Source organism: Protopterus annectens, chromosome 10.part0 (assembly GCF_019279795.1).
Source record: "Protopterus annectens isolate FY-2018-M chromosome 10.part0, PAN1.0, whole genome shotgun sequence".
Taxonomy (NCBI): domain Eukaryota; kingdom Metazoa; phylum Chordata; order Ceratodontiformes; family Protopteridae; genus Protopterus; species Protopterus annectens.
This window is the reverse complement of record NC_056744.1, coordinates 843,565,720-843,637,808: the sequence shown is the minus strand read 5'-3', so window position 1 is coordinate 843,637,808 and position 72,089 is coordinate 843,565,720.

Here is a 72,089-nt window from a genome sequence, read left to right as displayed (position 1 = left end):
CTATGCCTATCTACATGAACTCACTACAGCATGAAGCATTTACAGAACGCGCTACCGAGATTACTGAGCACAGCTGTCAGAGGCATACTTCTAGGTGGGTGACATCACCCGTAAGAGAATAGCTGGCAATAGCCAAGGTATGTGTTGCGAGCGTCTAAAGCATGTTCATCTGCAGAGGCAGCTGGAAACACACACACACACACACACACACACACACAGGAAGGGCCGAGTCGAACCTACGCCTACCTACATGAACTCACTACAGCATGATGCATTTACAGAACGCTACCGGGATTACTGAGCACAGCACTGTCAGGAGGCATACCCCTAGGTGGGTGGTATCATCTGCAGAGGCAATGCGTCCGATAGGGAATGAAGACAGAGTGCGCAGTCACGCAGCCTGTTACCATCCCAAGATGGCCGTACAGTAACACGGTAGTGCTGCAGTCGGGAATACCAAATAACTACTGATCAGTACATCACGACATGAATACGGGATGCACCAAATGACAGTATACCCTATAAGAGGGCATCCGGCGTGCAGGATGTAGGCAGCCAATGTGGCATGACAGCCACATATGAGTCACCTGGATGGTCACCATGGCTATGCAGGATGTCATTGGCCATGGCTACACGCCTAGTAGCAGACATCGCTGCCGACTGTCGTGTGTACCCCCGGCGGGTGTACTGGCCATGCCTCTCACACCTAGCGGTTGCAAAGGGGAGACAGACATGCTCACAGGGTATCAACGCAGTCGGGCGCGGTGTGCACTGTACTGTGTGTCTATCTACACAGCTGCTTACTGGGCATGCTCAGACACTTAGACTCGGCACAGAGCAGACATGCATACACATGGTGCGACGGCATGGGTGGCAGACTGTGGACCGTCGTGTGTGTCCAGCCACACAACAGCAACCCGGCCATGCCACAGATGCGGCCATTGCGAAGGGGAAACAGGCATGCACCCGGGGTATCAATGCAGTCGGGCGCGGTGTGCACTGTACTGTGTGTCCATCTACACAGCTGCTTACTGGGCATGCTCAGACACTTAGACTCGGCACAGAGCAGACATGCATACACATGGTGCGACGGCATGGGTGGCAGACTGTGGACCATCGTGTGTGTCCAGCCACACAACAGCAACCCGGCCATGCCACAGACGTGGCCGTTGCGAAGGGGAAACAGGCATGCACCCGGGGTATCAATGCAGTCGGGCGCGGTGTGCACTGTACTGTGTGTCCATCTACACAGCTGCTTACTGGGCATGCTCAGACACTTAGACTCGGCACAGAGCAGACATGCATACACATGGTGCGACGGCATGGGTGGCAGACTGTGGACCGTCGTGTGTGTCCAGCCACACAACAGCAACCCGGCCATGCCACAGACGTGGCCATTGCAGCGGGGAATATCCAGGTGCAATTAACCATGGGTAGGACTGCCCTACAGTTTGTTACATGCTACAGACCACCCTCCCAAACTCAGGATACCTGCACAGCCGTCCTGAGGACACTGGTGAGTGTGCATGCTCTCACAACAGTGCCGTACTGGGTGACGTCAACCACCCATACATAGACCGAGAACATTACCCAAGACACAACACCCTACGCCACAGGTTCCAGGTGTTCATACACCTGACTGCTGTGAAACAGCCATGCACCATACCCACTAGGGGGGGATGTATACCAGTTCTGATCATCACACATGGGGAGGATATGCTCCACACCGGATGTACATCCCTCAATGGTGATGTCAGACCGTATAGTGGATCCACTGGTAATCCACATCCTGGACCCAACACCGGCATGGGAGACCTAAGTGACGACCTCTCCACAGCAAACCACACACGTCATACGACCGGTGTGGTACCCTACAAGGCCTCCATGCCAGTGGTAAACACAGGCCGCACTGCTGAAACCCTTACGAATGCCTTCTCTGAGCACCCCCAGGGATGTCTGCACCAAGCGATCATGATAACATCAGGACCTTGTCCACCGAAGGCAGGCACATGGTCTGGTGGACCCCAGCCACTGACAAACTGTACAACAACAGTTGGAGCTAATACATGACAGAGCAATATCAGTACCAGGGAAGGCATCACTCATTAATACCGGCGTTAACATACGGTCACACATACAATCATCCAAGGCCGCTTGTGGGAGTGGTACTGCAGAGGGCACATGAGACAACCATAGGGCCTTCCTTAGCTGTGGTAGGGACATGGGTGGGAGCGCACAGTCATGCCCGGAATTAATCCAGAATGGTACAATGGTCACTGAACCCACAGACATTGTCAACAAACCAGCGGACATGTTCCATGCATACATCCACCCCCCCCCCCAAGAGGGGACGTATCCATCCCACCAGAGTCTAGCCTCCCAAACATCTCGTATGCCCTGGAGTGATCTGATATCTGTTAGGCGGTGAACACAGCACCAATGGGCCCAGATGGTGTCCCTGGCTGTGTGCTACCCAACCTCATTGAGGCCCTCGCCCCACACATAAGGCCGCTGTGTCATGTTAGCCTTACTACGGGCTAGGTCCCCGCTGGATGGCATATGGCAGCTGTGGTCCCACTACACCAGGGTAGTGCTCTTATGGACTGTAGACATTCCTGCCCTATCAGCTTCACAAGCCTTGTCTGCAAAGCTGCGGGGAGGTCCATACTGGGGCCCATGAATACAGACAGTGGTGTACAGCCAATACTGGAACATACCCACAACGACTTAGTCAAGGGCAGATCCTGCCTCCCAAACCTGCTTGGCCTGTCTGGAGGGGTCACTAAGGCCATTGATGGGGGTACGTCGGTTTGCACAGACTACCATGACCTGGCGGGAGCGTTCAAACCACACTCCACGTGGGACTCATGGAAAGGCTCGCCAGCGTACATGTGGGGACATATGTCACACAATAGTTTTCAGAATGGATGGAGGTCACACCACACAGGGTTTGTGTTCCTGGTGCCGTGTCAGACTCCAAGCTGGTCTCGAGTGGAGGCCCACAGGGCTCAGTCCTGGGCCCCCTCCCGTTCGGCATTCGACCTTCCAATGTGCATGCAAACATAGGGGGATTGTGGCAGACAAGGTATGCAGATGACTGCACACCGGCCACCATACCCAACACCCCATCTGACACGGACATCCACCTGGGGCCTCATAGACATGGATAACTGGTGCCAGAGCCATGGCCTGCTGCTACATGCCAGGGAAGGTGCAGACCTACCCAGTGGGAAGGACATGTTCGCCCCGACGTAACATGTAGGTGGTAATCCATTCAACATGGTGGACATGTTCAGGGACATGGGTACCACACCTGTCGGTAACCTCTGTCAACACACACAATGCCAATGTGGTTGGGAAGACATTCCACTGTGGCCACCTGGTCAGGAAGGAATCACATCCACATCAGGGAGTTCATTGTACCCCTGTACACTTCACACATCAGACCAATGATTGCGTACAATGGCACATCTGGGCTGAACCTAACCTGACACCTGCAGCACTCAGAAGGACCACAAACGTTCCACGACACGGGGATAAAGGTGCTGGGACATGTGTCACACGCTGCCCGACCAAGGGGACTCTGGCTGTATAGCTTCCCAGCACGTCTGCTCTGTGGTGATCTGTGCCTGACATACACGGCCATGTCCGACCTGGGTGACATGGACATGTTCCACCTCCTAGGCTCCAGGCAAACACGGGCACAGAAGCGACTGTCAGAAACCTCACCACGAAGATGAATAGGACGTGCTGGGGGAACAGGGTTAACGCCCAGAGACCCCCTACAACATGGAGAGGATTGCCAGCCCATGTGAAGCAGAGGCCCTGACTGACTTTGTCCAGGAGTAATCATGACGTGTGGATGTGTGATCATAGGTATGCGCCAGGCATCAACTCTGTGTCAGTGCTGGACAGGGGGACAGCAGACCGATGGATGTGGTATCCTCATCCTAAGGGGTGTTAGCAGCCACACACACTCTGGCTAGGATTACACACATGCCGTAGGGCACATAGCCTGGTATGTACATGTGCGCCTATGTACCTATGTAGGGGTCCATGCAGGTTGCGGGTACCTGTGGTGTGCTGATATTGCCAGATGTGCCTGTGGGTACCCCACAGCTACACGTGGGGGACTGATAACAGTGCTCCCAGTAGGCACATGCAAGTACACCATAATTGGCATACGGGTTAACTGAACCAACATGGTGCTACACATGTAACCGCCACGCATACCATGTACACAAAACAATGAATGCTTCACCTGCACTACATGGTATGTCTGCTGCATGATGTCAGTGCACGACCCACGTCACATACGCACCTGTCACCTGCCATACACAACCACCGCAACATAAACATTGCGTACTATGCGGACACAGGTATCACATACACCTCTCACTATCTTGTCCACCCTGTGCATCAGAATATGTTTGCATAACCGTGCACCGATAGTGTAGATCACGGTTCTGCGGCAGAGGCTTCATCATATGCACAGGGTGATATGTGTGCCACGGGCATAGGCTGTACCAATGGATGACATCATGTGTGTGTGTAAGGGCCTGTACATTTACTGGGCATGACTGTGCAGAATGCATGTGGATGTGGTGGAGCCCTACAGTTGTGTCTGCTGTGTGTGGGTATGTGTGTACACAGTTCAGTCATCTGTGATGCCTACACGGGGTATACTTGGCAGCCCCAGACTGTACAGTGCAGGTGGTACGGCTCACTGTGTCCGCCTGCGGCCACGTGACCCGTGCCTGCCTGGGGTCGCACGGGCACTACCGGGTGGAGGTATAGAGTGGCCACTCTCTGATGACACATGTCCGCACTGGGACCATCCAGGGCCACGTCCACGTGGCCTGCTGTGTCCTGGTGTGGTTGGTGTAGCAGCAGCTGCACTGCTGCTGCTACCAGCACTGTGTGAGTGGGCATGGGAGGTGGCACGCACACGTCGACCTGCACTAGGTGGTGTTGCTGGCCTACGCCCATGTGCCCTACGCCTCACCCCTACCAGGTGGTCCAGCACGGACAGCTCACGCTCGCGGATGGCCATGCCTCGGTCGAGGATCCCAACCATCTCACCTAATCTCCTATCCAGAACATCGGCAAGCTGCTGTTGAGCATTCGCCAATGACTGGATGTTCTCATTTAAGGAACGGATTGCGGCCCTCTGCAGCCTCTGCCCTTCCTGGTTCTGCAGTTCGGCACGTGCCTGCACCGCCATTACAGTCTGAAACATGCGTCTGGTTATACCAGCTGCTGCACCCTGTACGGCAGGTGAATGTCTAGCAGTGCTCCTCCTACGAGCAGCACCTGCCACATGCCTGTGTGGCACTTCACCAGTCATTACACTGGCAACATGGTGTGTACCCGCACCTTCTGCAGCCACCACACATTTCTGCTCGGTGCCAACAGACGCTGACTGTCCTTCATCTATGGGCAACGGTGATGTGGTATGTGTCGGCATCTGAACCGTGTGCGGGATGAAGGCGACATAAGTGGGATGTTCTCCAATGGCACAGCCGACCCGTGACGACCCTGCCTGTGCCTCATGCACATGGTCATCACCGCTAGTATCTGTGGGGACACTAGCATCAGATGGACCGCAGGAGGGGAACGCACCTACAGCACCTGTGAATACAAAGACATACCGTAAGTTTCATTACACACACGCAGACACACACGCAGACACACACACACACACACGCAGACACACACACAGACACACACACACACACACACACACACACATGCGGACACACACGCTGACATACACACGCAGACACACACACATGCAGACACATCATGCAGGTGATATTGCAGGTGGCATGCAGCATTCCCACACCACAGCCCAGTGAGTGCAGCCCAGACATTAATAGTGGCAGTATGCATACTGCCCTGGAGTGCACACTACATCAGGCAGGTGTCTTTTAGTAGGCTTGCAGTACACACATTCATGGTAGTTTGCATGCATCACCGTGATACACTGTGTGGCCACGGGCGGGTTAACAGTACACATGGCTGGCGTCACTATGTCATGTACACCGCAAACATGTGCGGTATCATGTGGACATGTGACAATGGTGTCCCACCACATGCACCACATCACAACGGATGTCACAGTGCAGTGTTATGTGTACAGTCTACAGATAGAATGCATGTGTAACAAGGATGTCTGTGCAGGTGTGGTTGGTGTGAGCTGTGCACATAGCTGTACAGTGGGGAGTATGGGCACTGTGCCACTGCACGGCAGCAAGACACAGGTATGTTTCTGTGCGATGCGTAACCTGGACGCATTGCATCGCCATGTCTGCAAGTCAGTTCTGCTGTTCAACAGCACATATATGGTAGACATTGGTGGCACCTCTAGTGGCTGCAGACAGGCATTTCATTTGTCTGGTGTACCACATCAGATGTCCAGGGGGTCCACTACAGTGATGACCCCACTATGTGTGGACAGGGTGCAACGGTGACTACCCACTGCGGATGTACTGTGTGGCAACATGCCTGTAGGTATCACCCATGGCCATGTTTGTCTGGTTCATGGACAATTGTGTGTGATGGGCATCGTGTACACAGCCCTGTGGTGACCCATGTGACATACAACCATACTAGTCTGAGGTGTCACATTCCCGAAGGCTATGCAGACATTGTGGATGTCTGCTATGTCATGCATAGGTCATGTCATGGTGTGACAATGTTGCGGACAGGCCTCCACGTGCATGGGACATGTCATGTGCCATGTCACAACGTGTGCACCCAATGCAGGGGCATAGGTCACAGTGGTAACACCTGTGTTCTGGCCAGATCACAGCTCACTATGTGGTACTGTGTGCATACCGCAAAGGCATACCGATGCATACTACACATGCAGCCATTGTGGAACACCTCCACCATTGTATGCATAGCTGACTGCACATATCACACCGATGGGTTATGTGGTGTCATGCCGGTCTATACTAACGGTTGTATCTACTGTACATGGGTGGCGTGTGTGTTGGGTGGTGCAACCTGTATACCGTGACTGGGGCACACCCAGGTGTGCATGTCATACCTGGACACATGGGGAATATCTATACACTGTATCATGCCTATTACTAGCAACAGTCTTACCTGCGACAGACCCATGTCTGTGTGACACGCCAGACGTACCTGTATAGGGACGACACAAAAGTATACACATTATCCATTACTATCGCCACGGTAAGCACTGTGCATGTCACATCATGCACCTGTGTGTTAGCATGTGCTATGCACATGTCTGCAAACACAACGTAGCATACTGTAGTATGCAGCTTGTGTGGCCATATACCTGGCATGTGTTGCTACATTATGTGTTGTACTATAACACCCACTCCTATGTCACTTATCATACAAACATGCAACACTGACTTACCAGGCAGCTCCAAGCTCGTTGGTTGGGAGACACCCACCTCCACGATAGAAGCGAGGGTTTCAGCATGTTGTTCCTTGGGTGTCCCCAGACTGGCCAGGAGCTCCTCCGTGGGTGTGAGTGGGGGCTGGGTTTGTGGCCCACCACCTGTCCCACCTTCTTGTCTGGCGATTGCAGCGGCACACTGTTTTGCATGCCGAATTAGGTCTGTGCAGTGCCTGCGGATCTGTTGATATGTGCGGTTGTGGCCGCCCAGGGTGTTCACCCTCCTGCGCATATCCTGCCACATGTCTTCACGTTGTTGGGCCTGTAGTGGCACATGGCTGAACAATAAGTCATAGTTATCGTGGAGCAACGGTATTATCACCTCATCTTCCTGTCGGCTGAAGGCAGGCAGCCGGGAACGTGGCATTATCTGTAAGACATAATGATGTTGACAGGTCACATTTACACTGCTGTGCTGGCATACTGCTGGACATACATTGCTAAGACATGTACAACATCTGCACAGTAATCTCTGCAATGCATCATGGCAGTGACACAGCCGATGTGTTGCCGTCACACCATTGAGCAGTGGGTGTCATATCATATCTGTGTGTCACCTCATCACACTGTACATGCACCATGTTGATGTTAGCCTGCTGTGGACATGTGTACCTGCCTGCACCTGTGTCCATATCAGTTGGCACAGGTCCCCATATGACAACAGTGCTACTGTTCACCTGGATGCTGTGTATATGTCACTAGACATCATGTACACGGCCATTATGAACGTCAGCGGTGGCACTGCACACATACACATGGACACCTGTACATGCATGTGTTGTGCCATGTACATCCACACAGCACTGTACGGGTGTTGGGCAACCTGCCACGGCTCACCTGTGTTGCACATGTGATACACATGGGACAATGTGTAACCATGTCACATTAGCAGGAAAGGTCATGCATAGCATGTGCACATGCACGTTGTCCACAGCAACACACAGCACCTGTAACACCACAGGGTGCATCACCGCCACATTACTGCTGTGGATGGTTGATAGTGACAGTGCCTTTTGTCCATTGCACCATGTAGGACTGTGATAGCATGTGCAGCCTTGCTGGGCAGGGCTGCATGGTATGGCAGGGTATGCCACATACATGGCACTGGGATGTGATCCACTTGGGGGGTAATGATATTGGCAGGGTGGCTGTCCATTCCATATGTCATTGCTATGTGTATATGGACATGACACATGTCTATCATCATGGTGTGGACACTGGCCTCATGCAAGGTAGGCTGCACGCTGCTTGGTGGGGGTGTGTCTGGTGCATGCAGGTATCGCACATCCATGCATACACTTTAACCCTGACAGGTGCTATGTGCTGCGATATTGTTCAACACAGTGCTGTATGTGCCCACACACCGCTATCCCGTGCACATGGATGGTTGCCTGGACTGACATGGGTACCACATATGTCTACATCCAGTGCCTGCTGCCACTCCCATGTCTGCTGTTGCACTGCACACCACCATCCCTCCCACGGGGAACGTGGTGTTGGGCACAGCATAGGTATCCATGTATGGGGACAGGGATGTTCACATAGCAGGGGCACTGATGGTATCGTCGATCTGACCATACACGTATGCACCCTCACACATACAACCCATTCATTATGTTGTTCGCAACACTGACACAGCTATACTGCTATGCCGGAGACATTCACAGACGTACATACACAGATGCGTGCACATCCGTCTGTGGCATGGGCTGGACTATTGGTGTGGTTCGGCACATAACGTGTTTGAGTGCGGCTGGCGCAGACCTACTGTGCACATGTCTACACAGTAAGCCTGTTTTACAGTAGGCATCGGTGATGTGCTGTGCACATATCATATCTGCACATTGTGTTGGTGTCTGTCTGTCCACGGGCCAGTGGTGGGACACACAGGGATATTGTTGAACATATATGCATGCAACCCTGTACTGCTGTACCACTAGCTTCTCGGGTGCTAATGTGTCATAGACATGCACACCGTACCCGAACAGGTGGTAGTGGGTTGCCACCCGTACTCATCTCCTCTTGTGGGTTGCTATCATCCAACACCCTCTTTGTATTGTATGTTCAGGCTATGCACCTGTGTGGGGCATGTGGGCATGCAATGCAGTACTACGTGCCTTTGCACCCATCGCAGAACAAGTCACACAGGTACACTGGCAGCCGTACACTTCACAGCTTGATGACGGCACAACACATGTTGTACACACGTAACACATGTCCTGTGGGACATGGTCAAATATACATGCATGTCCAACAGTCACATGCCACTGCTACCCCTACATGATGGCTATGCAGGACATGTGGCGGTACAGCAACTGTCACATGTACACATGCAATGCCCCCCTACCTACATCACGTGGTACTGCCTGTGGGGCATGTGCGTCTGCATCCATGCTATGGCCATAGATGACAGTTGTACATCGATATGTGCAACATACCTCATTGGGTGTTCTCATGTGTGCATGTTCAACATGTCTACGCATTGTTTGTGTCTGTCACACAGTCATTGTTGTGCATGGTTTACATGGCAGCCATGGCGTACTGTGTGTGATTCCAGGTACTTCATTGGGCTACCAGCATTGTACATTATCACGGCGTATTCCAGCCATCACGTAGCCATCCTAGCTGACACTGTTATCCAGCCAGTGGGAGGTGTTCTGCCATGTGCACATATGTCACACAGTACGAGGGTGGCTGACACCCATTCTCGGGACAGGGTTCTGACCGCTGTGGATGTGTGTGATGCTGTCGACGACCATGACTGCACCAGATGGTGACATCTGGATGTGTAACATTCACAACACACACCTACCTTCAAGTAGCAACACATCATCCACAACAATGGACATCCCTGCCAGAACACTGTGTGCAGTATGTCTGTATGACCACTGCAGGCACCACTGGTGGCCACCAGCATGGCTGCCAACAGCAGCAGTGTGTATCCTTTGTGACCATGGGTTACACCATTCACAACACACCTGTCTCAGATGGCCCTGTTGTGGGTCACAGTGCAGTTCCACACATCATGTGACAGTATACATCATGCACCGAAATGTTGCGGACATGTGAATGGCTGTGCAACTCAACATATGCACACATGACACATCACCTGGTACAACGTGTCTGTCTTACCACACGTTATTGTGACCACCCTGTGATGACATTGTACAGGCTACGTGGACTGGGACATGTGATGGCTCAAAGGTATATTCACCCTCCGGGTGTGTGTCTAGCCAGGTGTACAGTAGGCAGTGGTCTGCACATGGGGATACTGTACATTGGCCTACTCTGTCACTGTGACTGTTGACTATGCTCATACTGTACTTATACAGGCATGTGGTATCTGTCCAGTATGACAGTCGTGGTCAACCACACTACTGTGGCACACATGACCTGCGGACATCTGCCTAGGGTGTGGGGCCCACATGTACATCTTCACATGCTATGCTGCCTCTGCGGTGGTGTCACATGTCTGTCTCCAGCAGGGCTGTAACAGGCAGGCACGGCATGCAGTAATGTGTGACAATGCTTGCACCCTCCACTGTGCTGCACACAAGCACTGCGCGCACAGTAAGGCACGCCTGACATTTATCTGCGGTGCCTGGGACCTGCCTCCATGCTCTGCACAGCACACCTGCCAGTCCAGATTGTACACAGATCATACCACCCAGGCACATACCTGGACTGCAACACACACAGGTGAGGGGATCCCACATCACACAATGTTTTACACATGTACTGTATATTTTCCGAACACAATGCATCATAGGTACTCCATGTTCGGATACCCATGTTTGTGACCGCTAGACACATTGTAACATGCAACAGAGAGTACACTGTACACCACAGGTTACATGCTGGCTGTGTTGTCATACTGTACATTGCACCTTGGACAGTTGCTACTGCCATGTGCTGACAGCAACCCACACTTCCCTAGTATGGACTCCCATGTACCCACACATGCTTGGCCATGCACTACACATAGCTGGGTGACACATTACACAACACATACCATACCTACACTACCCTCGGCATGCACCATACCTCCATGTGTCTGTGTGTTAAACCTAGGGATATCCCCCCTCTGGTAGATGAACATATATGCTTCGCGGCCCTGCTAGCCACACCCTGGACACACACCCATCGCAGCATACATGGTACATGTGTTCAACGGCCGGTACTACTGACGTCTGCTGACGAGGGTGGTTACTGGCATGGCACCCCGGCAGCTGGACAGTACATGTGACTATGCTGACACATATCACAGTGCACTTCTGCAACATGTACGCAATGGTAGGGACCATGCTATTCCACACAGAGACATGGCGGTACTGGCCTTTTCACAGATGCCACGGTGGTAGTCAGGTTCCATGCACATCTGCTGTATGGGCACATGTGCAGGCTGTTGCACGGTGGGTATATTCACATGTGTGAGGTGCATCACTTGACAGTCATGGTGGGTCCTTGTGGTCAATCACATGCTCCACAGCTAGCTACCTACACATGACTGCTGTACATTGCAGTGTGGGCCCTCAGGCAGTGTGGTGGTATGTCTGTGTTGTTTGGCTACATCCACATTCGATGTAGCGTACAACAGTCACCCAGGCATTGCCGACTGAGGTGTTGTTGGCAACATGCCAGCCAATGGGGTACCTACCAACAATACACACTCTCACTCACTACAGGGTTCCAATACATACATGGACATCGCACTGTCCCTGTGGACACATACATGGTGCTGCCATGCACATGTTATGTCCTAGGACACTGTCCCAATGTCACCTCCAATCTCCGTAGCTGTTATGTCCCGCCAACCTGTTTGGTATGTGTCTCCGCAGCAGCCCACTGAATTAACTGCTAGCCTGTTCATGGACGTTGTGTACCTTCACCACCACACTACCGCATCTATCACACTACACATGGGTGGTACTGCATTGCACATGTGGGACTGCATTCGTACACCCATGACTGGACCATTCAGTATGGCACTGGGGCACATCCTCACATCCGTGCTTCACACACTCATTGATGACCTCCATGCCTTTACTGGCACCCTTGTTGGGCCTCTGTGTGCCACAGCATGCCACATCCACATGCTGGCCACCTGTCATACCATTGCATGGGTGGTTGGTGTGGTACGGAGGGTAACAGATCAGACATTGTCCCCACATTGCCCTTCAGCACCATTCCACATTCTCGTATTGGCAATGTACACATCCACCATCACATCATACCCTGTGTCTCAGGATGTTAGGCTATATGACTCCTGGACAGGACACACAGTGGTGCAAGCATATCATGCTACCTACTACATGTCAGGTACATGTGGCATTACACAGTCCTCAGTCATGTGGCCCCTCATGTTCACTATTTGCTTACATACACAACATGCTGTCACAGAGTACTGTCCATGCCTAGATATCCCACATCTACATACCTGGCAGCATTGTAGCTCCACCAGCTCATACTGCTAACAACCATACATGTGTCGGTGTGGCAGATATATCGTGTAGATGTCATTGCATCAGGATACATCACACATGGTGCGTACACATCACCTTTGCATAGCAACAGTCATCCACTGGGTATCACATGGATACTGTCCCCATACATGCATATCACATTGTACATGGTTGCTGTACACACATGCCCCACATGGTGCTGTGGTTGCCATATTCCACTGTGGCGTGGGTGCACATCTGCAGGGCCACACATATCTGTACTGTGTGTGTTGCTGGTACATTGGTAGCCTTTGTACCTGTGCCATACACACATCTACACATGGGCAGGGTTACAATAACACATTCGTGGTGTACCTTCCACAATGGCTACGACTTTACATGGCACGGTATAGTCATGCCATGATGTATACCAGGCTCAGACAGTTTACATATGCAGATGACAGACGGGGAACACATCTGTACTCATCTGCGTACCACTTACACAGGGGTGTCATCTACTCTGACATGGGCCATGTCCTCCGCATTAGTGATGCATGTAGTACTCCTACATGGCAATTGCAGTGGGTGGGGTGAATGAAGCACTCCTGCATATGTACACACATGCCACGTTGCTTAGCCTGGGCTTCTGTGTTACTTCCGCAGACACGACACACACCATGCTGTGGAACATAGGTCCTGTGCACATCCCACAGGGACACACTGTGGCACTGGTCATGTGATAGCTCCCTTGCTGATAGGGTGACACATAGACATGGTACCACCACAGCGGCAGTACTGTGTAGACATGCAGTTGACATCCACCTCTGCTGTTCAGTGGACACTACCATGGGGAGGTGACACTACTGTGTACACTGCACATATGTTTACACATGGACCTGCCGGACGTGATTGTTGCACACATTGCACCTGCTACAGATCGTTTGGACATGGTTACTTGGTGTTCCTTCCATTTCAGGTGGCTATTCTGCTACTACTCTGTCCCATATGTACAGGCCATACATATCCTGTTAGTGTAGATTACACTAGGCCATACCTCCATTATGCATGCTATGCCTGTGATGCTGTGTATGATGTCTGTCATATCCACCATGACAGCTTTACATTACACATACTTGACATAGTAACCCCTACTGCGAGGCATACGTGCACGTCGTGTGCACATTACGTATGACATCGGCGGTATATGCCCATACACATGTGTGCTGTGACAGTATACATACATGTCCTATCCCCTGCTGTGGCACTTCCTTGTTGGACATCCACTGCCAGCATTGGCGTGGGTGGTGGCATTGTTCTGTGTTTTGCCCCCCTATGGCAGCCCTTGAGTTATCCCGGCTATGTACATGATGTCCCACTGCTGTGCACAAGGTGTCCACAGTCATTGGTATGCTCAGCGGATTAGCACTACATAACCACCTTTCACCACTCTCTGCTTTATGGACAGGTATCTTTACTTACAAACACCGTTCACATACAGTGCAGCTTCGTCATACATATCATGCGTTACACACCAGTACATCTCGTGGGTTCTACATACCTTTCCTGTGTTTACTTCCGTATTGGTTCGGTATATCCATCGTCACCTGCGACATGTGGGTTCATCACACCAATAGCTGTTCCTCAGTGTGTACTTATGCGCATATCACCTGTGCATCTACTCCATTCGTACAGTACGCGTCGGAACTAGGGCATGGTTCATTCCTCGTCTGGGCGTTGGTTATTTGCACTACCTTCGTGGGGATGGTATGTATTGTGTTATGTTATGTGTGACTGCAGCCGCTATGTGTGGCGTCAGGTACATTTCGCAGTGGTGTTAGCCATGGATTGTGTGTGTTGGGTATGGTATTATGTTCGACATGTGGGTGTCCCTGTCCTGGCGGCGTCTGTCGATGGCGTTTTGCATTCGGATGTGTAACATAGCTCTTGTATTCCTTTAAACAACAGATGCAGGTATGCATCTGCTGCTGATAGTGTTTCCCACACGAGATGTTGCAGTTATGCCACTGTCATTGACTGCCTGTATGTTTTTGCTGCTATTGCGGCTTGTATCCCTTTGATATGTGCGATGGGGTATATCAGCGGTTGTGGGTGACGGGTACGGGTTGTGAGCCTTGCATTTCTACATACACGGTATGCTTGTGTGTGCTCCATCCCTGCCTGGGGAGCTGCAAGTTACCTGTCTGTTGTTCTAGGAGTGTAGGTTTTGTTGATGTCGTCTGGTGTCGGTATCGCCTGCATGTGTGCGTCCTGCATGTATTCCTCCATCACATCGGTAGTATATCTGCGGCTGTTCGTACGTGCTGACTATCCCTTGGCATTTTGTCCCAGATATTTACGGTCATTGTGGTCCTGTACTTGGGACGGCCTGTATGCTACCGGTTGCCACCTATTCGGGTGGCGATTGCTTGTTTAACACTCGTAGAACACACAGCGGTGTTTACGGGCCGATACGTAGCCAAGATCGGTGCCGGGGTAGCACATGCGTATTTCCGCGGTACATGACTATTGCTGTGTAACGTTGCCGACGTATCGTTTGAAATTAACATATCGGTGCCATACATACGGTCATGGTTTGTACATACGTCCTTTGCATTTCATGTTGGCTATACTCCTGTGGTACATTCTGGGACATTTTCGCTTTGCATCGTTTTACGTCGCCACGCACCTAGCCAGGGAGGGGCTCTCAGTACTACTTTGGGGGTACTGCTGTACATACGCCTGTGGTTCCTATACTGTATGCCTACACATGTTATTCCACTCTGCCTGTCACATGTCACCTACATACACATTTTACAGTGGCACACACATTACACTCACACAGCGGAACACACGACACCCTCACCGCACACATACACATACTGCCGCTGTCACAGGGATGGTTGCACACAGTACCTACGTTGCCCGCATCACCGGCGGCGGTGTCTACCTCCACCCTCATATCCTAATAATATTACCCGCACATGTCCTGTTACTGTACCGTGGCCTGGCGATCATCCCGACTCGCGACTATGCATTTAGGTAGGTTGACCTTTCCATGGGTGCCGTTCCCTGTTCTGTCAACCCTCCCGGATACTCGGGTTGTCGTTCACTATGTTTACTATGTAGAGATATCGCGTCTTACTTCTCTGTCACCTTGCATCCCTCTGATTCACTGTCTTACCTGTTGTACTTTATATCTGTGTATGTGTACATATATTTCTACGTGTGTAATGATATCTATCTCCATATCTGTGTATGCACATATGTACATATGTATACACCTTGCGGCGAATGTGGCAGCATATGGCTATGCCGTCTGCTGTAGGACCCGCGTATGGTTGAGGTGTTGGCGTTCCATGCTCCGCTGGCTGTTGGGTGTGCAGTGTTTGGGTGCTACCTATGTTGGAGTCACACATGGGACCGCCCATACGGTACACATTACGGGCGGCCATGTTTGTGTGCCGTCCATTTCACTGTGTGTGCAGGTAGGGAGGTGTCAGTCCATGGGGCCTACGCTGTCAGAGTATGTGCTATACGTTCCCTCTTTGCCAAGGCATAGGCATATTGGGTAGCCCTCCGTCTGCCTACTGGGGCTGGCACAGTGTGTTCATGGCGCTGAACGCTCTGTGCCTGTGCTTGCCTTGGCAGTTGTGGTGGGCTTGGTGGCCCTCCACCATTATGTCCCTGCAGCAGCTGTTTCCTCAGGATCATATTATGTAGCATGGCACATACTATGAATATGTGGGCACATGTGCCTGGAGAGTACTGCAGGGCTCCACCGGATGTATCCAAGCACCGGAACCATGATTTCAGCATACCAAACACACGCTCTATGATTATTCTGGTTTGTGCGTGTGCCTCATTATGGCGTTCTTGCATGTGTGTGTGCATTTCTGATGGGTGTCATCATCCACGGCTCCAGTGCATAGCCAGCATCCCCCACAAGGTGACCTTGTGTGATGTCCCCCCTGGCGAATACCTGATACAGCTGTGAGGCATGCCAGATATGGGAGCCATGGTAGCTTCCAGGGCTGCCAGCACACACATCTATGATAATGCCCTGCGCATTGCACACGACCTGGCAATTGATGGAGGGGAATCCCTTGCAGTTTATGTAGCGTCTACCCTGCTCCCCGGGTGGTGACTTGATTTCTATGTGCGTACAGTCTATCGCACCCAGTACCTCCGGGTATTGTGCCACACGGTGGAAGTGGCGCATATTGCTAGCCAACTCCTCCTGAGATCTGGGGAAGTATATATACTCATGGGCATGTCGTAACATGGCATCCAGAAACTGGTGTAGTACCCTGGATGCTGATGCCTGTGAGATGCCCATTATATCCCCAGTTGGCCTTTGAAAGGTACCTGTAGCCAGTATTCACAAGCTTACACATACCTTTGTGTCCACTGGGATGGGCTCCCCTCTGTTGTTTCTTGTTCTCAGGCGTGGCCGGCACAGCTCCACTATTTGCTGTAACGTGTCCCTGTCCACCCTGTAATGCTCTATCTCCAGGTCTTGAAGCCCCTGGTAGGTTACCCTTGGTCTGAACACTCTCCTTCTCCTCTGAGGCCTACGGTAGTTGTCGGCACCCTCCTCCGCAACTCCGTCTGTCTCTGACACATGCTGATGTATCACGGCCACGGCGGCACCCAACATATACATTTTAAAAGTTTCCCGTGTGTTTACACCCTAAAGTGCAGCGTTTGGGAATACGCTGTGTGTTGTGTGCATTCACACTTTATACTGTTGTGCTGTACACCGGTGATGTCATTGGGTGTGTCTGTGCCGTATCTGTGGATTATCTTCCGTGTTTTACCGTTGGCACTGCAACGCTGTTGCCTTTGGTGTTACATTACACTTGCCTGCATTGGTTTAGCTTTACACCTTACCTTACTGTTTCTGCACGTTGCACCTACTATTTCCTGGAATGCATCCTGCAGGCACATGGCATATCATGCATTTTGTCTGCCGCCGTTATGCTACCTCTCTACTTGGCTGTGCTGTATCGGTTCTTCGCTCTTTGCAATTCTGGTACATCCCCTACTTTCTTTGCATTCATATGCCTCCTCTTTCCCGTTTTGCGGGATTCTGCATGCAGAGTTGTCAGCTGCCGCCAATTGCCCTTCGTGGGTTGATTGTTGTTGATTGCTCATTACGACTCCAATTACACTGCTTCCGCATTTCCTCATATTCTCCGCATCACCTTCCTGTATCCGTGGTTGTTGACGGGGCGGCCGTCACATGACTGGGTTGGGGGAACGTAGTCATCCTCGTGCACATGCATCTGAGCGCGCATTGTGTACTCTCAGCGCATCTATTTCCTCACACGCCGGTCCTGCTGCTGTGATGTGCATTGTACAGCCCATGTTTGCTGGGCTCCAATGTGCTTACTCCTATAGTGGCACACCCCTCTGCGATTGACATGTATTCCCTCTAGGCCACTCCTCGGTGTATTACCGCTGCGCCGTTTGGTGCAGTCTTATACCGGCGGGGGTTTTGCGATTCAGTATTATCTGCCTCATTTGCATGGCATTGACTACTAATACATGGTTACGGCGCCGGACACTGCCGCCACTCCTTGGCAACCCTTGAGCTGTGGTTGTGGCTTTCCATGCATACTATGGTGTATTGTGGCTGTGAAGCTGATGTGTATTATACTGCTCTTTTATGACATTGTCATATTATTTCATTGTTTCGCACCTTCCGCGGACATGTCCTGGGGTTCTGCTGTGGTTTCTGCGGACATACCATTTATGTCATTATTTACATTTTGTGCATGTTTTCTTTTGACATTCTCGGTGTCTTTCGCCATTGGCATATTGCACCAGTATGATACCTGACGTTGACAGCCTTCCGTTACTCCTATGTCATGTTTGGATATATGTAAACCGTTTTTTTTTGGTTTACATTGCCGTGCCCTTATGCTATGCCTGCGCCACTTCGTGGATCGCTATTATGCCTTCATTTGCATGGTGCAACACCGCACATGGGGTGTTTAACATACCTACGCCGGAGGCGGCGCAACTCAGGCGCACGCCGGTAGTGCACGTGGAATTGGATCGTACCTGAATCACTCGGCGGCCATGTCTGGCGTTGTGGCGCCTACGCCATGCGTGCGCCTGGCGCAAGGTTCATGAATCCCGGGGGTTGTCCTTACCTTTTGCTTAATTTCTTCCAGAACCATCTGGCGTATGGAGCATACCATCATCTGCACATGGTTAGCCAAATATTTTTGTCAGTACTGATGAGAAATTCAAAGAAATATTTTAGTGTGTGATGTTGACGTCAAGACTGTTGTGTGTATTGCTGTACTGTCTAATAGTGGCACCACTGTTAAGTTGTTATCCTATATTGAACTATAGCAGTGGAGGTATTAATTGTTCCTGTGATTGTTGTTTATTATCACAGGCAATCCTGACAGTGGAAGTGTGGGACATCTACCACCTGATGTCAAAGTATCAGCAGACTCTGATGATGATACTGGTCAAAGAGAGGCCCAGTTCAGGGGTACAGAAGTTGAATCTGACACTGAGGTTGACATACAGCTATTCCCTGAAATTCCATTGGACACAGCCAGTAGGCCTATGCCTAGCCATTCCAATGAGCCCTCAGCTACTGGACAGGTGGAGGGCAAGAGAATCGATCAGAGAAGTGTGGGTACTGCAGCTTCAGTGCCTGTTGACTCTGGCCAAAGGCAAAGTGTGGGTGAGGTGCCACACAAAAGGGTTGTTAGGGGTGCTTGGAAGAGACCTGCTGTCCAGCCTACACCTGATCCAGGTGTCTCTTCCCATGCCACTCAATGTATGTTTAGGGCTGTCATAGAGGCAGTGGCAGGTTCCCATAGTTTCTTCAGAGAAATGCTTAGGGTTGTAGATGTGGCACAGGCTGACATGTGTGACTGCCTCCGCTGTGTTGATGATTCAATGGATCAGATGAATGACACATTGGAATGAGTGGTGTCTGTAATGGAATGTCTGCTGAGAGGGGGATTGCATCCTTGTGGGTGTAGGTCAGCCACATCATCTGCTGTTAGCCAATGTGGCCGTGCCAAATCATGCCCTCATAGTGGCAGTACTTCCACTGCTCCTTCAGTTTTTGAGCTGTGCACATCCACATGTGGCAGGCCATGGGGTTGTGGTCCTGGGCATACTCATGAGGGGAGCTCATCCAGCAGACATCAGTCACAATCAGACAGCAATAGTGCATCTGGCTGTGGGTGTGGGCATGCCAATGCAATTCCTGGCAGAGCTAGTTCTCATGGTTGGGTATGACAATGATGAACTGCCACTTCTACCATGCATGGCTCACACCTGTCTAACATAGAAAGATGTAGAGCTAGCACAGATCTTGGCTGTTTTCATGCAGAGACTCAAACACCAATTTTACCTGGAGGACCAATACAGACAGACACACAAACAACAGTTACATGGTTCAGCAGTGAAGCTTAAGACTCATTTTGTCTCAATGGCCATCTGTTGCTTTATTCTATGCCTTCCTGATTCTTTTTCTTACTCTCACACACTCACTGACCTTTTGTGTCAACCTTAGCTCCCCCCCCCACACACACACAAAACACCCTGTGCAAGTGATGATAACTGTGCCACGTCCCTGTTTTGTATCTTTTGTATTCAGGGATACATAAGCTTTGTGATGATGATTAGGGTGCATAGCTGACTTAGTGATTAGTATATCTACATTTCTGATGTTGAATTGGTAATTGTACATTTGACAGAACAAAAGAACGGCAGTTCTTAAAAACACCAAAACCAATGGAAAAGAACGCCTTGGACCACCGTCTTCTCCTCTATAGTGAAGCAGGAATGCACGGAACCTGCTTCACTATAGAGGAGAAGACTGTGGTCCAAGGCGTTCTTTTCCATTGGTTTTAATTGTACATTTGACTTATATTGGTCTTAGAAAGTTAGACAGTTCATAGCATCAACAGTTTTCCATCTTTATTGTTAATGATCTTGTGAAGGTTATGAAGTCTGAAATTGAAATGTGGATCATAACTTTCTAACTTCCCTCTTTATTGATTTTCCAGTACCAATATGTGGTGCTAAACTGAGGGTATGCAGTGACCATCACCATTTTTGAGAAGTATAACTGTGTGAATCTTTGACGCCTGAAGCCTACAACTTAATAATGGACACATATAAGTCAAATAAGTCTCTGCTGTCAAATGTTAGGGTCATTTCTGTGCAAATCTACCACCTTTTACTTGCTTACACTACCAAGTAACAACATGCAGGGATATGCCATTCATTCATATTATTACACAATACACAATACACTCCAGGTTCAACACCTACCTTGTAAATCCAGCAGTGGCAACAGTTATATTTCAGGGCTGACTCTGTCTGATGCAAGCAGCACGCAGCCAATACATAAGGAAGTAAAGGATGTGAGAGTTGCCTGGCATCAATGTTACTATATATATATATATATATATATATATATATATATATATATATATATGCGTGGATGAAGATTTTAGGCCCTTAGGTTGTGAGTGAGTGTGCTATGCCTTGTCTTTTAGCCAATGCCAGAGCATATTGAGCATGTGTACATCTATCTACACCCACAGCAGCTGCTGCTTCCCCCTCTGACTCCTCATCTGCATTTGGCTGTGCTGACCTTGCCACTGGTGGTGAGATGTGTGCCCCTTCCCCTTGATCCTGCTGAAGCTGTTTTCTCAGGATGATGTTGTGTAGCATGGCACATACTGTCAATATTTTAGTACAGTCCATGGACTGTCCTGCAGGGGTCCCCCAGATGTATCTAGGCACTGGAACTGTGACTTCAGCAGCCCAAAAACATGCTCTATGATATTTCTATTTTGAGAATGTGCCTCATTATTGCATTCTACAGCAGATGTATGTGGATTTCTGATGGGATGGGTGTCATCAGCCACAGTTCCAGTGCATAACCTGCATCCCCCAGTAAATGACCCTGTATGATATCCCCCCTAGTGAACATCTGATACAGTTGGGAGGTGTGCCAGATATGTGAGTTGTGGTAACTGCCTGGGTTGCCAGCACACACATTCAAGATAATTCCCTTGGTATTACACACAACTTGGCAGTTACTAGAGTGGCAGCACTTTCTATTAATGTAGAGCCTTCCCTGTTCCACCAGTGGTGCCTTAATTTCTACATGCATGCAATATGTGGCATCCAGTACTTCAGGGTAGTGTGCTAAAGGGTAGAACCCCTGCATATTTCTGGCCCTATCCTCAAGAGTATGGGGAAAATATATGTGGTCACTAGCATGTTGTAGCATAGCACTCAGGAGCTGATGAATGATCCTGAATGCTGATGCCTGAGACACCCCCCAGCATATCCCCTGTTGGTCTCTGAAATGTACCTGTAGCTAAAATTTTAAGTGCTACACATACCTTTGTCTCCACCGGGATGGGTTCCCCTCAGTTTTCCCTGACTGTGAGTTGAGGATGACAGAGGCTGCAGAGTTCCTGTAGTGTGTCTGTATCCACCCTGTAGCACTCTACAATTTCCACATCATGTAGATTCTGATAAGTTACCCAGGGTCTGAAAATTCTTCTCGTTCTTGGCTATGGTCTATTAGCAGCAGCACAGACTTCAGCCTGTTGCACATATACATGAATTAAAGCAACAATAGCCCCTAACATTGTTTCTGTGTAGACTCATTTTTGTGGCTGTATTCCAGTAGGTTTTGGAATTTGCAGGGAAAACCAGCACTGAGTCTACAGGGTTGCTTTATAGCTTGTTGAATAGTTCCTCCATTGGTTGATTAGCATACAGTTCAGCTGCTTTTTCAGTAATTTGCATTTCACAGTGTTTACCTTGCTTGTGCAGCCATGCACAGCTCTACACACTGAGTAGAACTGCTTAATGAATTAAAAACAATGCACTACCATGTGCATATCATGCTATGATGCATGCATTGTGTAAACAGACTGTGTAGGCTTTATTGAATCTGGCTGAAATGTCTGTGAGCAATGAATGAGATAATAAACATTCATATCTTGTCATTTTTAAACACCTGCTAGGACAGATATCAGAGATATACATGTCAATCATGGATGCCACAGAAATATGCACATTGTTTATGTCATGAAGAACACCCTTGAAGGGCTTACGGTACTTTCCTTTCATAAGGGGTACAGATGTCCTACCTTATCAAACAATATCCTGAAAAAGGTGGCACTTTCTCTGTGCCATAACTATTTTCTGTTTGCAGGTGCCTGTTGTCTGACACACAGATGGTAGTACCACATTCAAACTCTTACCTATGATACTAGGCTCTGTACAGACCTATGTATTAACTGTGTGTATCACAGGAGATAGCAATGGAGGCTGTCACAAATAACTGAAATCAATATGTGAAGGAAGAAAGGAATTATGAATACAATGTAAGCAATCTGATTTAGTCAGATTGCTGAAAATGAACTATGCATATTACTGTCCACACAGCATTGAGGAATACAATATCAATGCGTCTTTGCTAAAGCAGCTGTTTCCATCATGTAGTACACACACTGTCACAGAACTGAAATACATTATATCTGTGTGGGTATGATATACAAGCCAGTACTTAATGCATGTTCTACAGGAGCACTTACAGCATGGGATGCCCTTATAACTGATTTACTGCCATGCGATCTCAACATATGAGTATATAACATTGTCCAATATAAAAATGGATATGAATAACTAGATACAATGTTTTTTTTGGAACGTCATTACATTCATATAATGTTGGCCTTTTTGAGAACTGAACAGGGAGCTATGTAAGTCTTTTAACTAATGACATGGATTAACCACAAGTACTGTAGTGGAAGTCTTAGCACAAGTGTGACATTTCACCTGTACTAAATTATTACATCATATGATTGTGTCAGAAACAATCTCATTGAGATAAAAGGGATGAGGGAAGCCATTCCTACTGCAAAAGTACACACTTTAACTGTGATGAATGACATTCATGCATCACAGTATAAGGCCACACAATGTTACCAGTCACTGAATGTGGGTTTTGAGTACCTGACCATTTGACAACAGAAAATACATTATATTGTAGGGAATGAATGAACCATGATAGAAGTGCCACTACAGTTGTGTTATATGTCAGTATTTCAAGGCATTACATCCTATTATTGCTGCAAGGGATATGTGTGCCTATAATTGCTATAGTAAGGCAACAGCATATATAATATTGTCTCATTTCCATGTGCCAGAGGAGAACACTTACTACAACTGTTATGTAAGGAAAATGTAATCACATGTCATTACTTTGAATAAAAGCATTGCTATGTAAAAAATTATCATAGCTTTCTGTAAGAGGAATCAATACCTGTACTTGTTCACAGCAGATGGGCTTGACAACAGTGTTACTGACACGTACAGTCACAGTAATACTGACACAACAAAGTCTGAGCAGTAATGGCTGGATTTGCACTAAGTACTTAAAGTCACAAGCTAGAGTTTAGTGCCTGAATTAACTGAAGCACCACACAAAAAGTTGTTGTACAGTTGTAAAGGTGCACTGTTAAATGGATGACATCACCACTGTTTATTAGCTGGATGCTTAACACTGTAGAACTACACATCATATATGTATTTGAAGAGTAGTTGTACACAGTATGAGAGGGAGAGACATACTCCCAACTTGACTCAAACCTACTACCTATGTAGGTACAAAATCTGCAAAGTACAGTATCAAAGTCACGTACCACAGGAGAAGTCATGCTACAATTGTGTGATACTGCAGTTATAGTAGCATTGTGCAATCATCGTGTTTCTAAAAATGTGTTCTTCCTGGGAATGCTAGAATTTGCTAGTATAACAATCTGCCATTGAAAATATATCTAAACTGAAGTATGCATAACAGTGGTTGTGAGATAACCAACTGTATATGGCAGTAAACATAGTCACAGTATTTATTTAAGGATGGACTTGGACCATCTACCTATTTAGTTACACAGTCTATAGAGAACAGTATCAGCAGCCAGTACCACAGGACAATTTTGAGTGCAAGTGAGACATGCAGCATCAATGAAGAAATTGCATCAGCAGTGTATTGCCAAGGAGCTGTGTGTGTTAAAATTACCTTTACAGCTATCTGGGGTTGTAAATATTGTCATTACAAATGTGTGTAAATTAATACTGAACCCATTTACTGTCACACACATGATCTTCAAAGGTACTCACTGTTGTATTTGAACTTTCTCCCTCTCAAGTTACACATTTTAGAGAACAGCACAAGAAGTGCAAGTGTCACAGGAGAAGTCTGACTTTTAAAGTATGAGAATGCACTTTAGAAAGAATGACCTCATCATTATGTAACACAGAAGAAATTGCTATGAAAAGTAGGAGAAGAAAAGGGGACTCATATACATGTCTAAAGGTTACCCCATGATGGGGTGGATTAATTTCAGCTGATGTGGAAGATGTGTCTAGCTAACTCAATGCCCCCACACAGACAAGTTCATGACTGTGAGATGTTAACATCCTACATATCTAGTTACATAACATACAGGTCATTACATTAACAACACATGTCACAGTAAAAGTCTGACTACAAGTAAGACATACATAATATTTGAGGGGATGAACTCACCACTTCATTACAGAAACACTGATATGGTTAAAACTCAATACACTTATGTTGGATGATGGTTCTAGGCAAAACATGTCACTTGAGTGGAATGTTACACATTACAAATGTGAGTAAGCATTCCAATTTACTATGAGCTCTGCACTGACATGGCAGTCACTGCTGTATTCAAACCCCTACCTATCTAGATACACATTCTAGAGATCACTGTATGAACTACAAGCACCACAGGAGAAGTCTGATTTTCATAATGTAAGAGTGAACTTTAGAAAGAATGATCTCTTCCTTGTGGTGCAGGGATGTTGCTGTTGTAAAAGCTGGGACAAGGAGATGGAGGAGTCATCTAGCAGTTTAAAATGTTTATTTAGAGTAGAAGTTTATTGAGCACAGCTGTGGTTGAGGACATGCTCAACTGATTCTACACTACCCCTCCATCACAAACACAAGCTTCTTATGGTAAGAATAGAACATCCTATCTAGTTACACAGTCCAGAGTATTACTTACAAATTCCACAGGAGACTTCTGACTTTTAAGGGGATGGAGTACACTTTTAATAGAATGAACTCATCATTGTTTTGCAGAGAGGATGTTTCTGTTAAATGTGCAATAAAGTGCAGAGGGAGCTGTGTGCAAAGTTAAATGCATTTCTTTATTGGAAGTGGACACAGTATATTTGACATTGAAATGTTATTCACCTGTTACTATGCCCCACAAGGCAGGCACAAGTTTCCCATGGTGAGAATTTAAATTCTAACTTACATAGTTATACAACTTGTAAAGTACAGCATTAGTCATAAGCACCACAGGATAAGTCTCATTTTTAAGGGGACAGTGTGCACATTTTTGACAGGATAACCTCATCATTGTACTGAAGGGAGGATATTTATGTTAAAAATGGGATAAAGTTCAGAGACAGCTGTGTGTAAAGTTAAATGCATTGACCTCAGGGGAAGGGACACAGAATTTTTGACACTGAAGTGTAACTCACCTATCACTATACCCATGACCAGACACACAAGAGTTTACCATGGTATAAATCAAACCTCTTACCTATCTAGTTACATAATCTATAGACCACAGTAATAGTTGCAAATACTACAAGAGAAGTCTGAATTTAATGATGTGAAAAAGCACATTTGTAAGTAGTAAAAATTCACTGTTTGGAACAGATGGTGCTGTGCATTACAGATTTTGGGGCAAATGTATAAGGGTGCACAGGATAATGCATTAGCACTGTGATTGTTCAGTGTAATGAAGTGCTTCTCTGCTAAGGTTTATATACTGTCCTTCATGTACACTGCATTACTGTGATGAACATGTACCTGTTTCATAGGCTGCCAATGTTTCACAGCATAGGGTGCCAGTGACAATCACAATGTAAACCAGTGGATTATCAATCAAGAATTCTTGCCACTTTATTCTGGGAAGCTTGCACATTTGTCTCATGCTTGCACAATGTGCATTGACAAGACAGACACTTCCTAAATAGGACAGTACACTGCAGAATAACAGTGATGGATTATGTGTGAATAGGTTAACCAACTTTATATGACTATTATCTAAACACACCACGTAGGAAGTCATACTTCACAAAGTTCCTATGTGACAGCAGATTGCAGAAAATGAGATTGCTATGTATTACTCTTCATTTACCCTCTTCTTTTTGAAAAAGATTTTATTAGATTTTAACTAAACAAATTGATCATGACAATAATTGTATTTAGAAATTTGTAAGCATAAAAAAGAACAGTATGAACAAGAACAAACAAGAACAACTATTTACAAGTGTGTCTACTAACAATAAAGAATCTTAAAAAATCTGTATATTACAATTGATATGAGTATAGCTATTTTTTTTCAAGCAATTCCTTGAAATTTGTCCACATATTATAGTAGGAAGTGATTTTAGTAGATCTTGATTTAATGGTGATAATTTCCAGATGACATACTTTGATTGCAATATTTGTGAATTCTTTGAATGAGGATGTAGCTTCATTCTTCTGATGCTTGGTTATAACTTTCCTCATAATTGATAAAACGAACCATAAAAGACAATGTTTCATTCTTTTAGCACAAACACAAATAGGGATATTAAAAAGAATTAATGACTTAGATAAAACAAAATTGTCCCCAAATAAAGCCTGTAAAAATATTGTTATTCCAGTAAGGTCTAAGTACAATACAAAGAACATGGGTTGCCAATCTGTTTTAAACTCATGTTTATATCTCAAACAAACTTGCTTCTTTTTAAACATTAATTCAAATTTATGAGGTGTGAAGCAAGAGCTATATCAGAATTTCCTAGTGCAATGTTTCCAAAAGAAACTGTCTCTTTAGAAGATATTAAAATTATTTTTTTATCCTCTTCATCTGGAGGTCAATTATTGATGTGAGTAAAATAGTTCCAATAATTGTCATTGCAACTTTTTGTTTCTTTCCTCACCAACATATATAAGTTGGATAAGAGACCCTCTCCCAGTGTGTTTTGTTGTATTAATAGTATTAAAAATTCAGTTAATGTTGGGATAAGATCTCTTACCCTTAGTTGGATTAACTTAATTTTGCCTTCTGCATATTGTCTGCAAGATTGAACATCCAACCACATATCTTTGCTTAAAGTATATTTGCTTATGACATAATCAACAGAATGCAGTTTTTCTTTATTCATGAATTAAAACCGATATATCAGATTTTTTTCTTTAAATGTAAGCATCATGTCTAACTTTAAAGTGAAAATATTATATTGAGTGTATGCTATAGAGAAGAAAAGCACATGCCTTGTATGTTGGATTTCTAAAAATTTAGGTTTATAAAGGTATTTAATATAATAGAAATAAAATAAAAATCAGTTGTCTGGTGACTCCTTTCTGAAAAGTAATCTTTTAGCAACCAACATAAACTATTGTATAGTATAAGACTATGATTAAAGTTTATGTTATGTTTAAATTTTATGAAAAGGCATCCTATAAATTCTTTCCACCTGGCTATGTAAATATAATTTATCCAAAGAGATATTGTTTTTATAATTGATGATAGAGAATATAATTCTAGATCTTGTAGTCCAATCCCTCCTGCTGTCCAACCCATTATATGATGATTTAAGGCAATTCTTGTTTTGTTGGGGAACCAAAGACATTTTAAAATTAACGTATTCAATTATTTAATACGTGTTTTAGATAGAGGTAAAAATAATGATTGAATAACGTATAAGATTTTTGGTAAAATATTTACTTTGGTTATAGATAGTCTCTCTTCCATTGTGAAGAAAAAATGTTCCATTTATTTATTAGATTCTTTATACTGATTATGCTGTTAGTATGATTGTAATTAATTATATTATTAATGTTATAATTATCCTTAGATAGTTCATTTTTCTCCGTTTGACAATGTATTTAGTAAATCTATCATTTATCCTATCAATAATCGTGCATTTATGGGTAGTACTTTTGTTTTGTTATTATTAAAGGAGAGACCAGTTTTTTTGGAACATATCCACATTGACTTAAAAACAGCAGAACAAGAACTATCACTGTCACTCAATGTTAAAATCAGCAAATAACTGGATTTTAGAAACCAAATTCACATGTATACTAATGCTTTTATGTTTAATAATAAAATTAGGAAAAGGTTCCATAATTAGAGTGATAATCGGGGTGAAAAAGTACATCCTTGTTTAGTTCCTTTCAAAATTTGTATTGAATCAAAAATAAAAGTACCTATTTTTACATATGCAAAGCAATTGTCATAAAGAAGATGTGTAAGATGTGTAAAAGTACTTGAAAACTTACATTCCTCTAAGACTAACAAAAGGTATTTCCAGTTACAGAGTCAAAAGCACTATTAATGTCTAAACTCATCAATGTTAGATTCTCTTTTGTTTTGTTTACATAGTCAATTACTGTGATTATTCTTTTGATATTTCATAAGTATTTCTATTTCGAACAAAACTAGTTTGATCCTCTTTAATCATGGAAAGTTGTTGTTGTTTGTCTTTTGGCTTTTCCCAGTTATGGGTCGCCACAGTGGAACTCCATTCTGCTAATGATTGGCAGTAGATTTTTATGAACACCGAGGTGCCAGCTTGATGTCCAACCTTCAACGAAGGACATCCCATTTGCGCATGTCTTTCGAACGCCCACCTAACCACGGGGAGGACATGCAGACACACAGTCTATTAACATGAATTGCCATGAATAATTTATGGTCTACATTTAAAAGAGAAATTGGTCTGTACAAAGAGCATTCAGTTGAAATGTGTTTAGTTTTTAAAATTGGGGAGATGAGAGTATATTTCCAGGAGGGAGGAACTTTTGTTAAGTCTTTAACTATATAAAAACTCTGTGTAATATGCTTAATGCTTCTTTAGATAGTAACTTGTAGAGTTCTGGTATAATTCCATCATTACCCGGTACTTTGCTAGGTTTTAATTTATTAATTTGAGTTTGAATTTCAGACATTGAGACAGGTTTATCAATTAATTTCATTTGGTCATCAGATAATTTGTTTTTTATATTTTTTGATAAAAGTTTTGATTAGCCTTTCTGAGTCTGTTATTACATTATATTGATGTTATTGTAATAATTTCTAGATTAGTTTAAAACATCTTCTATTTCTGTCACTTTTCCTTTTATCTTATGTGAATAAATCCCCTTTATATCGTTAGACTTACTGACTAGTTTTGTTCAGTTAGCTATCTTATGCATAGATTTTGGGTTAATAGAGAAATTAATTATCTTAAACCTTTCTAGATGAATCCTACTTTTATGATTAAAATTTTCCATATACATATTATGTAGATTATTAATCTCTTCTATGTTATTGTTACCTGTCTGATTTTCCAGTTTTAATTTGTCAAGTTTTTCTTGTATATCCTACAGTTCTTTGTCCCATTGTTTTATTTAATTGATAGTCAATTGGTGACTCTACTAAAAATATATGCTTTTAGTACATTGCATAGATTTCTGAAATATCTCCCATATTGTTAATTTATATAAAATAAAACATTTCTTTATTAAATAAAATGTCTTAAAATTCTTTAAGCAAGTTGTATATGCTGGTATCCTCCTAATCTTAATGTTATCAGTAAACTTTAAAAACAACTAAAAAATGATTGCATTCTAATCTGACAGTGAGCAAGATACCACATTAACTTTGCCTAGTTTATCTATCAACTCATTGGAGACATACAGTATACTCCATAAATTCTGGATTGTGTTCTATGTCTATGTGAGTAATGAGTAAAAAAAGGGATTCTGGATCTGAGAAATCATTTATGTCCCTCAGGTGAAATAGCTTGGTGAACTTTAACAGTACATTTGCTGATGCCTGTATTTTCCATTTACCTGTTGAATTAGTATCTGTTGGTGATGATATACAATTAAAATTTCCTGCTAGTATGATGCTGCCTTTTGAAATTTGAATTACTTGTTCTAAAAGTTGTTCACAGTTTTAATTCCTATTCCAAGAACCCAATGTAAGTTAATAAGGGTTAATATTTGCTTATTATGTTCTAGGGTAACAGAACAATGCATACCTTTATCATTTGTATATCTGTCAATGATTTTAGGCATAGGCAAATAATTTTTCTGTAATATAGCAACTCCTCTTTTTTGATTATATTATGAACTAGGTAATATAGAGTAATACTTAGTATTAAATCTTCGGTCAATAGTTGTGTTTCTTGTAAAAAAATTACTTGAGAGGTAAGTAACTTCAAATATTTGTTTAGACTACCCCTCTTGCAACCATTATTCAGTCCATTTGCATTTATGGCGATACAATTAATAAATGTCATTTGGTGTACAGGTCAGTAGTATAGATGTAACTATCTTAAAATTAGTTATATGGGTCTGGTATAATATCTCTCCTTTGTTAACGAACTGCTTATTAATAGTCATACTGACATTAGTACTTAAAAGTTTAATTAGATACATAATCATTGTTATTGTAGACATCCACAAGAAACAACATCTTTTAATGTAACTAAACACTTATTTTTAAAATCTTTTAAACCCCTCATGGAGTCTAACACTCCCTGCATGAATAGTCTAACCAAGCAAACCCACCCATCTACTATTCTAAAAAGCCAAGATCCCTTTGCTGCAATAAAACAAAATTGTCATTAACAACAAAGTGAACATGTCTGTATCCTTTAAAACAATTATACATGTGTAAAAATAAGAGAAGTATTATATGTCCCAAAGTTGTTGTTTAACTTGCATATTTCTCATTTTATATGTTCATTAAAACACTAAGATATAAATAAAATTTCTTATTATTGTTCAATAACTATATACAATCTTGAATCTCATCTACTGTCATCTTGACAAGGTGAGAAACTGCTGTACTGCAGTTAAAGATTCCTATTATGTGTCTCACAAAAAGATCAGTTTCCTTCTCAAATCATCTATTTTTATTCAGTGAAAATGCAATAATAATAGATAAACAGATGTCATGAAACATTTAAACAATAATGTATTGCTATTTGTGCTCATCAGTTTACTATAATAAACTAACGCATGTTATGTCATCCCTATTAAACATAAGGTTTGTTTCTTTGTTTTGTATATGATAACTTCAAGTGTAATGATAACATACTCATGACATTAACATCAAGCTTCTAATAAAAAGGTTGCCACTGTCATATATATTTCACTATTAATGCAATGCTTCTGTGCAACATCTTAATATGCACATTCAAATATAATTTTCAAAAAATGTACTCGAGTATATCACAGTACATACATTATTTTGTTTTCCTTATTAAATGATAAAGAGCAACACTTCTGACAGATTTTAATGTAAATATAACATTCACCAAATCTTTAGTTTACATGCTTTGCATAGCTTTATCATCGTTTGTCTTATGTAACAAACTAGACTGCTTTATATAACAGAAATTGCATGTCCATATGCTTATTTTTCATTCAAAAAAGATATAAAAACTAATCATCTAGAAACAGAAAAATAAACTTTTGTTAACCTATTATAGCATAGTGAATTATATTATTAAGCTTAAATGTCTTAACAGCACAATATAACTTAGATTTTAATTTAAGTTAGCCAGAAATCAGAGTTTAAGTATCTTATTGTATTTCCCATTCACAATCTTATGGTTTCATTGACTTTGTTCAACTGAGAACTTATTGCCATTTGAGCTAATGCATTATTCATAGAATCCAACTATTATTAAAAGCTGTCCACCAATCAAAATCATAAGCTGTTAACAGCCCTGATTCTCTGTATGGGCAAGAAACTTCACAAAGCTGTAGATGTTTACCGGAGAAAGTTTCAAGTGTTTAAGTAAGATGAAAAAAAACACTTTACTTCTACTTTTTATGAATACATATTGTAACCAGATAACGTGTTTCTGTAATTCCCTGACAGTGGTTCATCTCACTATCAGGACTAAGGAGAACATATAACAAATCTATAAAGAGAAATTATTTTAAATCTGTTCCAAGCATTACAGCCACTTCATTTCAAACTATAACATGAAATATATTCACAGAGAATGGAATTATCCTCCTCCCCCAAAAACAAACACATCACAAATCATCTGGCAAGGCACAACAGCTACACTTTAACAAAGCCCATGTTCTAATAAGGTAAACAGCTTTCAGGTTATATTATTAATAATGGTAAAACAGCTCCTCAAATGTTACACTGAATTAAAGTCAAGCAGGGCCAGATCAATATTCATAAAATATGTTTGTCTATTTATCCCCCTTAAGACATTTTTTCACTGTTAATTCTTTTAAAACATGAAATGCCACTTGAAGCACAAGCCTCTTTTTATTAAATCATTCCCCATTTATGGGAATAAGGCAAAATTAGAGATTTAGATATGTAAACTAACGTAATCAAATTCAGTGTAACAGCAACTGGCACACATACACAAATCATGCATTAGCTTAATGGTAACCAACTGTGAATGCAATACCACACTGTACATTTTGGTATAGGGGCTATATACTTATTTTAAATAAGGACTGATACTAAAAAACTAATAATGTTTTGTTATAACATATCAAGAAAGCATCAGTCATTGATAAAATAAGCAAGTATAACAAGAAAAGGTTAGGTTAACTTGTAACAGCAGACTTCTTGTTGATGTTTTAACTTCTGTTTTTTGTTATAGATGATTCTATCTTTGTTATAGATGATTATGAGATCTTTTTCAGTATTGTTTTAAAAAAACACAAAGATAAAGAATAGACATATGTATATAAGGAGAAAAGCAATCCTTAGCACTTTGTTATTTTTTTATATATATATTTATAAATTAAGAAACCAGTCATCTGTCTCTTAATTGTTTCTTCTTTTCATTTATCTTCCACCCATTTCCCTGTGGTTGTCTCTTGAAGGACATAATGGGCCGATCCATACCTTCTGTTTGTTCTAATATTTTATTAGTTTTAGATATGACAATGCGGGGTCCAGATCTCCAAAGAGTTTAGTTTCATCTGAAAGGAAAATGTTTAATCTGGCAGGAAAGACTTTGTTTTTTCTTAAGTTCTCTAATGAGCAGAAGAAATTGTTTTCTCTTGGATATTACTGCTGCAGAATAGTCATTGTACAAATGAATGTTGCATCCATCTATTTTGGGTGGTAAGTGTTTTATCTTGAGAGGAAAAGAAATGAACAATAATAGACCTTGAAGAAGTGTTGTTTTTTTTGATGCAGGAGTAACTAAGGATCTATGTGCACTCTCTCTCTCTCTCTCTCTCTCTATTCAAAATGAGAATGTTTCTGGTAAGTCCAAACTTTTAGGGAGCCAGGAAAATAAAAAAAAAAAACTAATCATATTATTACCTTCAGTTCTTTCAGGAAATCCAAATATATGGATGTTATTCCTGCATGATCTGTTTTTGAGGTAATCAATTTTGGCTAGGAGAAGAGTATCTTGCTTTAACAGGAACTCAATATTGTTTTCATACTCTTTCAGTCTTCCTTCTATTTCATTTAAATAATCTTTGATGCCTGATATCTGGGTCTTCTGCAGCTGCAGAGCTTCATTGATTTGTTCCATTTGTTTGGAACAGTTCTGTTTAAAATCCTCAACTTTGGTGTCCAGTTTATTTAATAATTCTTGAATGTTAATTAGCACTGAATGAATATCTTTTTAAGTACAGAATCTTGTGAAGTTACTTTTGTATGACTCTTTATAAGGCTGGATACAGTGATGAATATTTCCCACAAAGAATTTGACAGAAAATAGTTGAATATGTAAAAGATTCTTTGATACAATCCTCAAGCATTGCAAGATTTATCAAACTTCACTCAAATTAAGTTGTTTAGAATTCTTTAGAAATTTAATTTATTGTCAGAAATATATGTAGAAGCAGAGCAGGAGAAAAATGCTGCTACCCTAGTCTCATCCTGGCCATGCCCCCCTCTTCATTACCCTCTTGACAACTGTAAGCTGTGCATTCAACTCTGAAATTTGTTGAAAAAAGGATTAATCAGACTACACAAAGCTAAACACAGCAGTACAAGGGGCATCACAGTAATGTGGGTGAAGACTAGAAGCCATGTAGTTCTATTTAGCCACAGTTGCAGTTTGTTCCTGGCACCAGACATTGAGCAAATGCTGAGGAGGAAGACTAATGACACAGAAGGGAGAGGATATATAGATGCGGAAGGGAGGAAGGGACCAAGTAGCTTATGACAAAAGCTGGACAATATTGGCTGATAATATGAAGGCAACAGCTACACATAAAACAGCATATTAGAAACAGTCAGCAACACTTAGCTAATGTCTGGATTAAAACGCTTGAAAGTATGCAAAAATCTGTCAATAGATCTGAGCATTTTCTCATCACACCACAAAAGAATTCCTACTACTTTAAATAATATAATTGAAGGACAGTGACAACATACTGAAACAGAAAGGATAAACATAGAAATATACAGATAGCTAGAGAGAGGAACAGCAATCATATCTTTTGATGGACATGTAGGACCATCTGTATGGTGTGCTTCTGTTACTTATTGTGTCATTATTAAGCTGTCATGTTCTCTGTAGTAAAATTATTGCTATAGGGAGCAAAAATGGGTAGGACAACAACATTAAGATATAAGCAGGATAATGATGATAATTGAGGCAACAATGTTTTTGCAAATCATCTTGTAGCACTATTTAAATGGTATGTTAACAAAATGTAAATGGAAAAAATGCAGATGTTTGAAGTTAACTATATGAAAGGAATATGAAATGTCATGAAATAATAATTTGACCTATATCTGTAATAGAACCCATGGCAGTATGAAAAAACATCCATCCACAAACAGGGAATTATCTCAACACTCCACTTAGAAACTTCTAGTTCATTATATCCAGCTCCAGTAACTGTTTCACAGCCCTGTCTTTAGTCTGCCTTTACTCTCTATTCCCATAGCACAGCAGCTTTAATCATATTTGCTTAAAAGTAACTGGATTAATGCAGCTGAAAGTAAAATCTTCAGCTTTTGCCATATGAATTTAAACAGCATTCATGACAACAGTTGTGCTATGCAAACCTCCGCACAAATGCTGAGAACAAAATGACTATGTTTTTCCATGGGCCATTTCTGGTCATGTTTCTTTATGTGTGATTCTATTTTTTTTCACTAAATTAAATGTATGGAAAGGGGTTGATAGAAGAATGGTTAAAATGAGGATAAAGCAGAATGTAGGTCACAGGAGAGAAGATACAGGAATTTGCAGGAGGGTAGTGAGAGAGCACCATAGCTATTCACTTCTTCACAACAAAAATATAGAACTGCGCAAAGAGTTTCATGACTTTGGTGAGTCACCACACCAGGGATAGGTGACAACAACAGAATAATGTTGTATATCTAATTAGACCAAATTACGTGTGTCAAGAAAATACATAGGTGAAGTGGAGAGCTATGCATAGTGCGTATTTTATTTTTTTGTAGAACAGGTGTCTATTTTCTGTATTTTTCTAAAAAGAGAAGAATGTTGGGAAATAGGCTTAAGAATATCACAGTCAGGTTGTTAGGATAGGTTAGGAGCCAGAAGTAGACATACAAGACAGACAGAGATGGTGAGGGAGGCAGGAGGTAAAAAATCAAGAGAGAGAGAGCCAACCAACACAGATGAAAGCAAATAAAACTTTATTGGGTAAGCACTTTCACACCCTCCAGCACATAATTGAACTATAAAATCAGAACAGCACATAACTACATACATAAGAAGAACAATTAATAAAATATACCACATAATTTTAAAACATTGTGAAAGGAGCAATCTTTTGCATTGTTTGAGTATGCACCCTGGTCATATGTATAGGAATGTATTGAAAGGGCAATGCTTAAGGACATATAGATTGAACAATGATGATGTCTGTTAGAGAAAGTGTTTGCAGACTTGCAGGATAACTCTGCTAGTAGAGGTTATTCTGCAAAAGAAGTTAATGGATCTATAAGGGAAGTTCATCAAGCTAGAGGCGAGATAGCAAAGCCGTATTTTTTTATGAGGGGTGCTGATGAAGTATCCGCCTGTGAAACAATGATTACATCAGGTAACACCAGGGTGGAACTCATGTACTTGAGTGATATCAGTCTGGTATGCAGTGTCATTAGGAAGTACTTGCCTACATTAATGGCTTATCATGACGTTAGATGGGTTGTGGGTGAGCAACACAGTTTTTTTTAAAAAGCTTGTCTCTAAAGGGATAGCTTTGTTATGAGCATAGCACTAATTTTAGTGTGTTCTCCGCTTGTATAGGTATGTTTCCATATCATTCCTGTAAACTTGCAAGTCCATTGCTACAGAAAAAATATTTTTATATCCTGTTATCGAGAAGAGGTATGGTCCCAGATTTTACACCGATTGCAGGAGTAGATACTTAGTTTATGTAGCAGTCTGTGCAGCATGCTCCTGCTTTTGTGTAGGAAAAATGAATTGTTCCTTTAAGGAACATATTCTGGAGCATTTGTGTGATATATGGAAGTGTGATACTTCCAATGCTTTGGCTAAGCACAGTGCTACTTATGGTTCACATGTATTTCGGTTTATGGCTCTACAGTTAATTGATAATGGTTTGACAAAGGGTGATGTGATTAATAGAACTGAGTTTGCTGCAATGAAATGGATAATTATTCTTCAAGCAGAAGTCAAGCTAACAGTAATTCTCTGAACTGGTGTCTAATTCAGACCTTGCATGTAACAGCTTGTGTACAAGGATGCACAGCCTTGCTGCCAATTACATTTAAACAATTGAAAGCATATGTAGTCCTTGATAGTCACATTGGCAATACTTAACATAAAATAGCAATAAAGGTGTGAAATGTGTCAGTGAAATTTGCCATGTGTGATGCTCAATCTATTGACACATGTTCCAATGTTCGACTGAAATGCTTAATGGTTTAGTTTGTAATCCTGTTTGGAAGGATAGATAGAATGGATTGTGACATATTTTGCTGTTGGGACTTATACTCTGTTAAAATTGTGTTGCACCATCTGGAAATCGAAGCCAAGGGATAAAAAAATGCAAAAATTGAAACATAGTTTATTAACTCTAATTGTTACAGGAGAATTTCCTTTTAAGCATCATAATTAGATATATACTTGTTTCACAGTGGTCTGTATGTATGAGACTTTAAGTAGTCCTGGAATTACATTTCTATGTTAAAGGCAATATTTCTGTTTGTAAGCATATTTCAAACAAATGGAGTTGCATGACCTGAGTAATACAGATTAGGGTGTGTTGCATACATACTTCAGAAAACATAATGTCTTAATACGTAGTTAGGTTATGTGATGAGTCATGATGATTGTAACATAACTATTGTGCCCATTATACATATGCAAGTCCATTTTAAACTAAATCACTTTTTTCTATAGGCAGTGAACCATGTTTGCACACTGCTGAGCAGAGTGCAAATGCAAATGACATTAGAGAAAAATATGAGAGAGAAAAATCTGACAGTAAAATTAATTCAATCAATGCGTATATCTAGTAATAACCAGAGCAAGAAGTGCATTCAAGTGACACATTTAGCCCTCTCTCATCTCCTTGCAACATCAGTAATGTAGTTTATGGAACATTATCAGACTTGTAGTTAATGACAAATAAAGTTATAGTGGACAGACAGCTCATATGCTGTTAACAATAGTGAGAATATTTGAGTTTTGCACAACATAGTAATGTAAAAAATGTATGTAAGTATGTATTCAGATCTACATCTATAAAATTAACAATTAACTAGTTTCAAACCCTGTCTCACCTGTCTTATTTCTATCAATTCATTTCACTTATACCTTGTGTCAAAGGAACAGTTATCTAAGAGGTGGAATTTGTTCACTAAGGACTATCTTGACTGCTGAAATCTGTGCACCATTGCTAGGCATGTTTGTGCTGTAGAAGGCAACTGAAATTACATTTTTCACTTTTTTACTTCAGCAGTGAAACCTATTTGAGTGCTGGTGAAAGGCCACAAAGTAGCAAATTATATGAAATTGTAAGGAAAGTAAAAATTAAATGTGAATAATACTTTCAGAATTGGCTTGCAACATGAAAACTTGTGTTACACCCCATGACTGGTTTAGGTAATGGCAATTATTCATAAAGGGGACACAGAAATTGGCATCATCTCATTTGTGACACATTGCATACAAATCATACTGACATACTTTGAAAATAAACTGTCTTACTGTAATGAGTGCTACTAAGGGTATATGGATAAATCTTCTTCTTCTTTGGCTGCTCCTGTTAGGGGTCACCATAGTGAATCATCTGTTTCCATTGCTTCCTGCCCTTTGTATCTTGCTCGGTCACACCATCCACCTGCATGTCCTATCTCACCACATCTATAAACCTTTATCTTAGGCCTTCCTCTTTTCCTGTTACCTGGCAACTTCATCCTTAGCATCTTTTTCCCAATATACTCTGCATCCCTCCTCAGCACATGTCCAAACCAATGTAATCTTGCCTCTCTGGTTTTGTCTACAAACCTTCTAAACTGGGCTGACCCTCTAATATACGTATTCATAATCCTGTCCACCTTCATCACACCCAGTGCAAATCTTAACATATTTAACTCTGCCACGTCCAGCTCTGACTCCTGCCTTTTTGTCAATGTCACTGTCTCCAACCCATATAACATAGCTGGTCTCACTACCCTCTTGTAGACCTTCCCTTTCACTCTTACCGGTACTTGTCTGTCACAAATCACTCCTGACACTCTTCTCCACCCACTCCATTATGCCTGTACTCTCTTCTTCACCTCTCTTCCACTCTCACTATTACTCTGAACTGTTGATCCCAAGTATTTAACCTCATCCACCTTTGCCACCTCTACTCCCTGCATCCTCACCATTCCTCTAGCCTCCCTCTCATTCACACACGTATATATGTATGTTATCTGTCATATATTATTCATATCTCAATATTCATCATGTCCTTAAATATCTGTTCTCATGCTTTTTTTATTTCTGACATCATGCTGAGCAAATGTTGTCATTAACAAGAAGTATAGATGATTTTATTACCACAGCTTACTGATAACAACAAGTCACAAAGACTATAGGTAAATTATCCATTATTTATCATACACATTGAGGATTCATATTCCAAAATGTGTGTCTGTCCTTGCAGCTGTCATCAATATCAAAACTATTCTTACTACCGATTTAAACCCCATAGCAACTCTGTGTTTTCTCTAAAGTCACTGTATTTATTGTATTTACAACTTGTGCCACAGAGACAGGTAGATAACATTTGCATTTTATGCATTCATTGCTATTTAGAGTGCTGACAGCTGCACACTAACATCAGGATTATTTGCCTTTGTCTTTCGGTAGAGAACCCTACTGCCAAGCAGCATGCAAATGCTTATGGCAAATTAAAAAAAAATAAGATTACCTCACAGGTTAAAGACAAAAACAAGGCCTTCTACAGCTATGTCTGTAACCTCAAAGGCAGCACACAGAGAATAAATAAAAAGAAAGTTTAAACAATGAAAGTGTATATGTAGCAAGTTGCTTACAATGGCACATTCATCTTCTTCACATGGCATTTTTCCACCAGAAAATTAATTTTTTGACAGATTATTAGGACTTTAACTTTGATATTTAAATTCATGCATATCATATGTTGTGCTTACTACTGGAAATATTTGATTTTCCAACAGCAGCACATTCATAGACCAAAATGAGTGACAATATTTATATGACCTCCCTCAGTAAAATGATCTATAAACAGGATTCATCTCCTATCTCATCTGCCCTGTTACTCCAAACTCACTACATTAACACCATTTGCCACAGAGTTGGACAGCTATCAGGTGTATTCTCTGCAGTCATTAATATCTAGGGTGCTGATAACCATGCAACAATGCCAGGCTTGTTTATACTCCTGAAGGCAAGCCAAATTACATTTTTCATGTTTTTCCTTAAGCCATAAAACTTGATTACATGTTGTCTATGGTCTAAAATGTAGAAGGCAATATAAAAAAAAATACAAAAATGTTTTGAATAACAATTGAAAGCAACATGAAATTAATCAAAGTGTATGTCTACCAATGGGTAGAGCAAGTAGTACATTACACTGACACATTCAGCCTTCTTACATCTCTTTGCTATATCACAACTATCATTCTGTCTCATAAAATCAGAACTTTAGGTAATAGCATGGTAATAGCAAAGGGGACAAGGAACATCAGAAATGTTATATTTTTTACACACCATGCAGAATTAATAGTGACATAATTTGGGTTCATATTACATTGTCGAATGACAACAATTTTGAATGTGCAGAAAAACGAAACTGCCAAATATCAAAACTTTTATTGTGGTGGTACCCCCCACACCCCCGTTAAATATATATACCAACTCCGAGATTGCACTACAGTGAGGAAAGGGAAGATATTCCAATCTTCACTGTACTGCGATCCCGCAATCTGAACTTCAATATGCGGCGTTTTGCTCTTCTGAGCATTCGACATTGTTGTCATTCGACAACGTAATAGGAACCCACATAATTTCAAATGACTTATCTGTCTCTCAAGATTACTACCTTGGAGACATATTGATGTAATACATCATATGTAAGACAATGATTCATACGTCATTTTACTTATTTTGTGTTATCACAAGTTACAAAGTTTCATATTTCACCTTATCCATATCACATTTCCATAGCAATACTGAGATTACTTGAGTTTCCCTTCACAACACAGTTATACACCACGAGTGTCAGTATTTATTATCACCTCCCTCAGTAAAATGATCTATAAACAGGATTCAAACCCAGCATCACCTGTACTGTTTCTCTAATTTCACTTTATTTATATTTTATTTCACAGAAATAGGAATGTGACAAGTGGAATTTATTCATTCAGTACTGTCCAGAGTGCTGAGGAAATCTCACCAATGCCAGTTTCAGTTGCACTACTGATGGCATTCCAAATTAAATTTGTAATTTTTTAACTGTCATTCACTGCTACTGACCACAATCAGCCAACGCAGCTCCATGCTAAACAGCATGCAAAGGATAAAGGAAAAAGTAAGGACATATTTTTTAAACAATTACATTAAATGTACATTTCAGATTTTTTTTCACAACTTTAACTTACAACGGTAACCTGTATGGATTTGAAAAATCAAACCAGAGTATTAAGCATACTCATTTGCAATTATTTCCCATGTTTGCCACAGACACAGACATATAATAGCAAGAAGAAAAAGGAAATTAGATGTACTTTAAATGTGACTTTGTATCAAGTCACACTGAAAGTGAAACAGAAGTTTTAACAGTTGTCCTTTGTCATTTGCTATTACACGTCTGGATGAGTGGGATATTAGCAGTAGTTAGGATGCACATATACTCTCACAATATTAAAGAAAGAGTGCAAATACTGCCACTTTATTCCTGTCTTTATTTAGTGTGCCTCACTCCCTTATCTATGCTTTCCTAAGATCAATGATATCTCATTTTTATTGCATGATGCATTTGCATCAATGAGTAGCGTACTCCTTTGAATATGTGCAATATTTCTAAGTATGAGACAGGATCAGTGGTAAAAAAACAGCATTTGAATGTTAGGAATGTTGCTGTCCTAACTCAGTCAATGTACTTTTAGAGTTTTTGGTAAGTCTCTTCTCTCTGACACACCATTAGTAAATGAACATCAAATAGGGGATACTGTGAAACACTGATTGTTCTAGCAGTCAGACTAATCACTGACACCTGCAAACCATTAGCAGGTAACACTCTTTAATGCTCATTTTTGAAGTACTAAGGCATATGCATGAAATTGCATACTGTCCTTACACCGTGTTTACCTTCCCTACACTTACTGCAAATTGTGGTATTCACAAATGATAATGATTTAACACCTCATTTGCATACTCACAGTGCTCAGAAGACTGAATCTTTACTTTATAAAGATAATTGCATAGCTAAGTAATTTGTATCATAGTAGGGAGACTGTATGGATCCAGAGTGTTCGATATTGCTATATCCACATTGAGGAGATTTATCTACTTTCTAAACTGCTTTCTTGCAAAAGTATTTTGCCATTTTTTACAGAATGCATTTAGTTTAATATTAAGGATGGATTTTAATGCCACATACAGACATCTGTCTGCATTATTATTATTATTTACTGCTGGCATAACCATACATATCAGTTATTTGTCTGCAATGCTAAATTTTATAAGGAAACCTGACATCATGTTATAGGTTTTATTTTCTCTCTGTATTTGAACAGTTATTCCAGAAGAGTGTACCATAACACTATAGCATGGTCAGGTATTTTGACATGTGTAGCCCAAAGAATGTGTTTACCTGGCTGCCCTTCATACCAGTGGAGATGGCACTATAATAGTTTTCACCATTTCTACTTTTACATTGTGAATTAGTTGATAATGCTATGATGTATTCTGCAGTTACACAACTGTTGTCTGCATTAAAGAACTGTTATAATTGTTAATTGTATTAATTTTGTAGGGACAGCTGTCTTAACTTGTATGTAGTCACAAGGAGCATTACCTTTTCAAGTGTTGTGTGCATAGTGTATGCATATATTCATATATAACTGAGTTCACAGACATTCTCTTTGTGCATTATAAATTTATTTTTGTAATTGCTTGCTGTTTCATCTCAGGCAGGGCTGTGGCAACCAAGAAATCTATATCCTGGAAGACACAATTCAGTGATGCAGAAAATGAGGCCATTATCCAGGCCTTCTGTTGCCATGCAGCTTTTTTTCATAGAGAGAGAGCTAGATGTGACAAATCTGCCCAAGATAGGATATGGCAGCAGGTAGAACTTTTTCCCAGATATGACACAAGGCAAGTGATATGATCACCTCTGCCCACTGTAGGGAGGCTGCAGCTGCCTTGGAACAGATGGCTATGGGGGGTGATCCTGCTACTGAACCATCACTAACTGAAACAGAGAAATTCTTGTCCATTGTCAAATATCAAGATCCAGACATCTCAGCAGGGGTTCACACAGAATCATTGATGTTGTTGCTGATGTGGACAACAGACCCAGAGTGTCTCAAGCAGAACTTCTAGGTATGCAAAATAAAAAGAATTTAGCTGTCATTCTAGATATTTTTATATATGTATAAAAATGTCTGATATATCTAGAACCAGTGATAAGTGTGGCCTAGATGGCACATTAGAATAGAGATAAAGGAGGATGTTTGGGGTAGGGAATTCAACTGGTCAGCAGATTTTTGTATGAGATGATTCTTAATATGCAGATGTAAAGGGGATTGTTCTCAATTCATGTGGCATTTGCATTTTGATACTTATAAGCCTTAGACAAAAAACACGACCAGCACCAAGGAACTAGCAGTGCACTATCAACCACAAACGACAAATTTTGACCTAGGTTTTGTCTTTATTCAGACTTCTTCAGAACAAACACAATATAATCATCAAACATCCTAGTTTTATAAAAAAACATGCTTAATTACATAATAGATTAATCACTCACACTTCATTTTAAAGCAACAAACAAATAAAAAGCTAAAAATTAAGTAAATATTGCAGTATAAAAGCAAGCAACAAAGGAAAAAAACTTTTTTTACAAAATACAATAATTATCCCAATGAGCACAATAATAATAACTATATATATATATATATATATATATATATATATATATATATATATATATATATATATATATATATATATATATATATATATATAAACACTTAAAAATATTAAAATTTTCTTTATAAGTATTAACCAAGAATGTGCATCAACCTTAAAATAGGGGCTATACTAATGTGGTCATTTAAACCTGGACAAATAGTGGCATTTAACCTTAATTGCCACTTAATTTTACATACATCAAGATGGACATCTAGCACAGAACCCTGCACATCCCTAACTATCTTTTGAATAACACAAAATTTAAATTCATGCCGACTATGCACTTCAATATGCCTATATAGGGCATTTGTTTTTTTCATGTGCCTGATGTCCAAAATGTGTTCATTAATTCTATCTCTAAAAGCCCTCTTTGTTTTCCTTATATAAAACGCTGGACATTGGCTACATTTAGCCAAATAAACCACGTTTTTGGTAAAACAATCAAAATGACCATACAACCTAATAAACACCCCTCAAACATATAATTGTGAATCAGTACACTGAATGTGGTGACACACACTGCATCTACCACATTTAAAATTACCAATACCCCTACTACTATTAGAAGCTACTGAAGTATTGCTACCCTTTTCTAAAATCTGCTTAAAGGATTTTCCTTTTCTAAACACACATTTAGGGACATTAAGTTTCTCCCATACTACATTGTCAAGCCTCAAGAATTTTCAATTACTGAACACAATGTTCCTAATATTGATAGCATCAAAGGAATATGTAGTAATAAAATAAATATCAGCTGATGCCCCCTCATCCATAGGAACATCACAAACATTCTGTTCACAAGCAGTATTATTAACCCCATTTTCTAAAACTACAGGGTTAATATTCATCTTTCTTCCCAATAGCGCCCAATAAACACCTTCAGCTCTTTTCTTATAAGCCTTGTTTTCTCTCTCTTCTTTACATTCAGAGACATTTTGATTACAGTCTGCAAGACCACCTGCACATGGTAAGCACACTATTTTTATTATTACTGTACATAGGGTAGAGTTATGTGTAAATGAGACTAATATTTGCATTGCTTTAGTATCTAATATAGGTTAGCATACCATTTGTATAACAAAAGTTTGATCAGTTTCATTCCCTAGTTCTGCCTTTATTGTTCTTATTGCTTATCATCATAGGTGATCTTGACAGTGGCACTGTACAACTCCTAACATCTAATGTCAAAGTGCCAGTAGCCAATTATGATAATGGTGGTGATGTAGAAGCATAGTCTGGGAAAGCAGAGAGTCATTCTGAAACTGAGGTTGTGGCTCTCACATCCCCTGCCATGGAGACCTCTGATATAGGACAGGCTAAGGGAGACATATTTTATCAGGGGAGTGTGGTAACTCTGGTTGCAGAGCTGGTTGATTCTCTCCAGAACCATCATGAGGGAAAGATGCCATACAGGAGGGGTGGTGGAGGTGTTCAGTGAAGGTCTACTGTGCACCATCTTCTGATGCTAGTGTATAATTAGGTGCCACCACACACATGTGTTGGGCCATAATGGAGGCACAGGCACATTCCACTAGGGCCTTAGAAGAGATAGTGTGAGTACTAAACATCTGGTAGTTTGACATGCATGACTGCCTGTATCATGTTGCTGACTCCTTGGACAGGATGAATGACAGTGGATTGGACACTGTCTGTCATAGAATCTCTGTTGGGGGAGGATGGGCATCCATTTGGCTGGAGAGCCATTACATCATCTGATGTTAGTTTACATGGCTGTGCCATTTCCTGCTACTGTAGGGGCATTACTTCCAATACTCCATCAGTGATTGTAGTGTCCACATTCAGATGTGGTAGGCAGTGGGGTCATGGTCCAACATGTAGTCATGATGACAGATCATCCAGCAGACATCTCTCTCATTCAGGTAGCACCCCAACTTCTAGCTAGGGCTGTGGATGTAGCAGTACAACTCTTGGCAGAGGTAGTTCTCATGGCTGGGATCAATGATGCTGAGCTGACTACTCTACTATGCGCTACTCACACCTGTCCAAGATGCCAGAACATAGTGCTTGATTGTGTTTATGCAAACACAAAGACACATTAAAAAAAAACACTTGCTCATACCACCTCACACACAAATGCAAATAAATCTTACTGTTAATTACTATACATCTCTTGCTATGGCTCCTGGCAACAGTATACTTTAATACATACATACATTTCTTACTCACACACACTCACTTCTTTGAGGTCAGCCTCACCCTCCTGCCACCCCCACCCTGTGCAAATGATGATCACTGTCGCCCACCCTTTGGACTTTCTTTGTCATTTAGGGAAGCGTATATGTCTAATGCACAGAGTGGACAGCTAATGTTTGCCTACTCATAAGCTTGTTTTTATGAATATGTACTGCAGCATTTTTTTACTTTTAAACTGTAGCAAACTGCTTGCTACAATGTAGCAAGCAATTTGCTGCAGTTTAGACCACACATGGAGTATTACAGCTGATATTGCATTAAAGTTGGTATTGCATTAAGGAGATCCAGATTGACTGATCATGCCCCGCAACACTTTGAACATGGAGCAGTTGCCTCTCATTCATATCAGAATGTATATGAAAAAATGTCTGAATATGTAATACATAAGAAGTAATAATGTCATCACATCTAACAATGCATTAAAAAAGTTATGTAGGTCATAGGTGCGATTTGAACCCATGTCACTGAATATCACAAAAAGTAAAGAACAACCCCATAACCAATGTGCCACAAGCTCATTACTGCAGTAATAGTGCTGTCACAGTTATATGTATATCTAAACAGAATGAGTATGTGTACATCAAGAATGTTAGATGTCTGTCAAGCACAACCACAGTCAATGACACACATCATAACCAATATTACTGTCATTATATGTTATGCAACACACATAATGAAAGTTATACAGATATATTGATGAAAAAAGTCAGCATATTAAAATGAACTGTTATGCACTCAAGGCTTCATATCAGCACAATAAACTGTAAACATTCAAAGCCATCCTCATGCTGTCTTTCTTAGACTGAATGTACTAACAAATACTACTATACTACTATGTATAAGAGAGTATCTGTAAACTAGTTAGTGAACATACAACTTACAGAAATCCCCAGAAACATACCATAGACATCACAGATTAATTAGAAATAACTGCAGATATATTTTCATTCTGTCCATATCTATAGTTCACAGGGGCTGTCTCCTTTTTATCCATATAACTGCATGTGTGGAAAATTTCCTTATTGCTGGTGGACATTTACACATTTGTATGCATTTAATTGAATTTTACCCCACTTCTTTATGTCACAGACAGACAGTAATGTAGACAATTAAAAAAAAGAATGACTGACAACATGTATAAGTTGATTTTTATATATTAATGACAACACAGGTACACAGGTATGAAAGATGTTAAAATTTGCACTGGGTGTGATGAGGGTGGACAGGATTAGGAATAAGTATATTAGAGGGTCAGCCCAGGTTGGAAGGTTTGGAGACAAAGCCAGAGAGGCAAGATTACATTGGTTTGGATATGTGCTGAGGAGGGATGCTGAGTATATTGGGAAAAAATGCTAAGGATAAAGCTACCAGGTAAAAGGAAAAGAGGAAGGCCTAAGATAAGGTTTATGGATGTGGTGAGAGAGGGCATGCAGGTAGTTGGTGTGACAGAGCAAGATGCAGAGGACAGGAAGAAATGGAAACAGGTGATCTGCTGTGGCGACCCCTAATGGGAACAGCCGAAGGAAGATGATGATGATGATGATGATGAATGACAACACAGGTATGCAATAACAACATTCAATTCCACCACAACAATGGCAGCAGGTGACAGCTTACTTTGAGGCTAGGTGTAAACAGCTATACCTTGAAGTGAGTCTAGCTATATATATAACATTTTAAGTACAATTTGTTCCATATATAATTAAGGAGGTTCATTTATAGTCAGTGTTTGGAATCCCATTTGCAAATATCTGTGTAAATTCACTAAATGTCGCACATTAACCAATAGCTCCACATAAGTCTAAGGTGCTTAATTTAACTACCTAATAGTTATCAGCAAATGAGAATATCTGTAACATGTGCCCAATGCCTCTGGTACCATTGTATGTGCCAATTTTAAAATGTGATATTGTTACATTTACTGCCCATACCATTGCTTCCTGTAAACTTAGTGGGACCTCAGTGAGCATTTTTTTCAAGGTGTTTATCAGAATCTTTAAACTGGAATAGAGAGACTGTCAACTGAAAATAGGCTTTGGTATGTCTGGGTACTGAACTAGAATGAGGAAGATTCCACCCAGATGCTCACTGTCTATGTGGACATGAGCAGAGGATGCAAGCATGCTAGACTGCACCAGAGATTAACTGGAATCTACTGGACTGGTATGCAGGTCCACCACCACTGTGATGACCTGCATCAGAGGTACACAGAGGATCTTTGCTGGAGGGCCACAGAGATCTGGTACTAGCCAGCAGATGCCTACAGGTGCATGCCGGAGGTGGCATTATACTCAATTATGGGTCTGATAAGGGCCAAATAAAGTGGAACTATGACTTCCTTGAACCTGCATGCAATGCCCTTACACATAAGATGAGCGACATATAATGATTTTCTTACTATCCTGGCCTCATGTTGGTGAAAAGCCAAAGTATTGTCTACATATGTACTCAGATTCCTGACTACCAGGTCATCTATTAGGGGTGTCTTATCAATGGGGTAATTAGCCTGGGTGGTAGGTTTTAGAAAAAGCTACTATACTGTATTTTTTGGCATTGAGTTTTAGTCCATAATTTTGGCAGCAGTCATTTGTCTGTGTTAGATCCTCTTGTAAGATGTTTGTGTCATGAAGGACTGTATGATAGCTCCCCAATTTGCAGTCATATAAGGACGTGGTCTGCCAAATGTCTCTGGTATTAGCATTTACCTCCAAGAAGCACATGCCAAATAGGAACAGTCACAGCATGAAACCTTAAAGTACCCTGCTGGTGACTGGTTTCTTAGTGGAGGTGGTCTCACCAATCCTGACTTCTTGGGCCCTGTCTGTGAGCCATCTGACAATCCAGCAAGTTGTGTAGGGTGCATTAACCAAAAGCTCAGAGTTAAAGTTCCCAAAGTATATTTTATGGGTATCTGTCATGATAATAGTGATACAATTGTAGAAATGTAAGTTCCAGTTATTTACATTAACATTATCATACACATGCATTATGAGGTCATTCACAACTATTCTGTGCCAGTGTAAGTATTCTGAAGGTTCTTTGATTATAACTGTGCATTCATACAAACTTCACACATATTACTGTAACTGATATTGCAGACATTCATCTTATATAATCAGTGATGAGTTGTTATGACACAGCTCAAATGGTTCAAAAATATGACAAAATGACAGCTACTCACTTATGTGTGGATTCAAATTTCATTGGAACCCACTTTTGACAACATGTATGGTTATTTAGGTAATATTGTACTTCACATATTGAAGACACATGGTTGTTTGGCAGCTTATACAATACAGATTTTTACACATCTAGCATGGCTGTGGCTCACTGATGCCTATAGCTCTTAAGCAACAGCTAAGTATCTGTTATCCACAAAGTTTCTAGAAGCATCTCATAGTACTTCTGTATGTGTGAATGCTGAGTAATATGTACATTAGTAAGCTGTGCCTTATAGAATATACAGCAATATTGTAATATCCATGTTTGCTCTAATCAATTTCATGAATGTAAAACCCATGCAGATCAGAATGGCTGAAGTATATTGGTGCTGAAATACACTGGCATTTGTAAAACAAAGTGCCATTACAAGAAGTGTGGATCATAAACCTTATTCTGTGTTATGGCCATAGGTTTACTACTGTATGTGAAGATGGGTTATTTAATCACACGGTTGTACACTACTGCCATTAATGATTTGCTCATTTTGAAATATTTTTGCAAAATATGACAGTTAACCACAGTACACTGACACATTCTAGTGTTATAAGGTAGATAAATGCATACTCCATTGCTATTCCAACATCAATAGAAGTGTGCTGTCCATTAGCCCCAAATGGTAGCAGGGCTATTTGAATGTTTTATGCATGTGTGTGGGTTGAATCTCATTGTAGACTGTTTTGAGTAATATTTTTCCAGTTCTGTAGTTCCTATTTAACAACAGATATGGGAGATCTATTCTGTTTGGCAAGTTACGCAGTAGAGCTTTTTGCACATCTAGTACTTACATGGCGCATTGATGCCTATAATGTTGGGTAATACATACATGTATTTATTTATTTAACATTTGTTCACTGGGAAAGTCTGATTAGGACAGAGCCTATTTTCAGTGAAGGCCCAGGGAGAAATGCTCTAGACACATGTCTTTGGAATGTGGGAAGAAACCAGAGTACCCGGAGGAAACCCACACAAATGCAGGGGGGACATGCAGACTCTGCACAGAAGGTACCCCAGCTGAGAATTGAACTGGAAAACCTCTTGCTGTGAGGCGACAATGTTAACCACTGCAATACTGCCCCACCCATATGTTGCATATGTTACTTGTACATTTTGAATTATAAAATACTAGGTTATAATCCATTATTGTTTAACACTGAGTGCACTCATACCTAAATTTCACATTGATATTTCTTATAATGTGCAACTATGTTTCAAGTGCAGTCACATTGTATTGCAAAGTATGAGACTACTTGGCCCTTATCAGAACTACTATTCAATACAGTGTCCCATTTTGCATGTATCTAACCAGACACTTGCAACAGTTGGAATGCCTACAAAGGTTTCTCACCAGGACAGGGTAATTCAGGACATATATATCCTGTCCTGCACTGATCACATAAAGGCTCTGTCTCTGTATTCAGTCTCCAACAGGCTACTGACAGGAGATCTTTGCTTGGCTTACAGGCCTTCATCAGACACAGCTCTGATGGATCTGTTACACATGTGCAAACAAACAGCACCAGAAACACTAGATCCAGGGATCTAAACTTTCCTTGTGACATAAACATAGCATGCTGGAGAGATAGGTGTGTCCCAAAAGATCCCCATATCATGGAATAGGGTCTCCATCCATGTAAAACAGAGTTTATCCCTGACTCTATTCAAATGAAGCCTTGACAGTTGAATGGAAAACTGTAAATGTAGCCCCAGTCTGGTCCGTATGTCATTTATGGGCAAAAGTTGTAAATGAGAAAAGTATTATCCATCACTCAAGATTACATACTTTTGTGGTTCAGATACACAGCACATGGAAGCAGTTGTACTTTTATTTTACTTTTTCCAGTAATTTAGAGGCACAAATTCACATTGCGTTCAATTCTTCCCAGCGTAATCATGCAGTTGCATTTTTTAACTTCCATCAATCCCTATAATCACAGCCAAGATGGTTTAGCTAGGCAGAGAGGCATTATGTTTGGGGTGCAAGTCTAGACGAGAGTTGTAAGTCTGAATCTTGAATTCTCTAGTTTGTGTACTGTAATCTTCATGTGTTTGCATTATTGAAAGTGACAACAACATATGAAATTCTATTTCATGACAAGGCTAGTTGACATTTTGAATGTGTGTCTGTGGGCATGTACTTAAGTTTTTCATGTCTTGTAATGCTATATAACTGCCCATTGTTGGCTTGTTTAATACAAAAGCTACATACTGTTTACTATCATTGTTGTGACCCAAGCCACTCATGTTTTCTAGTATGTCTGACTTGTTGCAAAATATAATCATAATCATCATTATGTTGTTTTAATTGTGCAGGTACATATATATATATTTATATATATATATATATATATATATATATATATATATATATATATATATATATATATATATATATATATACATACGCATAATACAAATGTAGGTAGTGAAAGTGATACATGTATTGAGAATGGCTTATGTTTGTGCGTGTCATAAACTTAAATTCTAAATTTCACATTCTGTCACTGTGGTTGTGATTATCCAGTTGTTCTAAGCTTTTCTATTCCATTTCAATTATCTAATGTTGTGATGTCAGCCACTAACCATGTTACATTGCTCATCTTATTTACATATATCTTTTAACTGTACCACTGCATATTCTTACAATATATTTAGAATTAACATATTTTATTTATGGGATGTAAACATGACACATTACTTGCACCTAAAAATATATTAGTAGAAAAGTAATTGGCATATTGATACCACAACATAAACGTGTGAGGCACACATTGAGCAACAAATAGTGGTCCATATAAATAAGGATTTTCATGCAGAGTTTGTCACTGATGTTGCATTGAGGTTTATATTTCACTTTGTTTATACCAGGGTAACCATTTAAAAAGATATGCTGTCAGTGTCACTGTCAGCATATAGTGTGGCAAGCGAGGGTTGCATTCCATAGTATCATGGCATACTTGTCTTACTGCATATATTTGAAGGCTGTCCACATGTATGTTTTGCATGCATACTGATGGTTGATATGTTCATAAATAACATATAGTAATAGCATTTTGTCTGATAAACTGGGTATTGCATACCATGCAATGTACTGGAGTAGCATACTGACACTAAATGATGGGCACAGTGGCCCACACATGGCTTTCTATTCGTATCATCAGTATATGGATATTAGGACATTGGAAATGTTGCATGATCATAAAGGTACATCTGCTATTATCACGAGTTTGTATTTTTTGTTATACAAAGTATATATATATATATATATATATATATATATATATATATATATATATATATATATATATATATATAGTTCCCCTTCACAAGATCTAATGGATGGTAGCCGACATTCATAATCTCAAGACCATAATCTCGAACTTCCATTCACTCTAAATTGTGCCACAAACACCATTATTGATGTAAATAGCACCAATATGAATGAGAAATACATATGCAATGATTTACATAAATGTCCATGTGTATGTATTATGATTGACACATAACAGTCATTGTAATATGTGATGGTGAACATGCAGTTATTCCATTTATCTGTCCTGTAATATTGTTCACAGGACTGTCCTTTGATCACTCCTACACATGTGTGGTGCTATTCACATCAATAATGGTGTTTGTGGCACCTGCTGTATTATGTTTGCATGACAGTATATATGTATATGTCATGCTGAAAAGTGCTTTTGTTGTGTACCTATGCCTTTACTGTTTAACAGTTGCACGTTACTGTGTTTTTCTCATTTGTACACTGACCTGTTTATATCTATCAGCAATCCAGTATGCTAATGTTAACTATGTTTGCCATTTGCTTCAGTGTAGCTGTGGAGGACTTCCATACCAACCTTTGTGGTGAACATGTGCATGTGGAATACGTCTCCTCAGATAAGGTTGTTCTACATTATTCCATGCCTACTTTTTGTTACTTGAATTTCCTTACTGATGTGGGCCTATGTTGTCCATTGTCCTTCCCCCTTTTAGCTTTGGACTATATGTTGCACATATATTGTGATTTATTTTCTTTACACTGTCCCCGGGATTCATGAATCACCAGATTCCATGCAGGAACAGTGTAGGAGCTCATGTACGGAAAATGGCCACCGAGCAATCCAGGAAAGTACCATTTTCACATGCACGAGCGGCCCTACACTGCTCCTGCAGGGAAAGACGTGCAGAATGCAAATCACCTCATTTGCTGGTAAAAACCATGCAAATTAGGTGATTTTTGCAATCCACGAAGCTGGCTGGACTCTGTGCAGGAACAGTGTCAGAGCAGAAATGTATTCAGTTAGTAACTGAATACATTTCTGCATCTGAGCAAATAAAGGCAGGACAGCTCATGGAAAGCATATATTACAGTCAAACACACATGCCAATGGCCAAATATAAGGCCATTGGCATTAATAATAGTTTATTTTTTTATAAAATTAAACTTTTTTTTTGGGCCGATCACGGCCGTTTAAGCTTAGGGCAGCGGTGCGCAAATGGGATTGTGCCGAAAATTTTAAAAAATGAGAAAAGTCGATTTTAAGATAATTCTGCATTTTACCATTATAGTCAATGGCATGCAGAATGTAAACAATACTAGGGACCACTGGTTGTCAAGGGGAAAGGGTCCATCTAAGTGCAGTAACTAAGGACTTACACACTGGGGTATGCAAATGAGGGGAGTTATACTGAATCACATATTTCTTCAAAGTTTCAGCTTGTACCTAATCGTGTAGATGCAGCAATACAACAGTGCAAGTGTAAGAGCTGAATGACTTCATAAGGGGGTGTGTAATGCTTACTGTAAGCTCATTGGAGCTCTGTGGCCCATGTTTGCCCTTAGCTAAATACAGCTAAGAAAGAGGGTGTGTCAGATGTGCCTGAGCACTGTGTACATAGCCTAAACAGGTGTGGACGCTGTGCACCGGAATATAAACTAAAAAAAAAAGAAAAAAAGAGGAAATGGCAACACTGTTCACATTTGAGCACTGGGTATGAGTGGCATGCCTCATGGATTAATTTGGGAGGAACTAGGAAGGGGACACAGCACTAGGAAGGTAATCAAGGAGAACTAGCATAGCTGGTAGGTGGAATGTATCAGAATCAGCCAGTTACACATGCAGCAGCCCAGCACACTAATATAAACTATGCAAATACCCTACAGACTGGTTGTCCCACAAACTCTACACCACATGTGTACACAGACGGCAGATTTTTAACTGGCAAAACTAACTTAAAATGTTAGAGGCTGCTGCTGCTTTACTCCACCAATATGTGCTAGAGACTGAGGGTGGCGAGGAGGAGAATGCTGTCAACTGACCCACAGTGAGGAGGAGGAGAAGAGTGTATAGACCCAGGGAAAACTAGCAGAGCCTACATGAGCTGGAGATAGTAGAGTGCTATATTGTGGACATGGACATTCTACAGCAAATTGTTGAGCTGTGCTGGCCACACCTTATACACAGAGCTAATAGAGGGGAACCCATCCCACTGGATACCAAGGTATGTCTAGGGTTAAGAATACTAGCCACAAGGTACCTTCCAAAGACCAACTATGGATATCATGGGGATCTCACAGGCATCAGCATCCAGGGTACTCCACCTGTTCCTGGATGCCATTACACAACATGTCAATGAGCACATATATTTCCCCACCACCCATGAGGCCCTGACCACATGTACGCATCTCTTCCACCGTATGGCAGAATACCCTGAGGTAGTTGGTGCTATAGATTGCATGCACATCCACATCAAAGCACCACCCATTGAGCAGGGCAGGGTCTATATAAACAGGAAGGCTTCCCCTCCATCAACTGCCAGGTCATGTGTGATGAATGTGTGTACTGGCAGCCCTGGAAACTATCACGACTCCCACATCTGGCATTGCTCACAGCTGTATCAAGCATTTGCTAGGGGGGACATCCTATATGGCCATCTACTAGGAGATACTGGCTATGCACTGGAACCGTGGCTGATGACACCTATCAGAAATGCACACACACCTGAACAAGAACACCATAATGAGGCACACGCACAAACCAGGATCATTGTAGAGCATGTGTTTGGGATGCTCAAGTCATGGTTCCACTGCCTTGACAAATCCGATGGAGCCTTGCAGTACTCTCCAGCTACATGTACACAAATCTTCATAGTATGTGCCATGCTACACACTATGATCCTGCAGAAACAGCTGCAGCAGGAACAACAAGGGGCAGGGCCACACAGCCCCCCACCATTGCCAAGGCCAGCACAGGCACAGTGGGACTTGGAGGAGGAGCATCCTGAGCCTGTCCCTGTAGGCAGAAGGAGGCGTGAACAGTATGCCCAGGCCTTGGCAAAGAGGCAATGCATAGCACACACACACTGACACTGTAGGGACCCAGGGACAGATATCTCTCTCTGACTTGCACATAGAGTAAAAGGGATGCCAAACATGGCACTACCTGAGCTTTACCATGTACAGGGAGTGTACTATGTACATCCAATATAGTCATCCCTCCAGCACTGCCCTCAATACTGGCCCAGATACAAGGTAAGTCACTCTTCCTATTAATAACTGAACAGAGTACCATGTTCTTCTATTTGTATGTATGATATGGATGCAAGCATGCAAGGGAATTAAGTGGCTGAATGGGATAGCAGCAGACAGTTATATGGGACAGCAGGAAATTCATAACAAATACCGGTGTCAACATACTAGGCAGCACTTCACAAGGTGCAGTACATGTGATGACCCAAGGAAATGTGGGTGTCAATAGGTCATACACATGGATGTCAGTGAGGGTCACATATCCATCACCAGTTTCACCCAGCAGGACAGGTGTAGATAACCATGAAGAAAGGCTGGGCTAAGGCCCCCAAATGATGGCAATGGTGAACAGCCCCCCACCAGACCTACCCAGACATACTACAACAGGTCTGGCAGTTGCATTCTAGTTCTGAAGGGTAAGAAGTCTGAAACTGAGTTATATGCCATTAAGATCTAACGTGTACTCTACTGATATGCCTCCTGTCTGCATGATATGTCACAAAAATCTATTTCCCACAATAAGCATGCATTCCAGTGGTTCCAGTCCCACCTGACTGGTAGACAACAGGTGGTACTATGGCAGGGCAAGCTCTCCAGCCAGCTAACTCTCACACTTGGTGTCCCTCAAGGCTCTATACTAGGTCCACTACTCTTCTTTATTTTTATCAACAACCTTCACAATGCCATCCCTAAAGCTACCTGTATTCAATATGCAGATGATTCCACTCTGATCTGCTCAGCCACCTCCCCATCTGAACTGTAAATCCTAACCCAAAATATATTTAACACTATTCAGAACTGGCTCGCCAACCAACACGTACTGCTGATCCCCAATAAAACTAAACTTCTACTCTTCACTCCCACTAGTAGATATGCCACACTTTCATTCTCTGTCACATCTAACAGTGGTACCACTATCTGCCCAAATCAACACACCAAAATTCTAAGGGTTATCATAGACAATAATTTTAAACTTGACCTATAGGTCAACAAAACCATACAGACCATCAATAAGAAGCTTGGATCACTGTATAGAAACAAGACATTTTTAACCCCGCTGGCTGGGACTGCAATCACCTGGTCACATCTACTCTCTACTCTTTTATATGCCTCGCCTGTACTCTCAAACCTCAACAAATCTGAACTAGGTAAGCTGTCCCATAGCTACAACCATATTGTCAGATTTGCCACTGGTTCCACCTATAGAACCCACCACTGCCAGAACCTGAAACAACTAGAGTGGCTAGAACTGCCCAGCTTAATTCAATTCAATCAGCTCTAAATAGTGCACAGAATTCTGTACCACCCTGAGGATACCCCCTCACTTATAAATATTATTAAGCCATATAGCAACCTGAGAGCCCTACGGTCAGCCAACAAACCCACAAAGCTAATACCTCTGCTGGTGAATCCCTGTTTGCCAACTTTGTTGACAAAACCTGGAATTTGTTGCCAAACTATATAACCCTAGAATCCTCCAAAAGTCTCTTCAAAAAAAAAAAACCTGTAACAGTATCTCAAAGTGAACTGGCTTTGCCCATGTACCAACCCTGATTAAGTTATAAACTGTAAGCATAATCTGTAAATATCATAACATGCAACTACGTCACCAAGCTCTATATCCAATCTGACATCTCTTGCTTTTAATTGTGTCTGTCCATGAGAATTGTGAGTCCCTACTAGGGAACACTACTAAACCATTGTACATAATCACGTTGTTTTATATTTTCTAATGTTATTTAACTTCTTGTGTAATCTATATAAGTTTGTCTATTTGGAGCTTTTCTCCCCAGGTCTCCACTGAAAATGGACATGTATCCAGTTGGACTATCCCTGTAAACAAATGTAAAATAAAAATAAATAAATAAATAAATGGAAGCCAACAGAGTAACTGAAATACCAGTACAGTCATTTCAAATGTTAAAGTCTGCAGTTGTGTACCACCTCCCACAATCCCATGTAGAAATGCAGTAACAGATGGCCTGCAGCACTCTCAAATGTTCTACAATCCTCCGGCAAAGGCTCATGCCTCACCCATAATGCCAATGTATGGAATGTCCGGGGGTCCCAACTAACAACCATATTGCCAGATTTGCCAAATGCGAGGTAATGTTGACAGATGCCAGTAGCATGCCTCCCCATGTCCTACTGCAAGGACTGTGGATCAAGCCATAAATACTACTGGGATAAAGGCCCAACTATAGGGACACCTCTGAGATATTGCTTACATAATGTTTGGTGAAGGGGAGAATAACAGAGTGAGGAGTGTAAAAGCATGGATGTCATGGAGTGTGTGAAGTCTGAAACTCTAATGTATGCCCATACTACTCTCGACTGCAAACCCATGAATGAGTAGCCACAAAACTGCTTGTAAACCACAATGTGAAGGTAAACCAACCAGATATATAAGTTCTGCTTCTGGATAACGTGAGTGTATCTTTACAGCTGAGAGGTATGGCCTCAGCAGGATATGGCCATTCTGTGAAGTTGAGAAAAGCACAAGAAGGGGAACGCGAGACAGCATACTAACAAAGTGCTGTACCATTTACACAGAAGCAGCAGTCTATTGTCTGTAGATACCCCTCCACAATGGCAGGTGTGTGCCAGAATGTGTAGTCTATATGCCTCAGAATATTGGTCGCAGCTTCATTCATCTGGTATTTCCCAGAAAATTACTGTGAGCAAAGAACACACACCAAATTGTACACCATTTTTACTTCACACACACACACACACACACACACACACACACACACACACACACACACACACACACACACACACACACACACTGGATAGGAATAAACACACATATCTAAGGCCAACATAATATAATATGTCAAACATACACACACACACACACAGATGTGGGAAAGAGAAAGACAGACAGTGAAAGAGAGAATCCCATTATATGGCCTGTCCCACCCACTACACATCCCATTGGCCTTATCACATGATGCGCTGATGTCATTCACTGTAGAAATACCTTTGGTTAATCCTCAGCCCTATAGTGTCAGTGGTGCTTCTGATGACTGTGTAACACTACAGTATAACTAGGTATCCATGTAGCAGTTGTAATCTCAGTCCTGTCAAATTTAAAGTTGTGTGTGAGTGTGTGTGTGTGTTTCTAGATGAATGTGGTTGAGGCCATTCACACTCATTAAATCTCTTGTACCCCTCACTCACCGTCAAAGATACCTTTGAATAGCTTCCCCAACATATAACCTCTGTGGTGCTTACGATAACTGCGTAATACTATAGTGTAGCAAGCTAGTTAGGTAAGAGTTCCAATCCTGATCCTGCTAAATGTGACTGTTTGTGTGAGAGAGTGTGTGTATCCTTGCAGAAACCTGGTTTTGTGGTCATTCACACTTACAACACTGCCCTTACCCCTCCTTTAACACTGCTGTGGATGTGACTCACCTTCAAAGATACCTTTGGACAGTTCTCCAACATAAAAGCTCCGTGGTGCTTGCTCTAACTGGGCAATACCATAGTGCAGCAAACTAGTTAGGTAGGTGTTCCCATCCTGGTCCTGGCAACTGTATAAATGTGAGTGTTTGTGTGAGAGAGAATGTGTGTACCCTTGTAGAGACCTGATTTTGTGGTCATTCACACTTACAGCACTTCCCTTACACCTCCTTTAGCACTGCTGCTGATGTCACTAACCTTCAAAGATACCTTTGCACAACTCTCCAGCACATATGCTCCATGGTGTGCATGATAAATGCGGAACAATGTAGTAGCAATGACTACATAGGTATGGGTTTGAATCTCCTCCCTGGCAAGTGTTTGTGTGTGTACATATGTATGTCTATGCCTCAAAGATTTTGGCCCCATTTACACCCATTACACATCTCAGTACCTGACTTTAGCAGTCTTGCAGATATCATCCACATTAGAAGTACCTGTTGGCAACCCTAACCCATGTAAGGTCAGTGGCGCATGTGGTAAATGCATAACCATAATGGTCCGAAAACATAGTTAGATAGAGGTTTGAGCCTCACCCCTGGCAAATATAAATGCGTCTGTAGGGTAAAATATTTTTTGGAATCTCTCACCCACTACATCACCTAATGGCAGTATTTACAAGGGCTGGTGATGTTCCTCACCTTAGATGTACCTTGGGACAACATCCATCCTATAAACTCTGTGGTGCGTACAATAAATGTGGTACACTGTAGTAGCAAAAGCTGCACAGGTATGGGTTTGAATCTCATCCCTGGCAAGTGCTTGTGTGTGCACATATGTATGTCCATGCCGCAAAGATTTTAGCCCCATTTACACCCAGTACACATCTCAGTGCCTAACTTTAGCAGTCCTGCAGATATCATTCACCTTAGAAGTACCTGTTGGCAACCCTAAACTATATAAGGTCAGTGGTGCATGTGGTAAATGCATAACCATAATGGTCTGAAAAGCTAGCTCGATAGAGGTTTGAACCTTGCACCAGGCAAATGTGTGTGTAGGGTAAAATATTTTTTGGAATCTCTCACTCACTACATCACCCAATGCCAGTATTTACAAGGGCTGGTGATGTTCCTCACCTTTGAAGTACCTTGGGACAGCATCCAACCTATAAGCTCTGTGGCATGTGCAATAAATGCGGTACACTGTAGTAGCAATACGTAGATAGTTAGGGGTTTGCAAATCAGTACTGCCAAGTGTGTGTGTGTATCTGTCATCAGTATCCTGTGTGGGGTTGGTGTGATTGTGTAATAACAGGATCAACTGGGGGATGGGTTTTGCTAAATTATTATGTGGAGGACCTAGTATATCTCACAATGTCCACATTACAAGGCCAACAGTTGTCAAACACTGTAGAGGTTGATGTAGAAAATCCACAGCCCAAAATGTGACAGTATGGATTAGTGAACAATATAGGCAACCTTTCTATTACTCAGAGACCACTCTCCATCCATGTATCATACACAAACACACTTGGCTAGCCAACAATCACTATATTGGTAGTTCCCCTGCATATTGCCTCACAGATAGTACCCACAGTGTGATTGCAGTGGACTACATGACTGTTGACCACAACAGTGCCACTGACATCAGAAAGTACTTTGATGTGTTATATCCCCTGACTGAGTGTGTGTGTGTTATCCAGCAAGTAAAAGCACATGGCACCCTGTTCCATCCCCTCAGTAGCCCAATCAATGTGTACAGTGGCCCTTTTGACATGTTTCCTACTGAATGCCTACAACAACTGTAGAGTCTGAAAATGTACCCCACAAAGGGAATACCATGCCTTATACACATGCCCTGTATGGACAGATGCCACTAACTCCACTGAATACCCGTATCATACTGTCAATGTAGGTGCAATCACTACTTCAGATACATAGTCAGGTCTCACCAAATGAGGTCAGGAATGCTACATCAGAAGATACCAATCTGCCCACACAATATGCTGCAGAGACCTCAAGCACACTTCCACACATCAAAGAACATGCATGTGGGACATTTGTACAACCCAGACACTGTCCATGGTATGGAATATAGATCACATACACAGGAAGCAGTGCACATCACTGACCACCCACAATAGAAACCTGGATGAGTGGATGGGGAACACAATACCCACCCCTGGGGACCACTCCAGTGACTATACTCCTGAGCCACACTGAGGACTATTGTCATGTGGCCTGATGCCAAGGTATTCCCTTGGGCTAGGCTTGTACAGCCTTCAGGCCCATTCACCTACTACGCACCCATGAAGCAATGAACCTATGGATCTCAGTACTGGCAAGTGTGTGCGCGCGAGTGTGTGTGTGTGTGTGTGTGTGTGTGTGTGTGTGTGTGTGTGTGTGTGTGTGTGTGTGTGTGTGTGTGTGTGTGTATGTGTGCATGTGTGAAAGGTAATCCCAGTGTGTTTGGTTGATGAATGTCCCCTGTGGCTGTGGTTATTAGAAACTGGAGGTGTGTACAAACCAGAACATGTATCATCCTCCATTCTACAACAGATGTTGTACATCAACTGTACCTATGTACAACCCTCAGCCCTATAATCTGTGAGGCATATGCAATCACTGTGCAGCAGACCTGGAATTACCGTGAACATACTGTACCCTGCCTATGACTTGGTGGATGTGTCACCACACTGCCATACCCTGTGGCCTTGCTGCAGGGCCACATCCTGGTGACACACAGAAGCCTAGAACAGAAATGGGATACAGCATGTGAGACCACATTCACTCAACACTTCACTTGCGGGGGGAGAAAGGGGTAAAGCTGACACTGAATGTGTTGCCAAGACTGTGGCCAATATCTGTTGTCTCAGGACAGGTATTAGCTTTGTGCAGTAACTCGTGACACTTATGTTTAATGCTGTGGAGGTTGTTAATGTAACTATCAAGGCTGTTGTGACTGTTTTCAGTGACTGCTGCATCTCTGCTGCCATAGATGCCTGTCTGGGACTCCATGAGGGATCCAAAGTTGTGTTTGAGGCTAATAAGGGAGTTAAACAGTCATGGGACACCACCTTTCCCTGCAAAAGTGTCCTGCTGATGTAATGGTAGGGGACCATCACATTGTCTCCCTGTATTTGGAGGACAATGGCTGGGTTCTGTTGGCTCTGGCTAGTACCGTGCATTCATGTACTTGTTTGTACAGTGCCTATGTGTATGATTCCACAGTCATGCAGCTACATCTCATTGCCATGGGTGCAGTGAAGACATCCACCCCTGTTTTCATGGCTGCAAAGTCAGATTTAGAGAGGTTTGGCCAGGTGGTTATCATTGTGAGGTGTGTGGCTGACATGTTAAGTTCCATGTTGATTACAGCCTGTGTGAATCTCACCATACAGGGACTGACATATGGGGATGAGCAACGGTCCCATATTTAGTGGTCAATGCAGGTCAAGGTTGTTGCATCCTCTACCAGTAGTCGGTATGAGCTGGTCTATGGCAATGGAAATGATGAATCCCAGAAGTGTTGGGCCACTGTACTGGTGATTGGCTACATTCCCCAGGTGATGGAGGAGTAGTTGAAGACTTGTACTATGTCAGTGTTGCGTTGGACCATCAGAGATGACAGGGTGTTGATGAATGTGCATTGACAGTCTAGGGACATAGATGTGGACCCATAGCAGGCTACGGTCTGGATTGCACTATTACCCCAAAGCAGTTGTACCTAAAGTATATCTAATGCATTATGATGGGATACTAGTCTGGAGGTGAATATGGAGACAACACCACCTGTGGAGGTGGGGTGTGGTCCATGTTTGGGGGCTGACAGCTGTGGAGCACATTATAGCCTGTCTGTGTAATGCTGCCAACTGTTTGTCTGTGTGAGGATCATATCATGTGTGGCTTATACTATTTTGATGTGTATACCATACACGGCTGGTGACCACCTCCCACTCTTTTACTTTATATAGTGTGGTGACAACATCTACCTCACATGTAGCAGGTTAAACCATTGTACAGTCCTCTGTACAGATGTGTCTGGAATATCCATATGTTTGAAACCTATATGTGGTCGGAAGTGGTCTGTGTGTCTTAACAATGCCCACGTATGTGATATTGTAGCCAAATAGGCCACAGTGAGTGTACTGACATATGGCAGCATGAGGTATCATACCTGACTGAAACATCATGCTGATAGGATGTCTGCCACCCTCACAGGTGGCATGCCTTGTAGTTGCAATACATGAGTACAGATGCTTGGTTTTACAATTGAACTGTACCTGTTATGGGTCACATTAAAGGCTGGAAGAGGTGTGGACTGTCATATTGTGGTCCTAATTAGTATGTAATAGGAACACCTTGCATCTTAAAAGGGGTGTGAACATAGTTTATACCCACTGTATACCAGTAATGTGTCACACATGACCTTACCAGGCCATTTGTCCAGCACAATTTGCTGGCATGTGTCCAGACATCTTGGCACTGACAAGTTGTGAGGTATGCTACAGGAATGTTGAATTCATGTCAGATAGGCCCCAGTGGTGATCACTGTGATGCAATACAGTTATTCCCCGCACAAGTGAACATGCACAACAAACAATATAGCTATTACATAAAGCAATACAGCTATTACTGATGGTTGTGTGCATGGTAATATGCATGGCTTCACATGCCTGGAGTATTGCCAGGCAACAACAGAACAATGTAATACTCACCAGCTTCAGGTTGCTGTCCAACATACAGAACAGAGGGTCCTAGGTAGTTGTGAGAGGGAGTTATTGTCAGCAGATGCACATGTGGCCTTGGTATAGGATGGATGCAGCATGTCTGCACATCTACAGTACTAACCACAATAATACACAATGTCCTGCCCTCACCATAGATATGCACCTCTGTACATTAGAAAACCCCATCTACAACTGCAATCGGACCTGGCACATGCATGTAGATACAATACAGATACATGTATGTCTGATACATTAGTGTACTAATCCCCACTGGGCCCTTACCTGCAAGTTCCTCATCCAGTGTGTGTGTGTGCAGTCACCTCCAGAATGCTTTCCTCAGCATCATGGCTTGTGCATTTGGCATGTAGCCCAAGTGTGGTGAGGAGCTCCTCAGTTGGTGTCAGTGAGGGCTGGATGACTGGGCCACCACCTGTGACTAGCCAGTCCCTTACTACAGCAGCAGCTCATTGATGGGCATGGCATTTGAGGTTGGTGGCCCAATGCTGCGCATGTACATAAGTTCTGCTGTATAGGCCAGCATCATTTACCCTGTGGATTACACTGTTCCACAGGGCAGTACTCTTCTGCACATCTTCTGCTCACCATCCACATGACAGAGCATAATGTCCAATCACATTTTGGGTGATGATGTCTGTTTTCCCAACAGAAAATGCTGGTAGGTGAGCACTCTGGATGTTACCTGGAAGATATAAACAGGAAAAGGTCACATGACCTCATACAGTTGTCAAAATGCACATGAACAGGGAATATTATTTGCAAATAATCCAGACTACACTGGACAGCCCTAAGCTATCATGACTATAGCAGCTTGCATTACATGCCTGTCCCTGAGCTATCTTATTTCCCCCAATGTTGAACACTCGATTGCATAATCCTCTATCCTACTTTAATTTCTGTGTAGAGGGTTGGCAGTGGTCATCTTCCATGTGGATGGTGGGCATATGGTGGCAGGTCTGTGTTTGACTGTGATGTGTAATGGAGCTCTGAGCACATGCCTAAGTTCATGTAGGAGGCAGACAGTGATGTTATTATGCCCCATGGAGATATGTTGTTGTTGCCATCAGTAGGCAATATGTACATAGTCACCATTCCTGAGGGGAGGAATGTGGTTGATGTGCATATCTCCACGTACAACTGGGGTGGACAGCGTGGCAATGTTCTCACCTAACCTGTGTGATGCAGGTTGCCTATATCCATGGCATGTGTGTATGAGGTGTTGTTTTTCCCCAGCACAGGGCGAATTGTGCTATTTCATCTAAGACTTACAACATATGTGGAGACACGTTGCAATTGTCCTTGGTGGTGTGGATATGTCCAATTCATAGTCATAGTCAGCCTTACAGGATGTCACCTGTGAACTTACTTGCTTGCTCAGATATAAGTGGACTTGCTTCAAAGTTGTTGCTTGCACCTATGTGTCCCTATATAGCTAATGTAGCAACCTAGTATGTGGTTTGTGTATTACTTCTGTCCACCAAACAGGATTACTCTACCTTGGTGGAGGCTGGATATACAGGTCAGGCACTGCTGTGTCCATATAGCTACAGTGGATATGAAGGGCACACACCCCTGATACACTGCCTGGTATTTGTGCAATTGGAACATGACACCACATTAAATCATTTCATAACAATTACCACCTGTAGTGTGACCTATAGCCTGTACAATTCAATTGAAAACATAACAATCTGGTCTGTGAAAACATATGGAAATAATACTCAGTACAATAAGCCAGTTGAATGAGTGTACACACCCTTAAACTTGTGTATGCACCTCTTGAGATGATTACAGCATTCATCCATCTTGGTCTGGACTCTAACATCATGGCACATCTTCAATTGACAATGGTTGCTCACCTTCCTAGAAACACCTTTGATTGTATTTCAATGGAATTGTACAGGTCAGGTGTCACATTCAAGATGAGAAACACTATGAAATGATCTTCTCTGATCTGATGGTCATACAGGACACAAACCTGGCATTCCAACAGGGGTGTGTACACTTGTGATATCCACTGTATATAGGTGTTGATATAGCTGGTAGTGGTAGGCATGGACAGAGGGTCATAACACAGGTGGACACTTCTCTGATTAATACCTGATAATCATGCCTACTCCAGTACCCACATCAGTGACAGGGCAATGCAACCACCAGTAGCTGTCCACATATATGTCTGTTGTATGCACTGACACTATTACACACATGTGCAACATGCACAATCTATTTACCTGACTGCTTGAAATCCATGTGATTAGTTTTGTGCCTTCCAGCTGAACATATGCATATATACATGTGCTCAGGGAATACCTGATATACATTTCTGTTGAATGTATGTATGGCACACTGTATTTACAGTCTTGCTGCTCAATCATACTTCTCAACCTGTTACAGCAGTACGTCTGGACAATGACACACATAAATGGGTGTCAAAAGGGACATCAGTATTGATACTGTATTAATATAGCTGCACCATACACAAGTACGTTGATTGTAGTGTAGTGTTTGACATCACTGTGATAACCTAGAAGATGTCCAACAGTCATAAGTAGGCTATTATGTTACAATCCTATTGCTCACAGACCTGCCAATGGTTTGGCTGACATAACATAGGTGTATGTGTATGTGACTACAGACAGTCACAATTCTGCTTATTGTCCAGCAGAACACTGAACAGTTGAATGTTATAAATTCACTATATCACATTTAGTTCAACACATAGGTCTGCAACAGTACTCTGCTATGCACATGCCCTCTGTAGGTGTCTTAGCTTTACAAGGCAAAGACGTGTCATACTCATAATCACAGGTAACATGGATATGGAAAACATCCCATTAACTGGCCTAGCAGTGGCACAGTCACAACTGTTTGATAGACACCCCTGTGGTTGTCATATATGAGCTTTCCATTCCCAGGTGAGTCAGGCTCCTGAGCTGTGATCCCACCTCATAACCTCTCAGAGCATCACATCTGGACAATGCCTAAAATGATGGGGGGATAAATATGGACAGACTTTAAATATACCTGATACAAACATAGGAAGTTCATAGAATGATACATTTAGCATTACAGTGAATATTCTTAAGGATATGGAGTCTTAAACTCAAGTGTTTGTCATTACCTGATGACTTCAATCCTCAGCTATTTGCCAGAAAAGTACAGATCTCAGGAACAACAGACAAAAATACATGATGGTAAAATGTGGACATTCTGTGAGGATCTGTACAGTTGAGAGGTATGTCTGTGATATCTCCCACTGCACAGAGGGCCAGATGTTATGGCCATAGCAGCTGTTTAGCAGGACATTAGTACAGCATGTCTTGTTGGGACATACATTCCTCCAAATCATATTTCCCATTATTACAGACCAAGTACTACACTCAATTACTTGCTTACATGTTCCACTTACCTTTTTTATTTCTTCTCTTTTCCACTTTATGTTTCATTTATTATTTCTATCTCTCTCTCTCTGTGCACTAAAGGGATAGAGCTGGTTGAATAGGTGGCAGCATGGCTTTTGTAGGTGATGCACATGACCAGGTGATGGCCTGTACACATACTGGGGTTCCCCACTTGTTAATTGCATACAGAGCAGATTGTAGTTCTTCCAATAGCCAATGTCATGGCAACACACTCCTATAAATGAGTACTCCATGTGGGTGTTGGCCCTTTCCCTTACTTGTGAGGAAGACATCCTGGAGTTGTGTGAGCTACTACCGCTTACAACAAGACTTATGGAGACAAGACAACTAAATGGTGGGGAAGGTTCAAGACTTAGGAGCAGAATGTGAGTATTGCTGTTATATGTTTGGAATACTGCTAATTTAACAGGGTTTGTCTGCACATGCTACTTCTGCATGGGTTTCAGTCTGACAAAGTTCTATCTCTGCTTAGCACTCAACTGTAGGGCCATCTACATAATGGCCACAGGTTAGCCTATTATGTATGGGCTGTTCCCCAGAGAGGTGTTGTCCTTGGCAAATCAGTAGCATACTCTAGTAATTGCATATGTAGATGGTAACATCCATTTGTTTTTCTAAATTTATATCCCTTAGAAAAGATATGTTACAACAAACCCTGTAACACCAGCAACATTCCAATAAATACAACTCCAGACAAATACCAGATACTTTAATAAAACAACAAAGATTTCAGATTACAAATCCTTCTTCAGTGTTAGAATACCTATACTGAATTCTAAAACCTCAAACAGTCAATTAAACAGTCACATGATAAGAGCCAGCCTATAAACACAAACATATACAATAATCATTTAATTACTTTAAAATTGTTTCTATGTATAAAAGTATATATTAAATATACATAATAAAAATCATAAAATCATTCATTATCTTATTTCTTTCTGTTTTTTAACTAACATTGGTTTAATAGTCAGTGCATTATTTAGTCCTTGTTTCATATCAGCTCTCAATCTAATTATCCAGGTATATTCTCTATTCTCTAGAACATTGTTTAGGTCCCCACCCCTAATCTGCTTATGTACTATGTCTATTACTCTAAATTTAAAGCTATGGGCACTTCCATTTTCCATTACATGCTTACTTAAGGCATTCATTTCCATTCTCCTACATATATTTGACTTATGCTTTATAATACAATCTTTAAGTTTCCTGCTGCTTTTAGCAACATAAAAAACATGAGCACACTGTACAGGTTGCCAGGTAAACACTATTTTCTGTATTACATGTTGCCATACATTTAAATACAACATTTTCTTTAGTTACTGGATGAATAAATGAAGTAGTGTCATTTTTAAAAAATATCATCACAACAAATACAATTTATACAGGGGTAGGTGCCCATTTTAAAACTATTTTGCCTTCCATTGTTCTGTTTTGGAAAGTCTTTATAGCATAGTTTGAGTTTCAGATATTGAGCATTTCTATATGCAAAGAAAGGTCTATTTTTCAATATCTGGTATATTTCAGGCATATCCATCAAAATGCCCCAATTCTTTTCTATTGCCTTCTTCATCTGTTCAGTTCTTAAATTATAAGTTGTTAAGTATCTTACTACTTCTGCTTTATGTATATTCATTGTTGTGCTTTGTTCCCTAATATTAAATGTCACCATATTATTATTAACTTTTCTAGCTTCTAAAGTTTCTTTTACATACTGGTTGACCATTCTATATGGGTAACACCTTTCTAAAAATTCAATAGCCATATCATTTAATTGTTCTTCGCATACTCCATCATCAGTATACAGCCTACTTACCCCTAACATTTGTGATTTTACTATTCCTTTGAATATATGCGGTGGATGCATACTGTTCTTATGTATATATCTACTAAATTGAACTTCTTTTTTATGTACACAGGTCTCAATATTTTCGCCCTTCCTTTCTATAGTCACATCTAAGAAAGCTATATTTTTTGGGGAGCAAACTATTTTAAATGGGAAAAAGGTTGTAGTATGCTCTAAATAGTGTACAAAACTTCTCAAAGTATCTTCAGTCCCTTTCCACACCAAAAAGCAATCATCTACATATCTACCATAATATATATTCTCTTTCCCCTCATTTCCTGTACCAAACATCATATTCTTCTCCCATTGATGCAGTACTAAATTAGCATAGGTGTTAGCCACTGCTGTACCCATGGCTACACCTGCTATCTGTAAATATGGTTCCTCATCAAACAGAAACACATTCTTTGTCAAAACTATATCTAATAGATGGCATATATTCTCTATCTCTCCCGCTTGTATGTCTGTTTTCTCATTCAGGAAATTATGGATTGCCTCTATCCCATATTCATTGGGTATAACCGTAAAGAGGGAATCTACATCTAGTGTAGCAAAGATGTAGTTTACATTACTTTCAGATATATGCCAGTTCTTTAATTTCTGTAAAAAGTCATTAGTATCTTTCAAATAACTAGCACATAAAGGCAGATATTACTTAAACTTTCCTGAAAGTATACCGATATTGGTTTTGTAATCCACCCCCTTCCTGATACTATTGGTCTCATTGGGGGTGTGCTAATGATTTGTGCAGTTTTGGTATACCATATATAATTGGTATTTTTGGACATGATACAGTGAAGAAAATTAAACAATTAAATTGCATATCATAAATGGCTATATTATACTCACTAATACACACGTTTACCTCTTGAAAAGTAATCTTTTTAAAAGTTTTTTCATCTTGCAGGAATGTATACATAGCATTCACATAATCTTCTTTATCCATTAGAACTATTGTTCCCCCTTTTATCAGCCTGCTTAATCACTATTTCATCATTCATCATTAATTGCTGTAAACCTCTACTCTCCTGGGTTGTCAAGTTATAGTATTTCTTTTCCAATTTTTTAGCATACAATTGCCTTAGTTCATTTTCACAGATATCATGATATGCTGTAACTATAGGATAACTAGTTGGTATGAACACACTTTTCCTTTTACATACATCATTTAGACTGCTACTCTGACTTTGTTTAAATATTAACTTCAAATTAATTCTTCTAGCAAACATTTTTAAGTCTGTTAAAGCATCAACAATAGTGTCCATGTAGGTAGGAATGAACTTCATTCCCTTTTGTAGCAGTGTCTCATGTTCTGTTGATAAGGCAAAACTTGAATGGTTTACAATACCTGTTGATGCCCTAGTCAGCGTCTTGCTGTTTTGTTCTGAGCAAACGGCTGCTGTTCTTTCTTTTCACCATGTTGCTCATATGCTTGCCTGGCTGCTCTTGTATGGGACGTTCCCTGAAAGGTTTTTGTAAATTTAAACTTATTTTCTCAGCTACTTCCAGCCGAAATGGTATTATTAAAAAATCCATCTTCTTAGTTGCCGTTTTATCCACCATTTCTTTCGGTGATATATGCAAATTGGCTATCACATGCTGCGATGTAGGAGCATTTTGATGCTCCTTTACCCCATCTTTCACTGTACACTCTCGACTCTGCTCTCTTGAGCCAGATCTTTCACCTTCTCTTTCTCGCGTTGTTTTCTTGAAGATCTCTCCTTCCTTATTTTGTGTCATTCGCAAGCTCGTCACCTCATGAATATTCATAATGTCTCTGCTAGCTACACCTGTTGCCAGAGTGTTATCTAGCATTATTTGATCTAAGCAGTACATTTCCCCTTTCCGATTGTTAGTGGCTGCATTAACTCTTATTGTTTTTGGCCAAAAGAAGATGTGCCCCATTTTATAATCATTAATATCTCTCAACAACTTTTGTTTTTTTGTAGATTCTAGTTTAGTATCTAATTGCTGAAATCTATTTAGCATCAATTGATAGTGATGTGCTACACTGGAACAATGCAAATTTTCACACAGTTCATTTTCCAATTTCAGTATTTCATTTACCATTTCAGACTCTATTGGTGCAAATAAGTCATT